The sequence below is a fragment of the Xenopus laevis genome, chromosome 4L, assembly GCF_017654675.1.
Source record: "Xenopus laevis strain J_2021 chromosome 4L, Xenopus_laevis_v10.1, whole genome shotgun sequence".
Lineage (NCBI taxonomy): Eukaryota > Metazoa > Chordata > Amphibia > Anura > Pipidae > Xenopus > Xenopus laevis.
This window is the reverse complement of record NC_054377.1, coordinates 43,580,292-43,644,738: the sequence shown is the minus strand read 5'-3', so window position 1 is coordinate 43,644,738 and position 64,447 is coordinate 43,580,292. Positions and strand designations below refer to the sequence as shown.

At 38.4% G+C, this 64,447-nt stretch overlaps 2 protein-coding genes and 1 long non-coding RNA gene across 5 annotated transcripts; 1 reads left to right on the top strand and 2 right to left on the bottom strand.

Moving 5' to 3' along the window:
- Window positions 1-1,374: 1,374 nt before the first annotated feature.
- Window positions 1,375-3,619, bottom strand: LOC121403008. The gene is made up of 3 exons (XR_005966947.1): window positions 2,827-3,619; window positions 2,032-2,223; window positions 1,375-1,792 (listed from the first exon to the last, which is right to left on the bottom strand). It is a non-coding gene; the product is annotated as an uncharacterized LOC121403008 (long non-coding RNA).
- Window positions 3,620-24,360: 20,741 nt separating this feature from the next.
- On the top strand, window positions 24,361-48,694 carry rspry1.L (ring finger and SPRY domain containing 1 L homeolog). Of its 2 annotated transcripts, none has more exons than XM_018257843.2 (15): window positions 24,361-24,516; window positions 29,843-30,310; window positions 34,196-34,248; window positions 35,333-35,445; window positions 36,534-36,660; window positions 37,190-37,248; window positions 38,428-38,494; window positions 39,059-39,190; window positions 40,941-41,056; window positions 41,171-41,314; window positions 42,273-42,384; window positions 43,192-43,294; window positions 44,827-44,979; window positions 45,875-45,979; window positions 47,880-48,694. In XM_018257843.2, exons 2-15 carry the CDS (start codon window positions 29,964-29,966, stop codon window positions 47,974-47,976), a joined length of 1,728 nt encoding a protein of 575 aa, XP_018113332.1. In that variant the 5' UTR covers window positions 24,361-24,516; window positions 29,843-29,963; the 3' UTR covers window positions 47,977-48,694. The 2 variants fall into 2 exon arrangements, with proteins under 2 accessions (XP_018113332.1, XP_018113333.1); XM_018257844.2 differs by having other exon boundaries at window positions 24,372-24,552.
- Window positions 48,695-53,464: 4,770 nt separating this feature from the next.
- Window positions 53,465-64,062, bottom strand: arl2bp.L (ADP ribosylation factor like GTPase 2 binding protein L homeolog). Of its 2 annotated transcripts, NM_001092856.2 has the most exon segments (8): window positions 53,465-54,039; window positions 55,249-55,345; window positions 55,540-55,625; window positions 56,100-56,206; window positions 58,028-58,089; window positions 59,564-59,617; window positions 63,696-63,757; window positions 63,895-64,019. In NM_001092856.2, coding segments are annotated over 6 exon segments (471 nt in total). In that variant the 5' UTR covers window positions 59,602-59,617; window positions 63,696-63,757; window positions 63,895-64,019; the 3' UTR covers window positions 53,465-53,958.
- Window positions 64,063-64,447: the final 385 nt, after the last annotated feature.

Genomic DNA, 64,447 nt, shown 5'->3' with positions numbered 1-64,447 from the left:
CCATTGGCCCCCCTCCCTCCCCCTGCACAGTCTTACCCCTGAATTCTTTCCCCTCTAGAAATAGCGATCGCAAATGCAGAGTGAGCGCAGCGTAGCTCATGGGCGTCCCCTTCTTCTCTTTGGTAATCTTCGTGTCTTCTTTCTCCCCTTTGGAAATTTCCGCCTCTTTCGGCGCAGTTGTTGCGAACTGGAAGATTGTTCCAACTGCACATGCGCTAATAAGCTGCTCAATTCATGAAGATGACTGAAGAGAAGAAGATTGTGCCTGTGAGCTCCACTGTGCTCACTCTGCATTTGCGGTCACTATTTCTAGAGGGGAAAAAATTCAGGGGCAAGACTGTGAAGGGTGAGGCAGGCAGGGAGGGGGCTTTAGTTCTCCTTATATAATGACCACTCACTTATATGGTTTCTATGAAAATGGAACATTTTGTATCAAATAATTAATTTTATATAACTTTTTATACATTAAATTGTAATAGAATCTTGAAATTAAGCCTCTTAGCTTATAATGCTAGTTTCCAGTGTGAGATGATTTTAGCTTTTAATTGTTGCTAAATTTATAACTTGCCAAACGGTGACACAGTAAAGTTTGTGGTCAATCCTAAATCAGATTTCGGCTTCTTTGTGAAAGCTTTGGTATTAATGTATTTATTCATTGTTAATTATAAATGTTGGCTTTATATTTTGTAGAATGAATATTTAAAAAAAAAATCTGTTGCAGAATAAATTCTTTAACACATTTTATTTTAACTGAGTCTTTTTTAATTTTTTTTAATGTATACCACACCCCCTTCACTTACCTTGTATGTATTTTCCCTTACATAATATGTAAATATTATATTTGCTGCTGTCCCTGGGGAAATCCCAACCCCTACCCTGTGAAAGGAAATAGGGTGTTCAATCTAAGGGGTTGTGTAATCATTTAAATCCGCTGCTGTTTATACACTCCCCAAGCCAGCCACATAGTATACCCCTTTGGTTGAACACCAAATACCTCAGACAGAAACCCACCATCCCAGGGACCCCAGCAATTATATTTATCCCTTGCACCACTGCACATGGAACAAAGGAAGGAGGGTCAAGGCATGACCACATTAGTTAGAAGAGGGTATAGGGACACCCCCATTTGATGTATTTATTTTGTTACTTATTGTATATTCTTATTTTGTTTCCTTATTTTTGTTTGTAGGTTGCTCAATCTAGGGAGTTGGGATTATCATTTAAATCCACTGCTGTTTCTATACTCCCCAAGACAGTCGGCATAGTATACCCCTTTAACCATAGCATATTATTTGTAAGGATATTAAGAATTTGCTAGCCATTTCTTTTCAGCTTTATTGTTGCATCCTACATCTATCCTAGAGACCAAGATAGAAATGTTAATTGTGATCTAGCAGGACATGCTGAGCTAGTGATACTTACATTCCGGAAGCCTAGAATTGCTCACAACCAGCTCCAGTCCTTCAACAACTGCTTTCTTGTATTATTAATACGAATCTGCTCATTTGACTAATACAATTAATTACAACTTGCCTCTGTTGCTATTAGAAAGCAAAGTAATGGCTGAATAACAGAAGAGCATCAATGGTCCTGCAGAAATATAGCTTGGAGGCTAAAAATTGTTGTGTCACTAGCCCATTATATATTTTGGGAATATACTTACTCTTGTAAATTTGAAAGGTGGTGCTATTTGCTTATTTTCCAGCTCCTCCCAGTTAATTGTTGAAAAAGCAGGGTGCTCTCGAATGTTTCCATTAACACCCAGACGTTTGACAGGATCTTTCTTCAGGAGCTAAGGAGAAAAAGTCCATGAAACTGACAATTGCATATTGCGCTGATAAAATGTGACTTTTATTAAAATATATGAAAATGGCAAAATTAGCCATATTCCATTGGGTTTAAAAGGTTAATTATAGCAACATCATAGGGTTGAGTTCAGCAAACTATAATAATGTTAGCGAGGGACAATGTTTTCTGTACACTAATGTATTTTCAGACTCACAGTTCCTCTGTACAATTGATTATATTCACCTTTCAAATGAGATCCGACATTTCTGTGCTCAGCCAGTCTGGGAGTTCAAGTTTATCACGGATGGTGGAATACCAGATTCTCTTCTTATCGTTACCATTGTAAAATGGGGATCTGCCGATGGCCATTTCACAGATGACAATTCCAATGGACCACCAGTCCACCCCAGCATTGTATTCCTTCTTCAGCAGGATCTTTAATAGAAATTTTTTTTTATCAAGCTGCGATAATATCTAAGTGAATACTATGTTATCCTATAGTCTGTGCATCTCCCCTGCCTGCCCTCTCCCTGGCATTGTACCCTCCACCTCCCCACACTTCCACCACCCTAAGCTTGCGCTCACCCCAATATTAATGCTCACCCTACTTGGTTCTTGGAAGAAAGATGAGTACAACCCTACAGAGTAACTAATTTTGAATTTTAAATAATATTTTGATAAACTTTAAATGCTTGTATTTGTATGTGATACAATAGGGAAAACGCTAAATATAAATAAATAATGGATATAGTCAAATATAAAGTTAAAAAGGGTGGCTGGGATTTTATAGTAACTTGCTCTTACTAGTATCAGCAGTTGGTCATATATATATATATATGCATGTGAGCAGATAAAACATTGTGGGCCCTTATTTACAAATGGGAAAAAACACATAAGTAACTAATTTATATTAAACTATTCACATACAACATACAACCTTTAATTTCAAAACCTGTATCTGTAAATGGCATTTTTGGAAATGGATATTGATTCCTGTTAGTAGGCAGATGTTGTAAATACTGGAATTGGGTTTCTCACCTCTGGGGCCATGTATCCAGGCGTCCCTGCATATCCAGCAATGGTTTGGTCTCCGCGATTTTGACATGGCCTTCTTTGTCCAGAAGAATTTTGCCTGGTTTGAGAGCTCTGTAATATAAATACAGTATATGGATCAAACATGTGGGCATTAGGAGTTGCAGTAAATAATGTAGAAAGAAGAGTCAAGTCAGGTTTATAATACATTTCCTAGGGCAAAATACAGTGTGCAGGGACAAAATACTTCAGAGCATAATTTATCTGTTCAAGTGCAACATATTGTAAATCAATCATGGTATAATCTTCTTAAATGGACTATATTTGTTTATAATATTGGCAGATAAAGTATGCTTCCTTCTGCTATGTCTTAGGGATAAGTGGGGCATTTTAAAAAGCCCATGATACAAATTTCGGAGCCTTTGTACCTCCCCCAGATAAGAAATGTTTTTTTGGTACATTTTTTGTAAATTACCCCAAACAACTGCTCATAAATAAGATAGGCCTTAAACTGTTTGATTAATTAAGCCATATATTGCCCTGAAAATTTTTTTATAGAATCCAGCATGATAAAAATGAATCTTAAAAAATGGCACACTGCACAACTTACCCAATGTGTATAAAACTGGGAAATCCATGCAGCATCAGAAAAAGGAGAATACAGAGCATGTGAATGGACATTAATAGCTATGTCATGGCAGGGTGTGTGGTGGTAAAAATCTACAGCACCTTTATTTTTTCTGTAATTGTAACAGTGACCAGTATCTAGTATGGCATATTCCTGACTATTTTAAATAAAGTTAGTGTTTTAGTGATTTTACACCTATTTTATGTGATTTTTTTAGTTATGTGTACAGTAAGCATCTGCACCATTGTAAAGAGATAAACAAAAGGAACACCAAGAGCCCCAATAGTGTAATATGTATTGGTAAGGTATAATGAAATAAGAGTAGATAACATATAATCACAAACCAGGGTTACCAATAGGCAGCCACTGACATTGTCTACTTGGAGTAAGGTTCTTAGTGGGGTCCCCCAGGGCTCAGTATTGGGTCCACTTTTATTTAACTTGTTCATTAATGACTTAGGGGAGGGTGTTGTAAGTAATGTATCAGTGTTTGCAGATGACACAAAATTATCCAGCCCAATTAATTCCATCCAGGATGTGGCATCCTTGCAACACGATCTTGACAAACTGGCAATCTGGGCAGCTAAGTGGCAAATGAGATTCAATGTTGATAAATGTAAAGTCATGCACCCGGGATGTAAAAATATCCAAGCCACTTATACCCTTAATGGGACTGCACTAGACAAATCCATTATGGAAAAGGACCTTGGAGTCCTTGTAGATGATAAACTTGGCTGTAGCAAGCAATGCCAGTCGGCAGCATCAAGGGCAAATAAGGTCTTGAGCTGTATTAAAAAGGGCATAGAGTCAAGGGAGGAGGGGGTCATTCTTCCACTGTATAGAGCACTTGTAAGGCCCCATCTAGAATATGCCGTACAGTTTTGGTCTCCATCACTCAAACAGGACATTATTGTATTAGAGAGGGTACAGAGAAGGGCAACTAAGCTGGTTAAAGGTATTGAAAATCTTAGCTATGAGGAAAGACTGGCCAAATTGGGGATGTTCCTGGAGAAGAGGCGCTTAAGGGGTGATATGATGACTATGTATAAATATATAAGGGGATCATATAATAATCTCTCTAATGCTTTATTTACCAGTAGGTCTTTCCATCTGACACGAGGTCACCCATTCAGATTAGAAGAAATGAGGTTCTGTCTAAATATTCGGAAGGGGTTTTTTACAGTGAGAGCTGTGAAGATGTGGAGTTCTCTCCCTGAATCAGTTGTACAGGCTGATACATTAGATAGCTTTAAGAAGGGGTTGGATAGCTTTTTAGCAAGTAAGGGAATACAGGGTTATGGGAAATAGCTCATGGTCCAAGTTGATCCAGGGACTAGTCCGATTGCCATTTTGGAGTCAGGAAGGAATTTTTCCCCCTCTAAGGCAAATTGGAGAGGCGTCAGATGGGTTTTTTTTGCCTTCCTCTGGATCAACTGGCAGATAGGTAGTTAATATAAAAAAAAAAAAGGTTGAACTCGATGGACATGTGTCTTTTTTCAACCTTACTTACTATGTTACTATGTTACTATGTTACTATGTAAAGGCATAAAGGCAGGTGGGGAGATTGTTCTGACCCCACTCAGGAGTCGCTCTCTGTAGATAGAAAAAAGGTATCAACCCTCCACCCAGGTTGGACTTAGTATTGTATACAAAGAACAGAGGCGCCAAAAGAATAAAAGGATATAAACAAATTTAAAAACCAAAACTTGGTAATCAGAGGAGGCAGTAGTGGATTTACCTCCTCCAAGCAGACACAAAACGACTGTAATTAGGCAGTCAAAATTTATTAACGAACTCCAATCAGTGCAACGCGTTTCACAGGCTCAGACCTGCTTCTTCAGGCAATAAACATAGGAGTTACAGCATCTGGCAGTAGTATACACACTTAGCGCCTCTGTGTGCCTCAGCGAATTTGCGGAGTTATGTCCGTTCGCCAGAGTGAAAATTCGCTGGCGTTAGAGTGCGACGCAACGCTAGCGTCTATCTCCTTCGCTAGCAAAGTGACACCTGCGCCCGGGGGGGGGGCACATGGGACATACCATAACTGTTCAGTGAGTTTGCAATTAATCCTTAGCATGCAGCTCAGATTCAAAAGCAAACCGTTATGGCCCATGTGGCCCCCTCAAATCACCGATTGGTTACTGCCAATCAGTGTAAACCAAGGGAGCTGCAAAGCAGGAAGTAGTGTTCTGGCTATTATGTTAGACATCCAATCACTCCAGCCTTTATACATTACATTTTTGGCTAACTAAATATATTAGAAACATTTTTTATTTGCACAGCCTATCTATTTACCCACTTTTTATTTTTATACTGAACAATTCCTTCCCGTTGGGAACACTATGCCCACTAATTCCTAGTTGGGGCCATAGTTGCCCATGTTGGTTACCTAGCTCTCTTACACTTCCTAAAGTGTACTGCTACTACTACTACTATGACTCTCTCATAGTAGTAGGCTCAGTACCTCTTCCAGGAGATGACTCTACTGCTGCAGAGACCACTGCTCACCTCTCTATCCACGATGCATGGTCTTTTCTCACTTCCTGAATACCTTCCCTTATATAACTTGCTATTCTCCACCCACTGGGGCCTCACTCAACAATTGTTATCCTCCAGTTCCCCCTAGTGTCCAACCTGAATATATTAACCATTAAATTAAACATTTATAGTAAACCATTAAGATATTACCCTATTTCAAGTACTTTGTAATACAAAAATAATATGAAAATTATAGAAAGAAAAGCACTTTAGATCTTTTATGATAGAGCTACATTATGCCTATACTGTTCCAGCTGAAAGTAACACTGTTTAGTTTTAACTTTTTAAGCACAGGCAAAAATAAATCAGTAACTGAAGCAGCATATAGTGGTTTGTCTTTATGAATAGATACCTGGTTATAACTGGCTAGCATAGTAAGCCATATTTACATGTCCTTGTTCACCTTTATATTATTATTTCCTCTTTTCCTGGATTAAAGTGGAAGTCTTTCAGGGGCATCTTCAAAAGGTACAGGCCTGGGTGAGAAGCAAGAGAAAAGCAATACACCAAAGAATGCTTAGGGTCTAGTGCAAAATCATGTAAACAGCCTGGTATGGCATTGCCGAGAACTGCCTTTGGAACAAGGCCTAAGTATTTTGTTCACAGGCAAGTACCTGGTTCTCCTGCTATCCACATGACTCAGATTGGCTTAATCCAGAATATAAGAGTGGAGCATTCCTGCAGAACCACCATTGCAAAGCAGGAAGTGAGTGCTGGGTGCCATGCCGCAGTCGTTGTTATCCTATTTCACGAGTAAAGTGTTGGGATTTCAACTGACACCAAGCATTCCAGACTCTGTGCTGGGCATTTGCTCAATACAGAAAGACCTGTGGCATTACAGGCAAAGACATGGTCATATGAGGTATAGCCATACCACTGGGAATGTAAGAATAACCACATGATAAATAATAATAAATACATGACGTATATTAGTATGTAAAATGCATTTAAAATTAGTAGACTAATGATAAACTACAAACAACACAATAATATTCTAAAGGAAAACTATACTTTTGAAACAAATACTTAAAATATTTTTATCATAATAAGTGACCTATGAAAACATTTTACCAAATGAACATATGCATAGAGGTTCTGTCTTAATATTCCGAAGGGTTTTTTTTACAGTGAGAGCAGTGAAGATATGGAATTCTTTCCATGAATCAGTCATACTGGCTGATTTATTAGATAGCTGGATGGAGTGGGTTGGATGGCTTTTTAGCAAGTGAGGGATTACAGGGTTATGGGAGATAGTACAAGATAATCCAGGGACTAGTCCAATTGCCATCTTGGAGTCAGGAAGAAATATTTCCCCTTTTGAGGCAAATTGTAGAGGCTTCAAATGGGGTTGTTTGCCTTCCTGTGGATCAATTAGCAGTTAGGCAGGTTATATATAAACTTAAAAGGTTGAACTTGATGGACATGTGTCTTTTTTCAACCTAACTGTTCAACCTAATGCTGTTAGTAGAACAAACATGGGGTCATTGCAATAATAAATACAATTAAGTACAATACAAATAAATATAAAATACAGTTAATGATTATGTGCTTAGTGTCAAGGAGACAAGAGGATTGAGGTCACTGTCCCAAAGAGTTTACAATCTAAAAGGGAGGGTAACTTAAAGACACAAATCAGGGGATACTACTGATATTACAGTGGGTGACACTGCCATGTAAGTGCCCGTTCCCAGTTCAGGATATTCCCAGTTATGTAAGTGCTCCAAGATAAGTTGTTAGGTGTTGAGGAATGAAGGGTTTTAAAGGTTATGAGGAGGAGTTTATAAGTTAAGGTGGCCATACACGGGCCGATAAAAGCTGCCGACAGACCAAGTCGGCAGCTTATTGGCCCGTGTATGGGGGCCCCCGACGGGCTTCCCCGATCGAGATCTGGCCGAAAGTCGGCCAGATCTCGATCGGATGGGGTTAAAAATCCCGTCGGATCGCGGCCGCATCTGTTCGTTGATGCGGTCCCGCGATCCGACCGCCCGTTTGGCGAACGATAGGATCCGATCGTTGGGCCCTAGGGCCCACGATCGGATCAGCCCGATATTGCCCACCTCAAGGTGGGCATATCGGAGGGAGATCCGCTCGTTTGGCGACATCGCCAAACGAGCGGATCTATCCGTGTATGGCCACCTTTATTCTTTGTTTTATGGGAAGCCATGCTATAGGTTGTTGCCTGTAAGATATTTTTATACACTCCAAACAAAGTTTTTCCTTTAAAGATCAGCTAACGCCCCAGACACCCCTCCCACTACGTGCCAGATCGTATGCAAAAGGACCATCCCATTTCTCACAAACAACAGTTCTCTTCAGTAGAAGATATATCCCACCCAAATCTTTCTCCCATGCTTATTTTCCATATCATTCTCCGAAACTGGCACACTGGCATAAACACTTGGAATCTTAGCCCTGGGCTCTTATGAGTTCCTCATTTGTAGGTTTCAGTGATGCATCTCTGGGCTCAGACTATGCAACTAAAATCACTGAGGGTATCTAACAAAAACAAAAGTGTAGGAAGGTTGAGTGGTTTAGCGTGCCGACAGATTAAACGGGACCTGTCACCCTAAGAAATAATTCCAAATCATTTTCACTTAAACTATATAAATTATTTTGTATATCTTATTTCTTTTAATCTTGGAAATCACAATTGTATCAAGCAGTTTTGGGCTTCTGTACCAGCCCAAGGCAACCACAGCCCTAAGGCTGTAAAGATCTGTGTCTCCAAAGAAACCCCAGTAGCTCCCCATCTTCTTTTCTGCTGATTCACTGCACATGCTCTGTGCTGCTGTCACTTACTGAGTTTAGGGACCCACTCACAATATACAGTACACATAGAATATAAATGTCACAAGATAAGACTACATGACAGTAAATAGACCAGTGCAATAGCATCAGAATTTAGGATCAGCTTTTATGACAGGCCAACCTCATTTTCTGCTTGATAATTTGTGATGACTGCTAAGTTTAGCTTTTCAACAGCTGCTCAGAGCCCACTGAGCATGTGAGTGTCACAGACACTTTCCAAGATGGTGACTAAGTCATAAATCAGAGGCAGGCAATACATGATTGACAGCTTAGCGTTTTAAACAAATCCATAACCGTTATGGATATTTCAAAAGAAAACAAATTGGGTTTCATCTGTAATTTTAAAAGGACTTTTACTATACCGTTTTTTATGTCTGGGCTACAGGCCCCCTTTAAGTTTAAAAAATTGTAGTTGTTCAAAAAATCATCATGGAGCAACATAGTTACATAGTTAATCTGGGGTTGAAAAAAGACAAATGTCCATCAAATGTACAGCCATATGAAAAAGTTTGGGAACCCCTTTTAATTCTTTGGAGTTTTGTTTATCATTGGCTGAGCTTTCAAAGTAGCAACTTCCTTTTAATATATAACATGCCTTATGGAAACAGTAGTATTTCAGTGACATAAAGTTTATTGGGGGCACCCCCAACAGAGATATTACATTAATACTTAGTTGAGCCTCCTTTTGCAAATGTCTAGACCAGGGGTCCCCAACCACCGGGACGCGGCCACTCCTGCACTGGGCCGACAAGGCCAGCCCACATAAACGAGGTGCGCTGAATTGGACGCTGGTGCGCCCAAATTGGACACGGTGTGTCCAAACTTGCTGCCGCTCCCTACCGACCACTGCCCTGACCCCATCCCCGACCCCACCCCCGGTCCCCAGTCCAAAAAAGGTTGTGGACCGCTGCTCTAGATGCCTCCTATAGCCTTTTGATGAGTGTCTGGATTCTGGATGGTGGTATTTTTGACCATTCGTCCATACAAAATCTCTCCAGTTCAGTTAAATTTAATGGCTGCCGTGCATGAACTGCCTGCTTCAAATCATTCCATAGATTTTCCATGATATTCAAGTCAGGGGACTGTGACGGCCATTCCAGAATATTGTACTTCTCCCTCTGCACAAATGCCTTTGTAGATTTCAAAGTGTGTTTAGGGTCATTGTCTTATTGGAATATCCAACCCCTGCATAACTTCAACTTTGTGACTGATGCTTGAACATTATCCTGAATAATTTGTTGATATTGGGTTGAATTTATCAGACCCTTTACTTGAACAAGGGCCCCAGTCCCTGAATTAGCCACACAGCCCCACAGCATGATGGAACCTCCACCAAATTTGACAGTAGGTCTTCTTCTGCCATGCAAAGTGCTTTTTGTTATGACCAAATAACTCAATTTTTGTCTCATCAGTCCAAAGCACTTTGTTCCAAAATGATTGTGGCTTGTCTTAATGAGCTTTTGCATACAACAAGCGACTGTTTGTGGCATGAGTGCAGAAAGGGCTTCTTTCTCATCACCCTGCCATACAGCAAATACAATTTGGTGTTGCCAGTAATCAGTATTGAGAAGTTACATGCATTCAAATTAGCAAAATTACCCAAATGTTTGCACAGCCAGTTTTCACATTTTATTTAATTTCATACAACTGAATACTGCTTCACTAAAAATCTTTGTTCAGAAAACACACACACACCTATTAATACACTCATATAAATTATTCACTGGGGGTGCCAACGTGTTAGGCCTTAGATCCCCATAGATCCTCTGGGCTTTTCCAGAATGCACACATGCACAGCAGAGTAAAGATTACAACGTTAAAATAAATAGCAGAGAATCTGGGGTATCAGAAAAAGAAATAGTACCCTGGGCTAGTGCAGAGTCTAAGGTTAGTGATTATATTCATTGAGGGTGCTTAAACACATTACAACCCCAAGTAAATATCACTCTACTTTCCCTTTAAAGTCTGAATACAGCGTTTGCCCCCACCACACACTGTATTTCACCCAATGTCATAGCAAAATATTAAGTGATCATTTCCAGTAGCAGCCTATTGTAATTGAGCAAGAAAATATATTCATTAGTTAATTTTGAGGAATTTTTAAATTTTTTTGTTATAAAAAACATAGAATATAAAGCAGTTCTGCCAAGTTACACAATCAATGTGACTGTCACACTTTTGCAGCATTGAGAAGGCAGAAAATCATACAGTTTCAAGATCTGTTGACTGCCAGCTAATTACAGTAGCAGGGATCTGGGATCTGCAAAACTAGGCCTAAAGTGTCATCTTCATTCCACCATAACCAGCCTCTACAGATCAGCAGTAAAAAAAAAATTACTCAAACAGGGAAGAACAGATGAAAAACAAAGATAAAAGAGGTAATTTATGACGTCTAAGGCAATGGATAATGCTCCGTGCTCCTGCACCCCGGGCTGACGCAGTTTCTATGGGTGCAGGCACATCAGAAAGCTCCAAAGCTGCTAAAAATCCAAGTCTGAAAGTATTCCAGCTAAAACCTATCCTTGGCAGATGTCCCTTTTACAATTTGAAGATGCTTCTTGACATTGTGATCTGCGCTAATTTGTACAATTTGTACAATGATCTGAAAAAGTCGAGGTCGTATGATTGGAATTATTGCACGATTTTGTCAAGTCTTTTCCTGCACCGACTTTTTCAACCTGATTTTTTGATACATTAGGTAAAATCGTTGATGGGAGTTAGGTCATCTTAGTGAATAACGTATTGTTCACAATAACAGGACACAGATTCACCAAAGATTCCGTGTCAAGTTGTCCTGGAGGGACTAACAAGGATTCGGTTTGCCCAAAAGCATGTAAGACTCCTTAACTGCAGTAATCCAAAACTGAAAAAATTAGGTGACGCCGCCTCGACTCGTAGAGTAAAAATTAGTATTTATTAAATCATTAAACGTAAGATAGCTGGTGTATATGAGACACCTAACATGTTTCAGGAACACCCCTTAATCATAAGCTAAACGAGATGGCAGTGAATCACTCTTTTATACTTACAACAACAGCGCCATCTTCAGAATAAAATCAAGAATGCATATAGATAGAGTCAAAACATTAGTATCATAAAAACAAATCAAAACAGTCAGTTAACATACTTTTAATGATTTAATAAACAGTATTTTCTACTCTACGAGGCAGTGTGGCACCTAATTTTTTCAGTCTTAGTAAATAACCCCCTATGTGTGACATTAGTCCTTAACTTGGAAACACAAAAATCAAGTATAGGGTATAGCTCAACAACATGTGAAAGGCGGGTGTACATTAAGAGCTGTATCAATTTCCACTTGGTTGGATATTTACACGCATAGCTAAAAATCACTTCTTATAATAGATAGTCGTTAATTCAATTCATTATAAGTAAATAAATAAAGCAGATATCTGTTATCCAAATAAACCTTTAATTATTTATATCTGTACTGACAGTTGTCTAATATAAGGAGAGATTTTTGCCTATGGATATTTTAATGTGTGAGTTATATTGGCTGACCATGTAAGACAAGTAGTCTTTGTTATTAGACCCTTTTATTTAATGTGAACCAGCTTTAAGCAATGCTGAAGCTGTGTGTGCATTTTTCACTTATTCGAGATACTACCATCAAAATGTGTGTGAGTACCCAACTAGGTAGGGTTGATACAACTCTTGCAGTATACACAACTCAGGGCCTCAGTCACACAGGCCAACATTGTGCCTGTCAGTAGAGCTACATAGAGCTGCGGATGAGGAGCGGACAATACGACATATGTGAATGTGTCCAAAGTCTTTTGGGTGGTGTTGTTGATCTATACACTCTGCATTTGTTCCTGGTGTTCTTAAGTTTAATGTTTAGCATGCTCTTGAAGGGCTGGACTCTATATAATTACTACATTATGTGGCATATTTATTAACATTGGAGACAAACAACAGTGGTGATGTTGCCCATAGCAACCAATTAGTAATAAGATTTGAACAGTCACCTACCAGTTAGAAAACAAAAGCAAAGATTTGATTCGGTGCTACGGGCAACATCACCAGTGTTGTTTGTCTCCAATGTTAATACAGTAGATGCACTAAATTGTTGCACTATTAGGTTTTATGTGCTTCGTTTTCATACAGTATCCTTGACTATACATTACTGTGGTCCATGGTGACGACCCATTGTTGTAGAAGTTGCAGCAAGACGTCTACAGGGTATCCAGGCACTTGGTTCTTTTATCTTCTAGTAACAAGTGGCAGTCTGGAGCTATCATTTAGTGGGGTGGTTGGATCATATTATGTAAATATCATACAGGCAGTTTTCTGTAAAAACAAGAGTATGCAAAAAAAATCATTAAAGCTACAAAAAACAGTTAATAGAAAAAAAAGCAAAATGTTCACAGAATGTGCTTTTTTTTTTTTTTTTTTACGAATAAGGATAATATGCAAAAACTTGTCAAATAAGCTATTTTCTGATTTAAAAAGGAAATTTTTCGTTTTTGCACTTTGATAAATAGGCACCAAAGAAACAAACTCAAACTCCTAGGCTTGTACCCATATTTTGGTTTCCACACAAACCTAACAGCATTTCTATAAATATATAGAGTAGTGACTGTTGCACATGTATTGCATTGCCATTCTGTTAGTGACCCAAACTCCTTGTTTGTCAGGACAGTACTTGATATTTTCTACTTTTTCAGCACAATTACTAACCAGCGGTTTGTAGAATATTATTCCCTCTAGTGTCTTAGTTACAGATCGATACATACAGTGAAGCCTCCATTTTATATACTTTCCATTTTTTATACCATTTTTTGTGGTCCCACCAATATTTAATGCATAATAGATTTCCTGGTTTTACATTATTTCTTCTGGTCCCCTGAAAAATGTAAAACTATACATAAAGTAGCTTAACAAGAGTGGCAGAAGGGTTAAAAGATAAGTCATCCAAAAATAAACAACGAGGTGGATAAAGGACAGGAGCAGGAGAGGGGATGAGGTGCAAAAATATATATTATAATATTATAGATATTTCTATCTATACAGATATATAGAGTGAGGCAGAGGGTTATTAGAGACGGAGAGGTCAGCAGAATAAGAAGGGTACAACACTTAAGAGGACAGTGAATAGAGTGAGGCCATGGATAGGTGGGGGATTCAATGGGGCAAAGGACTGTAGGGGTTAATGTGCTTTGTGGCAAGTGCACTGGGAGAATGGTTATAGGCAAAACCCACAGCCAACATGTACCTATAAGATTCAATAATGAATGTAGTTACACAGCTATACACAGGTTCATTTATACTGTAGACTCTATAACTCACACACAGAGTTTGTCAGACTTTCTTAAACACAGTTGACCTTACACACATTAACACTAACAGTTAATCTTACACACAGACACAGATACACACACAGACAAACACTGGCATTCACACTCTAAGCTTAACGCACCTGACAGAATCACACTCATTTGCTCTGGGAAAGAAGCTGCTTCATAAGTAGAAGATTTTCTACTGCGAGTCTCTCATTCCTCACACAGTTGAGGAGCAGGAAGCTGCTCATAGAGGGAAGGGGCAGAGCTAAATCTGGACTGCTGCTCTGAGCAGAAGAATAGGCATTGTGATGGTCTATTCAGCACCGTTTCTGGCGAAGGAGCCGCCTGAGGCAATGCCGCCCCCTGCACCGACTTACCTGTCGGGATGGGAGGCAGGAACACTATTGCGGAGAGCGCAATTGCACTCTCTCGCAATAGCACAGCCGAATTTCTGGTTTAAAAACCGGAAATTCGGCTCTTAAAGGTGCAGGAGCGGCTTTTTGCCGCCCCTGGAATCCTCTCTGGCGCTGTCGTCTGAGGTGAGTGGCTCAACTCGCCTCATTGGCGGAGCACCCCTGGGTCTATTATTTGAAGGGGTGCTGACCAGAAGATGTAAGCCTTTTATAAAACTATTGCAGGTTAAGAAACATATCCTTATAAAAAGAGAACAAAACAACATGTGTAGAAATATGGTAAGGGAATGTCCTTTACTATGAAGTACAAGTCTAGGGAGGGGCAAGTGCCCCCCTGCCCCTACATGTGGATGCCCATGATTGACTTATTAGCAATTCACGTCTTTGGCAATTTAAAGGCTTTCTTTTGGTTTGGGTTTAACATTACTTTTATGCATAAAGAAGATATTCCCACAAAGTATTATATGGATTTCTATGGATTATATAAAAAAATGCCACCCCAATTGTTCTGAGAAGGAAGTATTATCATTTTTTACCAGCACTTCTGGCAGTGATAGTCTTGAAATGAAACTCATGGAGTGAGAATTCTGTACAGAGTCATTACATCTTACAAAGTTTACTTTGTTTACAACACTGATGACATACTGAAAGAATCGGTACACTCGTGTCTGTCTCGTGTATAGAGGGACCTGCAGCATATTGTCAAATGTATGTTTACAAATGCAAGAAGTCTGACTGGTAAAATGGGAGAGCTGGAGCTGCTGGTGATGGAAGGAAAATATGATGTGATTGGTGTGGCCGAAACATGGCTGAATGAGTCGCATGACTGGGCAGTAAATATCAGTGGCTATACTTTGTTTCGGAGGGACAGAGGCAATAGAAAAGGAGGAGGGGTATGTCTGTATGTTAGGCAGGATTTAAAAGCTCATATAAAGGAGGAGGTTATGTTAGAAAATGAAGGGGCAGAAGTCGTATGGGTGGAGTTCTTCACCAATTGTAAAGAATCCAGCAAATTAATTGTAGGCGTATGTTATAGACCCCCTAATGTAAGTGAGGAGGAAGAGACAAAGCTCCTAAAGCAAATAGAAAAGGCTGCTAGTTTAGGTAAAGTAATGATAATGGGGGATTTTAATTACCCAGATATTGACTGGAGCAACGGTACTGCTAGATCAGTTAATGGGAACAAGTTTATAAACTTATTGCACGACAATTTTTTAGCACAGGTTGTTGAGGAGCCTACCAGAAAAAATGCTATTCTTGATTTAGTGATCTCAAATGACCCAGAACTTATAGCAAATGTGCAAGTCATTGAACCCCTGGGTAATAGTGACCATAAGGTTATATCTTTTAATGTCTGGTGCAAAAAACAAAAATATACTGGGGCAACAAAAACCATGAATTTTGCAAAAGCTAATTTTAGTGCCTTGAGGGCTGCCCTACAGAGCATTGATTGGGGCATTAGGTTTTCAGCTAAAAACACAGAACAGAAATGGTTGTCCTTTAAAATGATATTAAATCATTACTCTTCTCAATTTATTCCCTTAAGGACTAAACGTAGAAGCTGTAAGAATCATCCTGTGTGGCTTAATACAGAAGTAAAGGAGTTAATGGGAAAGAAGAGAAAGGCATTTAAAAACTACAAATCTGTAGGGACAGAAGCTGCATTTAATGAATATAAACACTGTAATAAATGTTGTAAATCAGCAATCCGGAAGGCTAAGAAAAGAAATGAAGAGTTAATTGCGGTGGAGGTGAAAACTAACCCTAAAAAGTTTTTTAAATATATTAATAGTAAAAAGATGCAGGTTGAGAGTGTTGCTCCATTAAATAATGGTACCAGTATGGTTGTAACAGATACAGATAAGGCAAATGTGTTAAATCAGTTCTTTTCTTCAGTGTATACAATAGAGGAGTCTGGGTTCACAGGCTCACTTAATAACTGCACGAATGGTTCAGCTCAATCTAGTCAGTGGCTGACTCAGGATATGATTCAAAAAGCTTTAATACAAATTAATGTAAACAAGGCTCCAGGGCCTGATGGCATACACCCCCGGGTTCTAAGAGAGCTTAGTTCAGTTTTAGACCAGCCCTTATTTCTGATTTTCTCAGATTCACTGTCATCTGGTATGGTGCCTATGGATTGGAGAAAAGCTGATGTTATTCCAATATTTAAAAAGGGATTACGATCTCAGCCTGGCAATTATAGGCCCGTAAGCTTGACATCTGTGGTGGGCAAATTATTTGAAGGCTTGTTAAAGGGGACCCGTCACCCAAAAAAATTATTCAAAATCCTATTTTATCACATTAGTCAAGCAAAATGAACTTTAATTACAATGTTTAAATGATTTGAATCTTGTTTCCTTCACTCTGGGAATTCAAAATGATAGCAAGCAGGCAGCAGCCATTTTGTGAACACTGTTTTTAAGGAAAGCCTTGCATCATCTAAGAATCTTGTTTGTGGACCAGAATGGGGGACCCGATGTCCATTCCCATGCCCTGGTTACACAATTAAATGGTAAAGAGAACGGGGGAATGTGGGAAGAGCAGTGACATCTAGGAAGTGCTGAATGGAAAGTGAAAGTAATTGTCTGCCCCGCCTCTATGCCCATGGCATAGAGGAGGGGCAGACAATATTTGATTGACATCTGAGATTTTTAAATGATTTTACAGCAGCTATGAATGCTTTAATGAAAAATAGAAACTGGATTTCATGTTTAATTTGAAAAGGACTTTTATTATACAGATTTGTGTGTCTGGGTGACAGGTCCACTTTAAGGGATCACATTCAAAATTTTGTCCTAATGAATGGCATTATGAGCAACAATCAGCATGGCTTTATAAAGGATAGGTCATGTCAGACGAATTTGATTGCATTTTATGATGTGGTAAGTAAGATTCTGGATAGTGGGGGGGCAGTAGATGTGATCTATTTGGATTTTGCCAAAGCGTTTGATACTGTGCCCCACAAACGACTGCTTTCTAAACTAAGGTCTGTTGGGCTTAATGAAGTCGTTTGCACGTGGATAGGAAACTGGCTACAGGATCGGGTACAGAGGGTGGTTGTTAATGGGACATTCTCTACTTGGAGTAAGGTTCTTAGTGGGGTCCCCCAGGGCTGAGTATTGGGTCCACTTTTATTTAACTTGTTCATTAATGACTTAGGGGAGGGTGTTGTAAGTAATGTATCAGTGTTTGCAGATGACACAAAATTATCCAGCCCAATTAATTCCATCCAGGATGTGGCATCCTTGCAACATGATCTTGACAAACTGGCAATCTAGGCAGCTAAGTGGCAAATGAGATTCAATGTTGATAAATGTAAAGTCATGCACCTGGGATGTAAAAATATCCAAGCCACTTATACCCTTAATGGGACTGCACTAGGCAAATCCATTATGGAAAAGGACCTTGGAGTCCTGGTAGATGATAAACTTGGCTGTAGCAAGCAATGCCAGTCAGCAGCATCAAGGGCAAATAAGGTCTTGAGCTGTATTAAAAGGGGCATAGAGTCAAGGGAGGAGGGGGTCATTCTTCCACTGTATAGAGCACTTGTAAGGCCCCATCTAGAATATGGCGTACAGTTTTGGTCTCCATCACTCAAACAGGACATTATTGTATTATAGAGGGTACAGAGAAGGGCAACTAAGCTGGTAAAAGGTATTGAAAATCTTAGCTATGAGGAAAGACTGGCCAAATTGGAGATGTTCACGCTGGAGAAGAGGCGCTTAAGGGGTGATATGATGACTATGTATAAATATATAAGGGGATCATATAATAATCTCTCTAATGCTTTATTTACCAGTAGGTCTTTCCAGCTGACACGAGGTCACCCATTCAGATTAGAAGAAAAGAGGTTCCGCTTAAATATTCGGAAGGGGTTTTTTACAGTGAGAGCTTCGAAGATGTGGAATTCTCTCCCTGAATCAGTTGTACAGGCTGATACATTAGATAGCTTTAAGAAGGGGTTGGATGGCTTTTTAGCAAGTAAGGGAATACAGGGTTATGGGAAATAGCTCATAGTCCAAGTTGATCCAGGGACTAGTCTGATTGCCATTTTGGAGTCAGGAAGGAATTTTTCCCCCTCTAAGGCAAATTGGAGAGGCTTCAGATGGTTTTTTGCCTTCCTCTGGATCAACTGGCAGATAGGTAGAAGGGTTGAACTCGATGGACATGTGTCTTTTTTCAACCTTACTTACTATGTTACTATGTTACTATGTTACTATGTTATCCTGTCGATCTGTTATCTTGTTGCTACGATGGCGATTTTTGCCTTTTACAAGAAACAATGGAATAATCAACCACCACTGGAATAATAAACCTTTTATCGCAGTGCAAAGTTCAAATAGCTTTTAAAAATGACACTTGCAGTTCAAAAAACAAAGCCACTATACCGTTATCACTGCCTTCCCTGCTGGCTTTCCGATCCCCCGGAATCAGAGGTTGTGTTGTCTTCTTGCTGAATACAATCTGAAGAAATCAAAGACAACAATATTTTAAGACCATTTGTTATATAATGATAAGGTACATATTACACATTATATTAGATGCAGCCTGTATGTAGAATATCATGCATAATTGCATGTATTTAATATATAAAATGCTATGCTTGCTTCTTTCTGATATACAATACATAGCTTATTTTTATACATATAGGTTACAGGTTACGGACAATGCATTGCCCGCAACTAATTGAGTATTTCTCTTACTTATTATTTATATTGTTATATGTGATATTAAACCTAAAATTATGGGTCTGCTTTATTAAGGGTCAATATGGTGTTTTCTAGTATTTTCCCAGTATATCAAATCTGCCTCATGTAAGGGCATAGAGTAGTGGCCTGGATTTGTGCTGAGTACATTAAGGCCTGGACTTAGGGCACCATAAATTAAGTAGCGGCATGCTGCCCAGCCACACTGGTAGTCAGCTTGATTCCAGAGCACTAAGCGCTAGGTGCTTGGAAATAATGCACATACGCGCAATCCTGAATGAGGGAGGGGGGTGCCATTCAGAAGACCCTGGCCTCCAGGTGCCCTTAGGGTGAAATCTGGCCCTGCTCCTCTGAATATATGCACTTTATTTTTATTCTTTATTTATATAGTACCAACATATTAGACACATGATATTGTTTATCACTGCCCTCAGTTCCCACCCCTGTGGATCTTCAATTAAAGGCTGCTACCCTGCTAAAAAACACACATTTGGCACAAATGAGTCATTAAAAATGTGGTTGACAGTTAATCTCTATATATTTAATGTGAGAGGTAGTGTACAATGGCTTTGCATTGAATCCCAATGATAGCCCAAGCCTTCTATGGAATCCCAGTAATGCCCCAAGTCAGAGATGCTTGGGTAATAAAAAAATAAATTCAACACCCTTTCATGCATATGACACAATCTATTATTGCACCTATTATGTGAGACTCGACACTGGTTACTGAGACACAGGTATTGGTCTATTTACCACCTTCCCAACACGTAACTTCCCTCCCTCCAGCAAATGGGCAAATGCCCCTAACGTTTTACTTATCCCCTCGGTGCAGATTCAGGCATCGTAGTTCACAGGCGCCAACTTCTGCGGAATGAGACCAGCGTGGTGGCGCATGTGCAGTTGGAGCAATTTCATGCGCCCAAACTCACAAAAATTGCAGAAGCGCCGGTCTCATATCGAAGATTATCAAGCGGCTTAAGATGGAACCCCTGAACTAAGATGCCTGAATCTGCACCGAGGGGTAAGTAAAACTTTAGGGACATTTGCCTGGGGTAACACTTAGGCTGGGGGGGGTCTATGTAGGGTAGGGGGTAGGGTTTTTTTTAACTGGATTGAATTTTCCTTTAAGGGCCCTGCCTCTTCAAATTAGTTGGAATTGCACCATGTACATTTATTACATTAACTTTATAAATTAAAGGAAGTTGTATGTTGATAAATGTAAAGTCATGCACCTGGGATGTAAAAATATCCAAGCCACTTATACCCCTAATGGTACTGCACTAGGCAAATCCATTATGGAAAAGGACCTTGGAGTCCTTGTGTATGATAAACTTGGCTGTAGCAAGCAATGCCAGTCAGAAGCATCAAGGGCAAATAAGGTCTTGAGCTGTATTAAAAGGGGCATAGAGTCACGGGAGGAGGGGGTCATTCTTCCACTGTATAGAGCACTTGTAAGGCCCCATCTAGAATGTGCCGTACAGTTTTGGTCTCCATCACTCAAAGAGACATTATTGTATTAGAGAGGGTACAGAGAAGGGCAACTAAGCTGCTGAAAGGTATGGAAAATCTCAGCTATGAAGAAAGACTGGCCAAATTGGGGATGTTCACGCTGGAGAAGAGGAGCTTAAGGGGTGATGTGATAACGATGTATAAATAGATCATATAATAATCTCTCTAATGCTTTATTTACCAGTAGGTCTTTCCAGCTGACACAAGGTCACCGATTCCGATTACAGTGAGGGTCATTTATCAACACTGGGCAAATTTGCCCATGGGCAGTAACCCATAGCAACCAATCAGATTGCTGCTTTCATTGTTCTACTTGCAGCTGTCTTTAAAAAGCTAATCACTGATTGGTTGCTATAGGTAACTGCCCATGGGCAAATTTGCCCAGTGTTGATAAATGAGCCCCAGTGAGAGCTGTGAAACTGTGAAATTCTCTACCTGAATCAGTTGTACAGGCTGATACATTAGATAGCTTTAAGAAGGGATTGGATGGCTTTTTAGCAAGTGAGGGAATACAGGGTTGTGGAAAATAGCTCATAGTACAAGTTGATCCAGGGACTAGTCCGATTGACATTTTGGAGTCAGGAAGGAATTTTTTCCCCCTCTGAGGCAAATTGGAGAGGCTTCAGATGTTTTTTTTTGCCTTCCTCTGGGTCAACTAGCAGTTAGGCAGATATAAAAAAAAAAAAGGTTGAACATGATGGACGTGTGTCTTTTTTCAACCTTACAACCTCAAACTAGTAATATTAGATGTAACCAGAGCGGTTCAGTAACATAACATAGAAGGTTTGTTTGAAAAAAGACACACGTCCATCAAGTTCAACCTTTTAACTGTTTTTTAACCTGCCTAACTGTCAGCTTTTATATTAATATATATATTTTTATATATCTAAATCTATTGATCAAGCACTTGAACTATTTCAATAAGATGTAAGGATTTTTTTTCTCTTATTTAAAATATAAACTGTATAAGCCCTATTTACTGTGTAACAAACACAATTTCTTTGCCACTCTGTACACTAATACCCACTTTTAGTTAAGCCTTCAGTTGGTCTATAATCAAGGGGACATAAAAAGGTTTTTTTTAAGATTTATATTAAGGTAAAGCACAACACCTTCACAAAGAAAAAAAAATACAATTTTAACTTGCTTTTAAATTTTAGTGAAAACCCCCCTGACTTCTCCGTCATTGTCCAGTTTTACACTAACACAGGGGTACACTACAGTATAAGAATAATGGTCCTCAATGTAATATTGAAAAGAATATCTGGATTTCATTATCTACTGTTCATATCATTAAAAGATAAAGAGAATCTGGAGAAATCTCTATACTCAGGGGGAAAGGCTGAAAGTGAAAGTCAATATTGGATGGTTGTGATTTTCATGGTACTTGACTTGTCCTTGTCAAATAAGGCACATTTTAATTTCTGCACCTCTTCAAAGTGATAGTTGATGGTAAACTTTTTTTCAAACACAGGGTTTAGGTTGTTTACTGTTGTTTCAGTTCTGTCAATCAAATAATACAAAAAATTAATGTGTTACATAAAACCATTATTGAAGGGGGAAGCTGGGAAATGTAAAACATGAAGAAATGTGTCTAAGCTGCCGGAAGAGGGAGGTTTATACTTCATAGGCACAAATTAGCATCTACATTGGTAAATTGAACAAAAGTTGTAAGTAGTTTTTCTTAGCAACTATTGCAAGAAAGACATCTGGCATTTCAAAGTACTTGGTGCCAGTAATGGGTTTAGCACAAAATCTAATAAGTGCAGGTTAGTTGTGTATGTAGGCACAATGTGCTATGGTAACCCTGGAATTAATGGCCTTAGAGAGGTGTTAACTCCAAGGCTTTCTTAGGTCTGTGTTCCCTGCACTTTGGACCTTGTGTGAAATCAGCAGACTATGCAGAGGAACATTTAAAATGGAGGTGGTGCACTCTGTAGAACTAATTCAAAACAAATGTTTTTTTTTTCTTTAAAAAGGAGCACTGTGCCATCATACCAGGTCATGGTTTAGAATCGCGGAGTGGCTACCAACTGGCAACTCAGTGAATTCGGCATGCAGTGTTATTTAACTAAGGACCTTCGTCCTGACTGTTCTATCTACACAACAGGAGCCCTGTTGCTTGTCTAAATCTTTTATACCTACAAACAACTTTGCAGACTGCCTGCTATTCTGATATTTGATGATGTTGTGAAAAAAGAGCCTTAAAAACTTGTTTTTTTGTAAATAAGCCTATGCACCTAAACTGTGAAAAATCTGGGCCTTATTTAGAACATTGGAACTAAGGTTGCCACCTTTGCCGGCGCCTAAACCCAAACAAAGGAGGTGGGGCATATAGCATTGAAGTTCGAGCAGTGATGACATAAGAGGTATAATGAAAGTAGGTGGAGTAATGAAGCCAGGGCGGGGTTATTGCATCACTTAGAAGCAACTGGCTGAATTTCCATACAGTTTTCTCAGTGTTGTGAACCAGACATAAAGTTTTTTTTGAAAACCCCACTGGTGGCAACCCTATCTCTTATCTATATTCTGCCTGATGAGTAACCCCAATCCTTTAATTACAGGTATGGGATCTATTATACAGAAATCAGTTATCCAGAAATCTCTGAAATACAGCAATGCTAATTCAGAAAAACAATGTATATTTGATCAATTTGCTTTTTTTGTTGTTTCTGTAATAAGAAATGACCCTCGCTTGATAATTCCTTTGTTGGCCAGATTATTGTTTGGTTTTCTCAAGGCTGAAAACCGAACAGAAACTTGAGACCCGGACAGGCATTAGAAAAACCAAACTGTTTGGGTCAAAACTGAACGGGTGGCAACTAGGGTTGCTACGGTAAAAATGATGGTTGATGCCAATTAGGGGAAAAAAGATAAATATAAAGGAAGGCCGGTATTTTTTTCAAGGCAACCCTAACTGGAACCCTCAGAGAACAAAAAAATGAATTCATTTCAACAGGCCCTTATTCGCACAAATGCTTTCTTTTCACACTGGGATGTAAGGAGCTGATGGCAGCAAGTATTGCTTGGACAGAGAATAACTTTTTTTTTCTCCTTCGCACAAGTCCAGAGACTCTCACACCTCCCAACTGTCCCTTTTTCGGAGGGACAGTCCCTCTTTTGACAGCTCAACCCGCAGTCCCTCATTTGTACTGGAAAGTCCCTATTTTCTCTGCACTGAACAGCCAGAAAAAGAAACAAAGTTTCTCACTTAATTGGCTTTTAGCACAGAACAGCTAACGGGTGCAAATAAGATACTATGTAACAATTTTGAGACACAAAAAAAGCAGTTTAGATAAGGAGAAAATAGTTTTAAACTTTCATAACCTGCCAATTTTTTTAAAATAACATGATAATTAAGGGGTGTGGCCACAGAAAGGGGCTATGTTCCTCTTTTTACTTCCAAAATGTTGGGAGGTATGCAGATACAAATAAATGAATGGTACTTTTGGTTAAATATTGAACGAGGAAGCTCTGATGGTGGAGGTTATTGTTGGTAACCACAAGGCAAAATACATTTGTTGGGAGTAGAACCCGTTCCCCCGTTCAACACTCTCCCCGCAACCTCCAAAAATAAATAAATAAAAATGCTTCGTGCGCGTCACCGCGCTTATATACTGCTGACGCACCAATCTCGCGCGATGAGACTTGTGACGTCGGGATTAGCTGTCAGGAAGGAACTAAAAGAGGTGGACATTTAATGGCGTTGCGGGACGTTTAAGCAGCGATCCGGGACTGCGGGTTTTATTAAGAAAATCGGAAGTGTTCTGCGAAAAACGGACTGTTGGGCGGTATGTTGTAGCCCTGTTCCTAACACACCCTGCCAGGTCTGTTTTATAGCAAAGCGTGTTGGTACAGGAAGTACAAGTTATAGTTACAGTGAGAGCAGCAGCAGCAGCAGCCACCCATTTATCAGCATAACATCTCATTTTAAATGGAAACCTTGCTCTTTATAGCACTTTTGCTGGAGGACTGAAAGAGGATCTAAAAACAAAATGACATGATGCCTAATGAAAAGCCCTTCTCTTCTTCGCAAGTTTCCATTGTCCATCCATTAACCATGGGTTGACATTCCCTTTAATGCCTTTAAAATAACTTTAATAAAGTTTTAAAGTTAGTTTACATTTAAATTAACGTTCAGATTGATGTAGAATACAATAGTCTGAAATAAGTTGTAGGCAGTCTTCATTTTTTTATTTATTTAGCTTGTTGTTCAGCAATTCTACTGTTTTAAATTGCTGCAGCTATTTGGTTGCTGCGGTCTGCTTTACCATAGCAACCAACCAGTGGTTTGAATGAGAGACTGGAAGAGGGATAGGAGAGGCCCTGCCTGAAAAGCATAAGTAATAAATCTATCTAGTAATAGTCAATTATAGCTTCAAAGAGCAATATTTGCCAGCTGATCAGGGACTCCCATTTGAAAGTTGAAATAATTGAAAACTTGTTGAAAAAATGGAATAGAACATTCTGTAACATAGTACAAGAGAACAGCCCTTTGAAAGCAATTGAATATTTGTAACATGTATCATCATGTATCATTTTCATCAGGCAACATTTTTTAGTTTGTTCCCTTTAAAGACTTATGAAATGATTCTTTGTATATCTGACACTTCTTCTTTTAATACTCAAAGTGTATAGAAACTCCTATCATATTGTTTTCTGTAGTAGTTCATGCTCTGAAGCATTGTTTGATGCAATCTAAATATTAGGGATGCACCGAATCCAGGATTCGGTTCGGGATTCGGCCTTTTTCAGAAGGATTCTGACGAATCCTTCTGCCTGGCCGAACCAAATCCTAATCCTAATTTGCAAATGCAAATTAGGGGCGGGAAACCGCATGACTTTTTGTCACAAAACAAGGAAGTAAACGTTTTTCCTCCTTCCAACCCCTAATTTGCACATGCAAATTAGTATTCGGTTCGGCCGATTCTTTCGCGAAGGATTCCGGGGTTCGGCCGAATCCAAAATAGTGGATTCGGTGCATCCTTAATAAATATATTTATAGTTTGGCAAGTTTGACAATAATAAACATGCTCTGGTACATGTATGTCCATGACAAGGGTATTTCTCCTTCATCCAATTTGATTGCAGTTGGTCTGTTTGATCTACAAATATTCTCTTCCAGTGCCTTGTGTCATTGCTCATTTGGAGCACTGGTAGATATAGAAGTAAGGGAGGTAAGCTACGTAAAAAGATCCTTGATAGTGGGCCATCCGTATAGATAACAGGCAGGTTTCTGTGGATATGGATTGCTTTTAAACTCATAACTCGGGCTTCAATTACTTATGTATAAGAACTGTCTGTACACCTGAATAATTCAAATCAACATTATCTACTTTTGTTGTTAGGAGATTGTGATAACTAGAGCAAACAGTCACCGTGTTTCATTCATTTGGCTGTAGACCAATTGATGGGATTGTACGATAATCACAAATATTTATGCTTATACGATGTCCTCTCTTTTTTGTAAAAAGCTGAGCTAAGGCATTGAGGCTTGAATTAAAACTTGCTGTCCAACAGGTGGGCCTGCAGATTGCATCCATTCCAACTGTTTGTGGACCATCTCTTATTGATATTTATTTTAGTCTCGTGCTGGCACTTCTAAGGTTCCTTGCTAAGAATTTCAGACTGCCAGAAGCCACAGGTTCCAGCTGCCTATCAAATTTCTTTCAGCTGACCTGCCAACTTGTTTGCAAGTGTGCTGGCAGAACAAGAAAACCAAGATTTCAGGGAATAAAAGGGAGAAAACAACTTTACATGAAATAGACTGATGTGTGTCCTGTCTATGATACAAAAAAGTCAAAACAAATTAGAAACTGGGAAACTAGGGTACAAAGATATTCGGGAAATAATTAAAATAAGAGACAAAGGGAGGACAGAAAAGTAAGTGAGGCGATGGAGAAAAGGCAAGACAGTGAAGGAAAGGGAAGGGCATAAAAAAGACAAAGGAAAAAGAAACACGTGGAATGAAAAGAGATGTGATGCAAAAAAGTTTGGAGACAGGAGAGATCCTGTATTAGTCAGTTTTTGTATATACAGTAACCTATGAGTTTGTATACACTCTTTCATTGTGCAGCACAGTTTGCTAATTATTATAATAATAATAATTCGGAGGGACAATCGTGAATGTAAAGAAAAAAGATTAGAGCTATAAAAAGAAAGTTGTAATAAGGTTGGAGAAGCACATTTTAGAAACGGTTGGCATAAATAAAGGAGATAAGTATCAATATTGAAAAAGGAATCCAGATTCTTCAATAGAAATTTCTTGAAATTTATTCAAGAGGCTGGTAACATAAAAGATGAAAATGTTTTATATGCTTCTATAAATTACTCAGCTGGCATTTTGTAAATTATGTGTCTAATCTTTTCCAGAAAGCACTATAGGCTGGCACCTTAGTTCTGGTCCCTTATCAACAAACAGCTGTCTGTTTTCCTCTGTCCAATTGTTCCTGATTTAGGGTTTTTGTTTTACTGCTTTGTCTATTTGCCATGTCTGCACTGTCTTGCTTCTGTTAATTTTAGCTTCCTTGTCTCTGAGCTGCTAGCAGGCATTTGACACTGTTGCTATCTTGTATTCTTCTGCATTGAAATGGATAGTGTGCCGGTTTCTCTTTAAACACTAGATAACAAAATTAAGATGGCCCCATCTGTATCCTGAAATCTTTATTTGGTGTCCTCTACGATCCAATACCTTGCGGTTGATACTAGAATTATTGAGGACCTGTGGGTTCAGACTTTTACATGCTGTGCTTGTACACCATTACAATTTTATTAAGCTGCAGGGAAAAAAAAAATGTTTAGCCATAAAATTACTTTCAAACCCATTATAACTTGTGTGTTATACTTTTGCAATTTAATGTAGCTGATACAGCTTGGAGCCTCCACACTGCAAAGCAGAAAATAATGTATTTTTACACATTCTGCAGTAGTAATTTTCAAGTACTAATTTACTAATTCCTGTTATGTAAGCAAACTACTGTGCATGGTTTGCACTTATGCTGTAAATTGATCTGTTATATGTAAAACATAGTGATAATTTTTTGTTAAATAAATAATTGCACAAGATGTTTTATGTCCTTTGCCCAGAGGTGGACATTATCCATTCAATTTCTGTGATTGAATGAATCTGATCGTTTTGTCACCAGCTTGCCTGTTGAGTTGCATATCATTTGGGCACAAAAGTGTAAAATAATTTTTCTACTGTTGTGTCAAACACTGATGTTTACCTCTTGGATCGTTCTATACCAGGTCTGTCTGGTTTCAGACAAAACCGGTATCAGACCTTGGGTAATAGCACTTAAGCATTGTGATTTCAGAGTTTTTTTCAATGTGGGCCTCATCTATTAACGTGACCTTTCCAACTGCATACATTTTTGTGGTCCTGCATTATGCATTTGTAAAGTGGTTGCATATTTTGCAGAGCTGTACAATAGAAGGGTTAATACATTATATATAGATAAATGCTGACTGATACAGAAGGTAATGAGGGCCCTGCTTAACAGAGCTCCCAAACAAACAGAAATGGGAATGAGACATAAGGTATACCTACAAACGGATAATAGCGGCTTAATAGAGGAATTTGCTTTTCTTTTAGTCAATAAATGGAGGGAGAGTCAAAGAGCAAAGTTTTTAAAAAAGAAACTCTTTACTTGCTGCCCAGGCAAGAGGCTTGAAAGCTGTCTCCAAATGGCAGCATTTCCTTTTAAAAATAATTGCCAGAAGGTGATACATTATGTATGTAGGTGTGCTGTAAATTGGTACAAAATGTAGTTGAACATTGCTGCGTAATTATTTGAAATTTACATGTTTAGCTCAAGAATTAACAGAAGTTTTTGCCTCCAAAAATATATGTTCAGCTTCAGCACTAGTTTATGGGTGAAGTACCCCTTTAGAGTGACCATTCTCTTGCCAAACCTTTAAGCTATCTGACTGACCTGAAAACCATATAGCTGGCAGTCATGAGGGTGGGCAAATTCTATTGTAGTGGACTATTAGGCAGATGACCCAATTTATTGGATGAGAAGTAAAGAGAAGCTATGGCTCCCATAACTTTCCCATCTGCTGACTGACAATACATCTAGAAGGAGCATTGGCAGATTATTATTTTTTTTCATTTGAACAGTTGATGTGGCATGTATGGCCATGGCCATATAAATATTGAATCTATGTGTTATTCTTATAAGGATGTTACAACATAAAATTTTTGCCTTCATTTTGCCATCAATGTATAGGCAAATTGGGTTGCATTTCAGGTATTTGGGCCATATATGTAAACCATTAATTCATGAATCTGCACAGAACCTCTATGTGATTTGATCACTACCTGGGGGCCAAACAGTTGGATCACTTGAGGGTTGAGGTTTCTGACCCAAGGAGAGAGGGCCACATTCATGGCCCATTTCAATTCATGCCCACTGGGATTTTTCAATTAGCCTGAACACTATATGGCTAAGCCCTGACAAGAAATTTGTATGGGCCAATAATCTGTTTACTAGGGATGAACCGAATCCAGGATTCTGGATTCGGCCGAATCCTTCTGCCCGGCCGAACTGAATCTGAATCCTAATTTGCATATGCAAATTTGGGGCAGGGAGGGAAATCGCGTGACTTTTTGCATCAAAACAAGGAAGTAATAAAGGTTTTCCCCTTCCCACCGCAAATTAGGATTCAGGTTCGGTATTCGGCCGAATGTTTCGCGAAGGATTCGGAGGTTCGGCCGAATGTTTCGCGAAGGATTCGGAGGTTCGGCCGAATACCGCAAAATAGTGGATTCGGTGCATCCCCACTGTACTCAGGGGAAGATTGGTCAAGTTGGCAGGCAATAGTAACCTGTGTGTGCCCACTTTTACAGCTCTCTGGTGAGAAGTGACTTGTCTGTAATTCACTGTAGTATTGATAGCTGTGTAGCTATGTGTAACATTACTGCTGCTTTTCCACACTTTTCCGTAATCAGTGAGATTTGTACTGCATACAAGACAAATATTCTGTGAAATGAAAAAATGTTTGATCAATAATAATTTAGCATATTTTGGTTTTAATTAGCTATACGAACTCCACATGATGTCTATTTTTCCAATAAAAATTACTGTTCTTAATTTTTTATTTATTTATGTTTAGGGCTCTCTTGCGGCAATGGATTCCCTTCAGAGATAATGCAAGCTGCTGAATATTCTGCATTTGCAAAATGTCTCCCTCCAGAATTCAGAATGTTGAAGCCATGGAACATACAGTATTCTAGATGATTGTACTTGCATTTATTGCATTTTATGCAAGCAGAAGCCTTATACAAGGTGTTCTGTTACATTTGGTGCACCATAGGGTGTGTTTAAATGAACAATTGGGGACCACTAATATGGGGAACACCTGTGTATGCCGAGAGGAGAGTGGTGTGGAGGACAATATTGATTCTCCGAGTCAACTGACAGAGAACCGCATAACCACTGCTATTGAATCTAGAAATCGCCCAAGGGATCCAGTAAGACCTCCACGGAGAGCCCGAGGACCACACGAACCACGGAGGAAAAAAGCAAATGTGGACAGTCTTGTGCTGGATACTTTGGCTGTGATCAGAACTCTTGTAGACAAGTAAGCATTTCTTGAATGGTTTTAACTAGCTACAGAATGCATTACATTCATTAGTCTGGCTTGAAACCTCAGCACTTTTATTTCAAAGATCCTTTTGCAAAAAAAATCTGCGGAGTGAGTAATTGTGCCAGTTCTCCAGTGTTATTCTTTGGGATATGCAAGAAAGAGTCACAGGTTTGAAAACCACTGACACATTTTTTCCTGCTACTTAGGTTCCAGTTCAGACGCCAAGCTGTAAATGCTTTTTAAACCTTGCCTAGTTATTTAACATTTAGCGATTCTGCTGTTTCATAAATTACTGAGGCTTTGAAAGGTTAATATACACTTAAATTTCCCAGCAGTATTGTGCTTATTACAGGGTTATCTATATGCTAGCATAGACTCATTGTATATTAGTGTACAGGGTAAAAGAAAAAAAAGTTTTCTCTACTGCAGAAAATGGCACTTACAGCCTCTTTGCCTGCCATGCATCCAGATACATTATACTGCTCCCAATAGGCTCTCTGGCCACCTCTCCTGTGATTATTAGTGTAATTATAAATACAATAGGAGCTTTTTGGGAGGATATTGGGCATATTTCAACCAAGGACATCAATCATTTAATGACTCTCCAATACCAAAAAATGTTACACACTAATTACCTGAATGCAATCACATGTACATCTCTTGATAATTTTTATGTTATAAATGTTGTATTTATATATAATCTTAATATATCATATATAGCATACATTTTGCAGTTAAAGGGGTTGTTTAAAATGACATTTTAGTATAATGTAGAGAGTGATATTCTGAGGCAATTGGTTTTCATGTTTATTAATTGTAGTTTTTCAGTTATTTAGCTTTTTATTCAGTAGCTCTCCAGTTTGCAATTTCAGCAATCTATGCATTCATATGAATAAGAGACTGGAATATGAATAGGGGAGCACCTGATTAGAAAGTTGAGTAATTCAAAAATAGTACTAACAATGAAAGTGTAGCCTTATAGAGCATTTATTTTTAGATGGGGTCAGTGACCCATTTGAAAGCTGAAAAGAGTCAGAAGGCAAATAATTAAAAAAAACTATATAAAAAAAAAAAAAAGATGAATGTAAAAGTTGCTTAGACTTGGCCAGTCTTTAACATACTTAAAGTTAACTTAAAGGACCAGTAACATCAAATTTAAAAAAAAAAATTGTTAGTATACATAAAAAAAACCCACCAAGACAAAAGAAACTTTGAAATTGCAAAGTTTTTATTAAGAAATAACTTACTGAAACTCCACTTCCTGTCCTCTTCAGAAAAGGTGACAGGGCGACCGATCCATCGTGCTTCTCCAAAAATTTTCAGTCCAAAATTACAAGCTGGCCCCGTTGCCCTTGTCACAAGAAGAACACTTCACAGGGCGCCCCCCTGCAAGTGTTCCTCTTCTGACAAGGGCAACGGGGCCAGCTTGCATTTTCAGACTGAATTTGTGCGACAACGGCCTGCGGGCCCACCAGCGCATCCAATTTACCAAGGACCACGGCTCACATGCGGTCAGTAGAATATGGGCAATAGCCAGGGAGAAGAAATCCAGCGCAGCACGATGGATCGGTCGCCCTGTCGCCTTTTCTCAAGAGGACAGGAAGTGGAGTTTCAGTAAGCTATATCTTATAAAGACTTTGCGATTTCAAAGTTTCATTTGTCTTAGAGTTTTTTTTTTGATGTATACTAACGAATTTTTTTTTAAAAAAATTTGATGTTACTGGTCCTTTAAAGATGAACCACCCCTTTAAGAGGCATCATATATAATACAAAAGATGGAATAAGTAATGTCATTAAAAAAGACCAATTCTGCACCATGTGTTGGTTGGGTAATTTGCACATTTGCCGCTCAAACTATGAAGCATTTAAGAGAAGTGAATATCTTGGGCCTCAATTTTAAAGTGCAAAGACCTGCACCTAGAGTGCTAAGTGAGGAGCAGGGTACAATATGCAGAAAACCTGATCCTGCCCAGCACTTAGTTAATGAGTACTGGAGAGAAGAAGTTAACTGACCCCACAGATCATTTGAAACTGCACTCGCGGTTCTTGCCAAGTGAAAAAAGTGGTAATTTATTTAACCAAATAAAAGTTACCACTTTTTTTCACTTTGCAAGACCTGTGAGTGCAGTTTCATATGAGGTTGTATAGTTTTTTTTTCTTTTTATTCTGGCACCCAGGCAATTCATTTATACAAATGGTGTGCAAACTACACGCTGGTGTTTGAGGCAAAGGTTTCAGCAAACAAAATGTAGGTTTATTGGTTCCAACGTTTCAGTTCCACAAAGGAACTTTCGTCAGGTGAGATACATCTGTGCTGGTTATTATTTACTAGAAATGCACACTGCCTGGAATATCCCTCTGCGAAATTGCCCAAATACTTGATAAAGTCTGTCTCAGACTTGAAGTGTCTGGCAGGACAATGCATACATGTCTATGTATGGTCAGGAAGCATGGCTGATTTCTAGCATACTGACCAACCATCTGGACATGTATGGCAAGTAGTGGGGAAGTTTCAAAATTTCAAACCTAGTAGATCAAGGATTATTTGTCCTGGTGAAAAATTTCTGTCCAGGCAAAAGATGGTTAAAAAAAAACAACTTCTGTTCTGATTTTTTGAGCAGTTAGCTGAACAAAGAAAGCAATAAAAAAGTGGACACACACGTTTATGCCACTCTTGTAGTATCTGCCCATTTGACCCATGGGCTAATTAGATCGGCCACCTAAAGACTGTTTATCATCCTTCCCCAAGCAGGAATATGAGAGTTTTCTAATTTTACATATATATTGTTTTTTTTAATTATATTAAATTATGAAAATGTCAACATGTAATGAATGTTATTGTTTCCCTTTAATTTATTACTTCACTGTTTAAGAGCAGAATATTGGATCCCTGATGGTACCAAAATCACATTACCATTGGCACTAGAAAGCATTTCTGACTTACCTTTTTTATCTTTTTCAATACAAATGGGTGGGAGTTAGCTTGATGTCTCCAGTAGTATATAAACCACAACTTTCAACACAGGAACTGTAAAATGCTAACCCTGTCCTTTCTGTGTTTAGTAGTGAGTAGTTGTTGCAGGATCTTGCTGGGCCTTGTCACTGCTAAATAATGTAAGATTTGGGCAGTTTTTTTTTTTTTGGTAGGCGTCCAGTATGTAGGACTTTGAAGGAGAACTTTCATTATTATGAAACATGTAGTGGGTGCTTCATTCCTGTCTCAAATAGTTTTTCTTCCAGTTGATTTGCTACTTAGCAATGTATTTGTGCGTTCTTCAACCTAAAATTTTTACCGGCTACAACCAAGATATCATGCTTTGACAGATTTGTGATACTACTGGCAATGTGCTACTGACAAACAGCCTGGCTGGCTCCTTGAAATAATATCAGGTTGAGAACTCACACTCACATACCATTTATGTATGAGAAGAGAAGGAATGTTAAATTGACTGAGGGGCATGCCAAATGATATAAACTCCACAGTGATTATAATAGCTTACCTAGTATCCCTGGGCGATGCTCCTGTTAGCAGATAACTGCACTGGCCCAGGTTCTTCTTTAGAGCACCACATTATGATCTTCACACAGAGTAGAATAAAAAGCTGGCTTTTTCATTCTACTGCGCATGGTCAGTCTGGGGCCATCGAAGAATAAAGAATCTAAATAAGATCACTTTGTGGTGCTCATAAAGTTTTGCTAACAGGAGTACAGCTTTGGGTATCAGTCAAGAGATTATAATCAATGGGGGATGCTTAACACTTGACAACCCCCCGTTGATTTTTAACTTTCCATCTTCTTTAAGCAACCACATTTTACCCCCCAGTGTTTCCTATAAACGATATGTATATAATAAAAAAAAAAATGTTGACTCTCTTTTAGTGACCAGGAGCCACCTTATTCCATGATCACCCTGCATGAAATGGCTGAAACAGGTACTTTTTGTATATTAATACTAGCTTTTTTTGGGTAAGGATTATGTATTGAATTATTTTTTTGTTTGGGAAAACTTAAGGTTATGGCACATGCAGGGATGTAAGATGAGGCCTGAAAATGAATTAAACGGAGGATACACAAGTTTGATACTTTTTTCAGTTACATGCAATTCCTCTGCCACACAGACCACCTTAATCTATCTTGTAGGTGCTGGTATATTTTCTACAAGCAGCAACCTTCAGCATGCAACTGCACCTTTAAAAGGCTGAAGAATATAACTATCTAACTATCATTTTGCATAGACCAACTGCAAGTTTATAGGCTCATGGGGCAAGGGCAAAACATACCCCTCTAGTGACATATATGCTCAGACAGATTTGGCCAAACTGCCCAGCTAAATTTGGGTTGTGTGAATATTTTGGCTGGGCAAAATTTATACCCTCTTAGTTCTCATGGCATAACTTCTACACTGGTTGAGAAATAAGACTGCCAACATTTAAAGGATAATCATCTTAAAATTAAACATTCATTATGATACAGGGAGTGGTACTTCAGTGTAACTTGCAATTAGCCTTTATTTTTTTCCTGTGGTTTTGAATAGCTTTTAATGCTGAGAAGAATAGACATCTTGTTGACAGGGAGGTTATAAAAGATAAGAACAATAAAACGTGAGCCTTGTTAACAGTCTGCTTTCTGATATCAGCAGTCACAGTTGTATAGGAGCCCAAAGGGGCAAAGGTGTGCAGGTGTGTTTGTTCCTCTTTTAGGGTAAAAGAGTATTATAGTACTACATCGTATATCATTTCCACTTAGTATGAGATCATTGCATTTAAAGTGTTATATTTTTTTTCTACATATTTGCTTTAATACTTATGAGTGGACATTGTCATATTAAATAACTTGGCAGGGAAACTATCCCCTGGCGGAAAGAACAGCACATATTTAGTATACAAGTTTGTTTATGGGTTTGAGATGTTTTATGAACAAACAAAAATGAGGAGAGATTGCAGCCTCGACAGCACTGTATTGTATTATAATATTTACATATTTCATTTACTGTTTTTTTTTTTTTTTTCAATACAGATAATGGCTGGCTAGATGTGGTGCAGTCTTTAATTAGAGTCATTCCACTTGAAGATCCATTAGGTCCAGCAGTCATTACATTACTTCTGGATGAGTGCCCCTTACCAACAAAGGTATGTATTGGACATAATTTACTGAATGAACAGAGCTTCAAACTTTACATAAAATGTCTATTCTGTAATTCCTGGGAAAAATATATTTTACTTGAGATGGCATGCCCATTCTCCAGTGATTTTTTTTCCATAAAATTTTTATTTATTTTTGCTTTACAAATGAAATAACGTATAACAAATTAATTGGATTGAAATAAACAAAAGAGTTGTCAAGTACAAATCAAGTATTTAAGAAAATCAGAAATGGTGATTAGCATCTCTAGATCTTGCCAAAGTGACCATTTGGGGTATACCACTTATCTGTTTCCAGTTTTTTTTTTATTTCAGCAGTTGTTTCTCAAACACTCACTAGACCAAAGACATAGAATTTGTGGCCATTCTGCTGACAAACAACAGCCAATAGAGCTCATTTCCCAGCACAAGTGCAAAGAGCAAGTGCAAATGAGCACACAGTAACACTGTCCATACATGCTTTTATGCTTGTGTACAGTGCTTATGCTCCTGCTTGCCCAGTCTGCTCTGATAAATAACTCATAAGTGTACACATTGACATGTGCAGCCAGCGTGAGAGAAGGAAAACCGCATGGCTTCTTCTATTCTCTGTCCCCTTTGTGGACTGTGGGTGACTTTGGGGTGCTTTAGGTGAGGATTTCAGTGCCACAACTCTTTAGTAATACTAGCATGTCCCTATGGATTTTCATAGGAGCATGTCAGTATAACTTAAACTCAGGACTGTGAGGGCCATGCAAAACTTCAACTTTTTCAAATCGCTCATGGTGTGCGTTTGATTAAATGCCCTTAGGAGAAAAGAAGCATGTAAGGCTATTGAATATGACCGTTTGAGACACAATTAACTAGAGCTGCTATGAGTCCTTATTGGGATCCGGATTAGTGCCAGCTGGCATATTTCTACTTTGATTGTATAATGAAAGTAACCTTTTTTAATAAATGAAGTAAGGCTGTATATAGTTTCTTTTCATAATATGTAGTACATAACGTATGTATTTATAGAGGATTAGCTTTTTTCATTTGAAGTCGCTATTGTTAATTCCAGTTGGGTTTTTATTTTACCTGCTTGTATTTTCAAGGATGCTCTCCAGAAGCTGACAGAAAAGTTACATTTAAGCGGGGCCACAGCAATCCAAGATTCCTGTAATCCTGCTAAACACCGCAATACAACTGCAGTATTAGGATGTTTGGCTGAGAAGTTGGCAGGTCAGTGCCCATTGTCTATAAAGTAGTAGTGAGAGCAGAATTCATTAATGTGACACAAAACCCACCATTGGCAGTAACATTGTTCTGTGTTCTACAAATCTTTGTGTAGGAGTACATTTACATATTTACTGGCAATAAGAACATGTTTTCTCCACTACTCACATTTTGCTTGTTAAAAGTTTTTATATTTATGTGAAATCCAAATGTCATTATGTTGTATACTTTCATGCTAAATGTATTATGAGCAGCACTTCAACCTGCCTAACAAGGATGTTTTCCAAACCCCCTTGCCCAGCTGCATCTGATACTCGTGTACCATCTGCTTAGATCCTGTTCATCTCTTTGTGCAGCTTGTCTGGTCTGGCATTTTTTCCTATGTAGCTCTAGTTTACTGATAACTCTTATCTTTCACTGCTCTCAATCTGTCACTACTGTATACTAGTGCTCTTATGCTGTACCATAGGTTCCCTAATTATCCTTCACCTGATTGGTAGAATAAGGCTCAAATTTAAATTTTCTGTTTTTGCAGGCCCTGCTAGCATATCTTTACTTGGACCTGGGATTTTGGAATATTTATTGGAAAGTTTGGTGAGTAATAGTTTTTTAAACTCCCTTTAATTCGATTGAATTTAAAATAAGCCTGGGGGAAATTTATTATAAAAATCAAATATTTAAAACTTGAATGAAATTTACCGATCCCAAAAATCGAATAGTATTCTATTCATATTCAATTCGTACGAATCGAGTTTTTCTCCCGAAAAAAAACTTAAATGCCAGGAATGCTGCAAATTGATCCCTGGACCTCTCCCATTGACTTTAAAAGTAATTTGGCAGGTTTTAGGTGGAGAATAGTCAAATTTGAATTTGAAGGGCCATAGTATGATAAATATCGAATTCTAATTTTTAAAAAACTCAAATCGAGTTTGGATAATTCCCTAGTCGAATTTGACAGTTTTGACCATTAAAAAAAATTAGAAAATTCTAATTTTCAATTGGACTCTTAATAAATCTACCCCATAATGTTTCTATAATGCTTTAGGTAGGCAGTACAACATACATTAATGAACTAACACATGGAAATGTAGACCACTGTGGTTAATAAAACATAACTGAAGGATACTTTAAAGTGCCAGAAACGCTATAATGTAAAGAAAGCTTTATAGTTTTTATCAGTTTGTCCCAGAATCTCTTTAAAAAAACAACGCATTCTGAGAAACAAAACACTTGTTTTATATAAGAGAGGTTTCATCCTATTGGAGTATGGATGGATATGTATGATACTTGACCATTGTTAGGTGTAAAAATATGTACACAGAGATCAAAGCATCAAATGCTGGCTACATTTTTTGGCAACTAAGCTTTTGAAAATACCTTTGCTTGAAATGCTTTCTAAAGCATTTTCCCACAATCAGCTAGGCTTGCCATGGGGCCAGCAAGACATACTGTGCAAATGTGTTCCATTGCCGTTAGAATTATGGTGCACCAAGCAATTTCTCTTCCTCTGAGAAGTCCCCTAAAAACCCCATGTGGTCTGTCATTGAATTGAATCTCAAATGTTTTGTCACCATGTTGCCATTTAAGTCCGTGGCACACAATGTGTGTGGTCTCTGATCTATAGTCGTAGACTAAAACTTTTGCAGTTTAAGAAATTATCTTAAATCTTGATTATCTTACTTAGAATTGAACACACACTATGATTATATACCAGTTCTACCAGTTTATCAGTTGACAAATGTAATCTTTTTTTTTTTTTTTTTTTTTATATAGAATATCAAATTCCATCCCATGGTCATTCTCTTTGCACTTATAGCACTGGAAAAGTTTTCACAAACAAGTAAGCTTACTTATATTTCTTTATATTTTGTTTTTGTAAAGATATTTGGTCTCTAGCTTCCAGGGTCGGACTGGGCCATATCTGCACCCTGCGTCTCTTCTTCTCTTCTGCTGCAACCAGCTGGTCACAGCAAAAACACAGTGCGCATACTTTCGCACATGTGCACACGCAAGGCTGGGGGGGTGGGGCAGGGAGGCCCTGAGGAAGCAGCACTGGAGGACCCTTGGCCCCCCAGTCCGACCCTGCTAGCATCTAACTTGTTGCATGTATCTCACTCAGCCATATTGGCAACTATAGTGAAAGTTTTGCAACGTCAACGCTCTAAGCCTAAGGGGGTCTTGTACTTACCATCTGTTTCAAGCACAATTTCACTTGCATGGGATTTGCTATAGGATGCAAACTTTGCATCAATATTAAGGCTCAATTTTTTTATGTATACTTTTGTATGCCTTTATTTTAGTTTCTATTGTTTTTTTCTCTTCTTTGAAATATAACTGCTGTCAAGTTTTCAAGTGATGAATATTTAATGACCCTCCTTGATAATTATTCCTGCTTTTGTTTTAGGTGAAAATAAAATTACTGTTTCCGCTTCACAAATCAGTGATTGTCTCCTCTTACTTGAGACTTGGATAAATAACGGAGACTTTTTGAAGCGACAGGTTGGATTTTGTGCCCAGTGGAGTCTAGACAACCTATGTAAGCATCTTAGAAAATGTGTTACTCATGCTAATCTGTGGGGCCTGTTGAGTAGATGGTTGATATCTGTCATGCTTTGAAGGGTGTATGAAAATGTTCAGGCTCATAATTTCCATATTTTCTATAATTCTCAGTGATTGCAAGATAAACATGTATAGTCTAACTGCAGTTCACTACATGCAATTTAGCTGACCTCAGAATGGGCACTGCATCATAGGCTCATCATACCATATTCTGTTTGCCCTGACTCTATCAGTTAAGCGCTCCTCCAAAGAGGCAGTATACCACCTTTTCAATACGAGTTAAAGAAAAATGACATGTGTTGAACATACTATTTTATAGTCTGTGGTTTTTATTTTTCCTTGAGCTAAACAGGGCAAACATGGAAATTGAAGCTAATCTTATTCACATAATTAGATTCCCAGTGCACAGATAAACAGAAGTCATATATACAGGGGATTTATCAGTGGGTGGAGAATATTCATTATCTACCTTGCTAGGTCCAAACACAGAGTATCTTAAATGTCCCTATTTAGCTCAAAGTATAACAAAATCAATAGGTTTTCCACATCAGTTTTTCTGATAGAACACATGAGTTTACTCCCCTCTATTGCTTATTTTCTCAAAACATTAAATACTACAATATCTGCCCCATGATGAATTTTGACTTTTTTTCCCCAGTACATAATCCAGATACCCCTTTGCTCCAGTGTGTACAACACAGCTCAGAGAGATTTCTGCTATACACAAAGCAGCCATGGTGGTTAGGTAGCTGTAGAAATATTATCCTACACAGACTTCAGTATATGTAAAATTATACAATGGAACTTGGGTCACAATACAGTGGATTTGTGATATTGCGAGAATAATTAAGAGGGAAACCTAATCACAAACCGTTTCAAGGAAGTAAACGCAAAGCTGTAGGTAGGCCCTGCCCCAGATAACCTTAAGCTATGCTGGTTGGCACTACTGCTGCATGACTGATGTTCTTCCACAAACAGCCTAGTATGAGCCAGTTAAAGACATATGATTAACGTGGTATGTATTAAACTTGCTTACACGCTCTTTAGTCTACCCTTGAATGTAAAATATACTTATAACTAGACATTTCTTGCATTTATTTTTGCAAGAAATACACAGAAAAACATATATAACATTTTTGTTATAGCAAATCTTATGTGTAGCTCAGCTAATCATATGTTGATTGACAGCCCACTAGGATTTGTATTCCATGTTGTCTGAGTAAACAAGAAGGTTACAGGGGACATAAACTTGCTGTATCTGTGTGGCTTCCCTAGTTTTTCCTAGTCTACAACTGCCCACATATTTAGAGTTAAAGCATAGTGGGAGCTCTACTTAAGCAACCATAGGGATGGATTCCTTAGGGAATGCTGTACATTAAAATAACTTAAAAGTTCTCTACGGCCAGTAACCCATTTGATGCAGAAGAATCCTCCAGTAAGAATCTTACTACCTTTGTCACACTTAACTTTTATAGGTTTCATTGGATTATTATTGAAAGGGTTAAACAAATTTTTTCCTAGTTCACAACACCTAAATTGCACTATATCCTCCCTGCAGCGCTTTACTTTAAATCAATATACATTTAACAGAAATGACTTCAAGGAATACTACAAAATGATTAAATACTGGAGAAAAAGATACATATGTCATTTCAAAACATGAATGTAATTTCCATGAATTACTTATATGAATTTGTAACCACTAATTTTTCCCCCCCATCTTTTAGTTTTAAAAGAAGGCAGAAGGCTGACCTATGAGAAAGCAAATTTGTCTTCAATTAATGCCATGCTTAACAGTAATGATGTGAGCGAGTACCTTAAGATATCTCCATATGGATTAGAAGTAAGGACTGTGTATTCATTTAAGGACCTCTGTGTTTCTTTCAGAATATTGAATTTTTTTCAGTTATGCATGATACCCTTTGCTCTTTAGTGATTTTCACTTCCTGTTTGTTAGGCTCGATGTGACGCTTCTTCCTTTGAGAGTGTCCGCTGCACTTTCTGTGTTGACTCTGGTGTATGGTACTATGAAGTGACTGTTATTACCTCTGGAGTTATGCAGATCGGCTGGGCCACGAAAGACAGCAAATTTTTCAATCATGTAAGCGCGTTTGTGGGATGTGTTTTTTTTTCTTGCTATCAAAAAGTCAAGTCGAATATTTATTGTATTTCATTTATTTAAAGGGACACTGTCATGGGAAAACATATTTTTTTTCCAAACACATCAGTTAATAGTGCTGCTCCAGCAGAATTCTGCATTGAAATAAATTTTTCAAAAGAGCAAACAAATTTTGTTATATTCAATCTTGAAATCTGACATGTGGCTAGACATATTGTCAATTTCCCAGCTGCCCTCTGTGCTCTGATAAACTTCAATCACTCTTTACTACTGTACTGCAATTTGGAGTGATCTCACCCCCCCTTCCCCCCCCAGCAGCCTAACAACAGGACAATGGGAAGGTAACGAGATAGCAGCTTCCTAACACAAGATAACAGCTGCCTGGTAGATCTAAGAACAACACTCAGTAGTAAAAGCCAAGTCCCGCTGAGACTGATTCAGTTAGAAATAACAGCCTGCCAGAAAGTAGTTCCATCCTCAAGTGCAGGCACAAATCACATGACTGGGGCAGCTGGGAAACTGACAATATGTCTAACCCCATGTCAGACTTCAAAATTGAATATAAAAAATCGGTTTGCACTTTTGAGAAATGGATTTCAGTGCAGAATTCTGCTGGAGCAGCACTATTAACTGATACGTTTTGTAAAAAAAAAATGTTTTCCCATGACGGTATCCCTTTCAGTAACTACACAATCTTACAAACACAGAGGTACACAAGGAACAGGAAAAAAAAAGTCAAACCTGTATAGGCTATATACAATACAAAGTAATGAAATCATTGGTCAGAAGTAGATCCCTGAATCAAAATGTTTAAATGCATCCTTTGTATTTTCAGATACTAAACTTCACCTTCTATAAACCACATTGTTTCACGGATAACTGGCTTCATCCGTGCATGCTTATTTCAATCCAGAATGTCTAATTCATGTTTTGTTTTAAGGAAGGATATGGTATTGGGGATGATGAGTATTCCTGCGCATATGACGGCTGCCGGCAGCTGATCTGGTACAATGCTAAAAGTAAGCCTCACCAGCATCCTTGTTGGAAAGAAGGTAGGGATCTGCTGGATGTTGGGATCATTATGAGTTTTTTTAAGTGTATCTCTACTATGTCACCAGTTAGTAATAAATTGCTAAATAAAAAGGAATGCTCAAATAAATTACACATATGCATCTTGTAGTCTTTGGAGAGGTGTGTAGCACCCAGGAAGCATTGTCCTGTACACAAGAGCAGGAAAAGGAGCATTTTTTTTTTTTTTATTGATAAAGTATATGAAGTACAAAAAACTGACTAGTCTAAGGAGTATATTATGTAAAAAGTGGAGTGAAACATTACCGTTGATGTTGCTCACAGAAACCAATCAAATCTTTGCTTTTTGTTTTCTAATTGTTAAAATCGAATGGTGATTGGTTGCTCTGGGCAACATCACCGGTAATGCTTTGCTCACTTTTTATACAGCGTGATAAATGGACCCCTGACTGTATGTAACTTTTATTGCACGTTCTATATTCAGTTAACCTTTGGGTTGCTGACTCACCAGAAAAGCCTGGTATTAGATTTTCATTTTGTAGACTGCTATCAAAAACTTCTCAAAATAGAAAATATATGTAAATTGCATAAAGCTCCATAATGATGAAGTTTAATTAAATAATTTTTTTTGCATTCAGATGCCCATTAAAGCATGTTTTTGGGGGGTTGTATGTTATTATGTCTGAGTAATTAAAAAAAAAAATAAAAAAATGAACGTGCTTGTTCAGAAACTCCAAAATAAAGTCTTTGAAAATTTAAATAGCTAGAACTTTGTAATAAGAACTTCACTATTTTAAGTTTTGTCTTCAATACATTTTCACTTATTCTAGGGGACACAGTGGGCTTTTTATTAGACCTACAAAAAAAACTCATGATTTTCTCTTTAAATGGTTGCCAACTTCCTCCGGAAAAGCAGGTTTTCTCGTCTGCAACGTAAGTAATGTGCACCATAAATGTATTTTATAATATATTTATAATTTTAACAGTTACAAATTAAAATACGTTATATGGGGGATAATGTACTCCCCACTGTAAAATATGAGGATTTAAAAGATACCAAGGAGTTCCATGACCATATAAAAGACATGAGGAGGGTAGGCCCAGTGATATTATACAGGTCATGGAACGTAAAGTTGATTTATATGGTCCTCCTAAATTATTTTTTAATATACAAATTTCAGCGAATCATGTGATCAAAATTACATCACTAAGCAGCAATTATAATAGATGACATTACTAAGCACCAGTTAAAAAGATACAACTTGAAACATATTCATGGCTCTTGTGTATTATATACATATTATAGTAAGTGGACAAAAATATGATCTTACTGATACATACAACCATATCTATGAAAAGCAAAGGGGGAACTCTACAGTCGTCTGTTTAATCATATAGAGTATTGATAAATATGTCTATACCAATGAAACTGAAAGCAATCACCTCATAATTCTACCTCAGGGTAGAACAGTCTCACTGGTGGCAGGTTAGAGAAGATGAGTTACTATGATTTTACTTGTAATTGCAAGCAAAATGATATGCTTCAGTGTTATAGGTAAAAAAAAATACCCTCCTTTTTGACATGAGCTGATTCTATTGGGCTTATTTAAACACTGTGCATAAACACAGCCTGAACTACATTTTTATTTACAAAGACATACATGATTCCTCAGACTGGAAGGAACTCATAAGGGCAATGACGAATAAGGTGATTAGTTGCCCCACGATTAATCTCCTACAGATGCTCCCCCACTGGTAATTTGCATGTTAGCTGCTGGGGAAGCATTTGGAGGAGATAGTCGCCCACGCTAGAGGAGATTAATCACAGGGTGACTAATCTCTGCATTTGTCATTGCCCTAATAGTCTGCTTCTTACTTGCATGGACCATTTCCCCAACCTCTTAGGCTGGTAGAATCTTTAAACACCTCCTTCACCATGTTCTATGTTGAAATTGGATTAAACTCAGTCATATATTGCAGTCATTTATACATTTGTGCTAGAACAAAGCTGTTGCTACAGAGATAATAGGTGAGGGAACTGAGATCAAGTAAGACACACTGCTTTTAACTTCAATGCTGATTTTGGTATTGATATGGGTTTACATTAACCTCTTATATCTTACATTGATGTAACTGAGATGTAGTATGTTCTGTTCCCTTGATACAAATATTACACAGTTGTAGCTCATTGGGGTAGGACTACCAACTGCCTTGTATTCAGAGGTGGAATAAGACCTTGGAGGGTCCCTGTGCAAAAAAAAAAAAAAGTTATCAGGCTGAGCCAATTTTCTCAGAAAACAAGACCCAGATGCCCCTAATTGGGTTGGATGTGGACTGGCCTCCCAGTAAATAGCTTGGCCTTTGCTTGTAGTATATCCTGCTTCCCTCCATTAAAAAACACAAAAAATAAAATAAACCAATTTGCAGCACTGACCATTTACCATATGATAATTCTTTCTTCCCAGATCTGGTTTTTTCGCTGCAGCAAGTTTTATGTCCTATCAGCAATGTGAGTTTAACTTTGGAGCAAAACCCTTCAAATATCCACCTGCAAGTAAATGTAGCACTTTCAATGATTATGCATTTTTGGCACCTGAAGAAAAAGTTATATTGCCCAGGTAAAAATAAACATTGTATTTATTGTATATGTTTGATGCTGTTTACCCCTTAATTATAGGCCTTGTCTTCTCAAACCCTTTCAGTCTTCTCCCGCTTCTTTCTATTTCAGTTGCAATATATTTTTATGTAGTGTATTGTACAGACATAATAAACAATATCATAACATCTGTATCATGTTTGATTAGTTTTGTGTGTAAACCTTAATGTTTGCAGTCATTGTACTGTTATTTAATTGTTACATCACTGAAGAAGGAAAGAAAAGAAACAAAAAGAGCATGGGGAAAAGGGAGGGAAAAGAAAGGAGAGAGTTAGAAACATAATTAACAAAGCGGGGACCAAGCCCTCCTGACACTCCTTTGGTTATGTTCTACCCTCCTACTACAAAGTAGCCTGAAAGCAGTTATGGCTTTGGGTATTAATTTCTAATGGCAGTGTCTCAATATAAAGTTCTTGTGTGGATGACTAACTATGGGTATATGTATCTTTTTGTCATGGGTATTGTAATTCTAAAGGTATATAGGGGGAGACAAGAGATGGTAGATAAGACCCTGGGTAAAAGATACCAGAAACATATAACACACTGTTAACCTTACAAAAATGAAAAATTAAGACTATAAAATGATTCTTGGGCACCACTAATGCTAAAATATGATGAAAGGATTGTTTTTCTGCTTAACTGAAACACCTCGACACAATTTGTCCGAATACAATTAGGTCCCACTAGGAAGCTGTACCAAGCAATTACATATATTTTTATTAGTACTTCACACCTCCTCTAAATTTAAGCAACATTAAACTTGGCCGTTGGATAATCCATTTAACAGTTCAGTATTTTGTCCTATACAAATTGTCATCTTTTGGAAACTGATTTCTGCGACTATTGCTTTCCTTTAGGCCTAGGAGGCTAGCGTTGTTAAAACAAGTGAGCATTCGAGAAAACTGCTGTACCCTTTGCTGTGACGAATTAGCAGACACTGAGCTGAGACCTTGTGGACACAGGTGAGTGAAATGTGCTTGGGTTGAAACGGGTCTTTATAATAAGACTAGGGTTTTCAAACTTTCGGCAAGCAAAAGGCAATTGATTTATGAAGCAAATTTGAAGTGAGAATGGGCAAAAACTCTGTTGGTATGAGACATACTGACGCTGAAGAGAAAACTGCACTTTAAAACTAAAGGAGGCACTGAGATTTCTTCTCCAACCCAGGGCTGCAGGTGGAATGTCTTCACCCAGTGGATAGGGAAAAAAGGCCATAGTGACTGGAGCTAATCTTTTTCAGGTAAACAAAGCATGCAGCCAAGATTAGTGATTTAGGGAGAATGGAGAAGATGCTGCTTCTTCTTGTTATTCTTGAACTTGAGAATTTGAAATCTTGAAGTTTAATCTTTAATCCCCACAATGCAACTCTGCATGCATTGCAATTGAGGAACTGCATAATGTTCCAATCTATGTAGAATTAGTTCTAGGCAAGACAAAAAGAGGGCTAGAGGCATGATAGAAGGATAATTGGTAAGGGGGAGGAAAGGAAAGGAGCATTGTGACAGCACAAATCGTTATTATGTAGCAAAGATTTTCCCAGTCCAGCAACTGATAGCAAGCAGTGAAAAGTTTAATTTTGTGGTGCACTAGGCCAGCAAAGACTGAGCTCCGCAGGTTACTTGAACAGGACAAACTATTAACAAGCAAATAAAACAATGCACTCTCAAGTCTTGTATAACTTTTGCAAGCATACATTTATTGAAAGTTACGGGTGGAAACAGGAAGAAACGAAGGCATGATTTGTACAGGGCACACCATTTTAATTCATGTAAAGTACACTTTCAAATTCCATATTTGTTGTCTACTCTTGGCAGAGCAGTAAAATGGGTGTTCACTTTTAAGATGTTAAATAAAGGTAAAAAATAAGATGCTTACTTGTAATTGGCAGCGATCTTGGTGGGTTGCAACCAGAGGCTGCTACAGATGCGGCCCTTGTCCTTGTGCTATAGTAAATCTTGCCTTTAAATTAAGTGATATTTGGAGACAATCTGCAATTGGGCTTCATTTTATATTTTTTATGGTTTTTGAAATATTCACGTCTAATTCAGCAACTTTCCAATTTGGAATTTAAGCAGCTAGGGTCCAATTTATCCTAGCTGGCTGGCAGTGATTTGAATGAGAGACTGGATGATGAATAGGAGAAACCTGAACAGAAAGATTAGAAATAATGGAACACAATAAAATTGTAGCCTGCCAGGGTCAGTGACCGCCTATTTAAAAGCTGAATCTATAAAAAAAAAATTAAAATGAAGACCTATTGAAAAGTTGCTAGGAAATAGACGGGCTGAAAATTAATTTACACCTTTTAGAAATGAATGCATTTGCCCAATAACAGATAAACTTTTAAAAAAAACTCTACTAAATTATTTAATCTGAGAATGAAATGCTTCTTTAAATGATGATAATCTACGTAATCTGAAGTCTTTACATTGTACTCAACAGGTAAATACAGGTGTGTGGCCTGTTATCCAAAATGCTGGGGACCTGGGGTTTTCCAGATCAGGAGTCTTTCAGTAATTTGGATCTCCTTACCTTACAAAAATCATTAAAACATTAATTAGACTTGATAAGATTGGTTTGTCTTCAATAAAAATGAATTATAGCTTATAATTATATTTTAGTTAGGATCAAGTACAAGGTACTGTATTATTATTATTTGCAGTATTCTTTCTAAATAAGTCAAAACATCAACGTTCCCTCGAACTATGTTACTATGTTACTGTTTTCACACACAAATTCTTTGAGCGCACCGTAATTTGTGGTTTCAAAATTTGTGTGAGCGTACAACGTAGAGGGGACATTATACATGAACTACTATAAAAGTAAACGATTAGAAGTAAATGCTGTTCTTGTTCTCCCCAGTGATATCTGCATGGAATGTGCCCTGCAACTTGAAACTTGCCCATTGTGCCGCCAAGAGATAAAAACTCGAGTCCGACAGATTTCACATATATCTTGACATTTGTGGAGGAGAGAATATTTCCCTTTTGAAAAGGACAACAAACCGATAAATGCAAATATCTGCAATTCACTTTTTTTTTTTCTGCTTTGACAAAATGGCCATATTTTATAGCAGTAACCGAATGTGGATGAATCTGGTCTGTCATCGGCATGAGGAGATTGACACGGAGCAGACAGCGCATTTACAAGATACTCTGGATGATCTCATTTTTGGGGGGGGGGAGTTTTGCACTAAATTTATGCATCATTGTTTTTGCAAAAAAAAAAAAAGAAAAATGTAACAAATTGTACCATACTCTAAAGTGTTTATTTTTGGCAGACAAAATACAGTATTTGACCATTTTTTTTTTTTTTTAAATTCGTGTAGCCGCCTGCTGGTCAGTGGTTTTCATTATTAAAAGTGGATCATGGGGTTATGGTTAGCGAGTCAAAACTTTAGGGCTTAATTTATTCCAAAGAATATTGGTTACATCTTCAGCAAATGATACAGGTGTAAATGTTCAGGTTTTTGTAATCTGTGCTCACTATTGGTTTATGAGATTTGCAAATCTTTTACAATATTTATAAGTGACTTATTCCCGTTTTTCCCCCCCAAGCCTCTCTTGACATTGTGACCAACCATATAACTATTTAATCATGTATTTGTACTGATGAATGTTGTTAATTGAAAGTCATTCATGCTGTAAATAAGTACATGTTAAAAAAAAACAAAACGATTTCTGTTGTGGTGACATGCAAGTATATTTTGTGTCTCTACACTAAAGCTTTCAAAAGCACTTTAAATGATATTTTAGTGGTATAATATTAGTTTTATCACTTTGCCTTGTTTTCCATAAGCCAAAGGGAAGACAGCACTTGATGGAGAGTGGAGTTAAAGGGTGTAGGTTGACTTCTTTGTTGCATAACATACATAGGTGAGAGCTGGAAGGGAACTACTACATATAAATATATACACTAAGTATTTTTATTAAGTGGTTTATAGATGAAGCAGTATTTTACATATAGGCTGTGTTATGCAATATATTTTTATAAAGACTTGCAGTCAGCCCAGGCCTACAGGGCAGGGAGCCCAAGGCAAGCCACCTGGCCTCCACTCCACACCTCCTGCTGCTGCTTTGGCAAGCAGGGAGATTGTGTGCAGACTTATACATGGGCTGACACCAGGGAAATGCAGGCAGGAGAGGTATTTGGCTTAAACCCCCTTAGTATTGTGGGCACGTGCCTGTGTCTACCCCTAGTTCTGGCCCTGACTGTTCAGGGGGTATTGTTTCCCTTAACAAGTGTAATTAATTGTATTCTGCCTTGCAAATACAGTAGGAGCCAAATCCACTCTAAACACAGAAATTGATGTCTTTCCATACATACAGAAGCCAAAAAACCCCATCTGAAGCCTCTCCAATTTGAGTCAGAGGGGGAAAAAAATCCTTCTTGACTCCAACATGGCAATCACACCAGTCCCTGGATCAACTTGTACTATAAGATAGATTCCATAACCCTGTAATTGAGATTGAAAGCCATACCCTTTTAGGTTAATGTAAAGGTGGCCATACACGGGCAGATAAAGCTGCCGATATTGGTTGTTTGGAAAAATTTGACAGCTTAACTGCCCGTGTATGGGGGCTTCCAACGGGTCTTCCCGATCGATATATGGCCACGATATCGATCGGGAAGGTTTGATTTTTACCTGACCGACCCGTCTGAGCCCCTTGGCGTATCGTAATTCGACGTTCGACCATACGGCCGAACGTTCGAATTACCCCCGATATAGCCATGCCGTTAGTGGCATATCGGGGAAAGATCCGCTGGTTTGGCGATGTCGCCAAACAAGCGGATCTTTGAGTCTATGGCCAGCTTAAGTAAGAAGCCTCTGATTACACTTTTCCCTATAATCAAGCCTGTTTGACTAAACAATCAGTTGTGGTCTCTTATTTTTGTAAACCTATTAGCAGTTAGTTTTAATTAGGGATGCACCGAATCCAAGATTCGGCCGAATCCTTCTGCCTGGCCGAACCGAATCCTAATTTGCATATGTAAATTAGGGTCAGGTAGGGGAATCACGTCACTTTTCGTCACAAACGAAGATTTTTTTTCCCCACTTTTTCCTTTCCTGACCCTAATTTGCATATGCAAATTAGGCTTCGGCCGAATCTTTCACCGGGGATTCGGCCAAATCCCAACTAGTGGATTCAGTGCATCCCTAGTTTTAATGATATATGGGTTGACCTGAACCAGTAGGTTTGAGTTGAAATTTGCTGGTATGGGTTGGGTGCAGGTTAGACTGGGGAAGTACGCTCCTCATATGCTCCCAAATTCCCTCTCTCTGAACCAGAGGTATGTGTATAATTCGCTTATGAAGATGGATGCAGATTCAGGTTGTGTATGGGTCTCACAATGGCAGCATTTTGGGGGTTACGGTCGGATGCAGATTGAATTTTTCTTGATCCACACATCATGATTTGTTAAAAGACTAGTAACATCCAAAAGTGAAATATATATATATATTTTATATTTAACGCTTGTATCTGAGGATTTAGATTTGGGTAACCCTTCTCTGCACCTGACTAACTTAATGTATAAATAGGCATAATTAGGGATGCACGAAATCCACTATTTTTGGATTCGGCCGAATACAGAACCTTACTTTGTATATGTAAATTAGGGAGGTGAGTGGGAAAGAGAACTTGTGCGTGTGGTTTAAAAAATGTTTCACTTCCTTGTTTGTGTGATGAAATATCACATGATTTTTTTGGATTTTATTTGGTCGAATCCCAAACTGAATCCTGGATTCAGCACTAAAGGCTGGACCCCAAATTCCCTGCACTCTAGATGAATTGGGAGGCATTTCACTACATTCATTTCTATGGGATTTTGAAAGGCGTATTTATAAAAGGATGAACCATTCATAAATACTGGCAATTAATGGAGAGTGGCGATCTCTAACTACACTTTTTGATGAATAATACCCCCTATAGCCTTGAGATGAAGCAACAGTGTCACAACAGTGCTGGCAGAAGCTGCAAAGCTTCTTTGAAAAGCAACAATCGGAATTCTGAATATGCGCATTCCACCCATATGTTTCCAAGGTCCCCAGTTGTGTTATGTAACCATAAATCAAGTGAAATGCCCTATACTAAAGTTACCATCATAATAAGCACTGATTAACTGTCATTATTTGAGATCATTTGTTAAAAGTAACTTTTATTAAAGGGCATATAAACTGCCAGACCGATACAATGGCAATGACATTTACAAATAACTATTAAAGATATTTTAATAATGCATTTTGAAAACAATTCATTATGCAGCAACACTGGGTGGAATTCCCCAATAATCAACTTTAAGGGGCAGATTTACAAAATTCGAGTGAAGAATTCGAATGTAAAAAACTTCGAATTTCGAAGTATTTTTTGGGTACTTCGACCATCGAATTGGTTAAATTCGTTCGATTCGAAGTAAAAATCGTTCGACTATTCGATAATCGAAGTACTGTCTCTTTAAAAAATACTTCGACCACCTACTTCGGTAGATAAAACCTACCGAAGTCAATGTTAGCCTATGGGGAAGGTCCCCATAGGCTTGCCTGTGATTTTTTGATCGAAGGATTTTCCTTCGATCGTTGGATTAAAATCCTTCGAATCGTTCGATTCGAAGGATTTAATCGTTCGATCGAACGAAAAATCCTTCGATCGATCGATCGCAGGATTTGCGCAAAATCGTTCGACTTCGATATTCGAAGTCGAACGATTTTAGTTCCCAGTCGAATATCGAGGGTTAATTAACCCTCGATATTCGACTATTGATGAATCGGCCCCTAAGTGAAGTATAATCTTTTATATTCAACTCATCAACTGACAGTGCCATTTCTGCCATGAAGTTGGTGAGACCTTAGAATTACGTTGCACTTTACAAGGAGTGGCAAAAAGATCTGGCATGGTTCTGATATGCACAGGAAAAATGTCATTACCCATGATAAAAGCCTTCTTCAATGCAGAAGTAATAGACCTTTGAAACAGCTCGTTACAAAACATCTCTTGCATCACATTCTTCCATGTACTCCAATTTCATCTCACATTCCAAAACAATACAGGATTGTAACTAAAAAGTCTAATACAAAACTGAACTGGATAGGGACCATAGATTGTAAGTTCCACTGGGGCAGGGCAGAGTCCTAGTGCCCATTTACTGTTGCACCATAGGTACCTGCTTCTTCTGCCTACCCCAAGTTCTCTACCTCTATTCCAGCACTTAAAGGAAAACTAAACCCCCCCTTAAGACAAAAGTCCCCACTGGTCCTCCTCCCTTCTGCACCATGTTACCCCTGAATTGTGCCCCCTCTTGAAATAGCGACTGCACATGCAGAGTCAGAACAGCGGAGCTCACACGCAACATCATCACTCCGGTATTCTTCGTGAACCGCGTATGCGCAGTTGGAACAATCTTCTGGTTGGTTACAACTGCGCATGAGCCAAAAGTAATGAAAATTGCCAGAGGGAAGGAAGAAGCCACGAAGAATACTGAAGCGAGGGAAAAACTCAACCCCCCCCCCCAAATAAAACCCCTACCCATGCGGGGGGAGAGCAGGGAGGGCGGCTATGTAGGGTACAGGTTTTTATTTGTGGGGGGGGGGGGTCGAGTTCTCCTTTAAAGGAACAGTAACACCAAAATAAATTTTCATTATATTAAGACACTTAAATATTTTGGTGTTACGGTTTGAATGGCTGCCCGCATGGCTATATATAAGCTTGTTTTTATAAAGTTTAGTTTCTGAAGCAAACACACCAGTTATACCAGTGCAGTACATTATATTTAATGTACATTGTATATAACGTATAACTGGTGTGTTTGCTTCAGAAACACAACTAAACTTTATAAAAAACAAGCTTAAATGTAGCCACGGAGGCAGCCATTCAAATCTGAAAAAGGAGAAAAGGCACAGAATATACAGCAGACAACAGATAAGCTCTGTAGTATACAATTGGATTCTATAGAACTTATTTACTGTGTATCCTGTGCTTGAATGGCTGCCCTCATGGCAATACAGCAGCTTGTTTATATAAATTATAGTTGTGTCTCTGATGCAAATACACCAGTTTTACTAGTACATGGCAACAGTACATTTTATTTAATTTAACACATCTTTTGGTGTTACTGTTCCTTTTACGAACAGACAGGGATACTTCCTCCTACAGGAGGTCTCATCTCTGGATCATAAATGGGCAACAGTAAGTGGAAGCAGTCACTGTGGTAGCAGGTCATTTGTGGTCGCCAAACGGTCATTAAAAATACTTGCTTGACAAGTAAGTGCTTGTAAGTCAGCAAGAAAAGTAAACGGATCTAAATTCAGCATTTTAACATAATAATCAGATCTTCCTTTTAACAACCACCTCATATAACTACAAATCTATCATCTGTTGATTTAATTTTCATTCAGAACATATTTTTCCCTTTATATGGTTTCTATAAAAAAAATGTCACAACCTACAGAAAATCTTAAACATTCCATTTATTGTAGACATTTGAGAACAGAATTTACATGTAGTAGAATTTGCAATATTAGGTTCAACTCGAATTAAATTCTACATGCGCAAGAATTTTGATGCAAATAATAAATATAATAAGACAGGTATACTGAGCTAGAACGCAACAGTGAGTGATTTTAGTAAGATCACTTCTAACCAAAAAACAATAGAATATAAAGGCAAACAAGCCATAACCTTCTACAAAAATGGATTAATTTGATGATGCCTGAATGATCGCCTTAGTCACCAACCAAATTATTTGATTCAGAGAGAGAAGTGCAGCCAACCAAGCATGCCTGTTATAGGTCAAACAGCAGATTAGGCTACAATTCCTCTGGTTGTTTTGGAATACTAAAATCCAAACAAATTTGGAAATGTTTGCACGAATACACTTGGTCTATTTACATAGAAAAATAGGTACAAAATGTAGATAATACAATAAAAGAATAACAGCCGATGTTCTAGGATGAAGAGATCGAAGAGCTCATTAAAGATGTTACCACTAAGCCGCAGCTCAGGTCAACAGTCCTTCCTTCTTTTTCCTGGGGTGGAAGGAAAGAATGAATCAGTATAGTTGTAGCTACAAGTTATACATGGAGACAGATTTAGAAGACATAGTGCATGGTGGAACAACGGTCAGCATTGCTGCTATGCAACGCTGAGGTCCTAGAAACGATTCCTGGTACTCGAATGAAATGAAAAAGTGTAAACTTCACTTAGGCAGGGACAGCTGTAAATGATATATAATCTCTGAAGAGTGGTGTAATAAAAGAATAATAAAGCTGCATCTTAACTGGCATCAATCTGAATTATTTTTTTATCAGTATGGGGCAGATTTACTAAGCTCAAGTGAATTTTCAAAGTTAAAAAAGTTCGAATTCCGAAGTAATTTTTTGAATACTTCGACCATCGAATAGGATACTACGACTTTGAATTTACTTAGACTTCGTTTTAAAGTAAAAATCGTTTGAATATTCAACCATTTGATAATCGAAGCACTGTCTCTTTAAAAAAAAACTTCGGGAGGAAAAATCAAGCACCGCACGATGGATTGCCTTTTCTGAAGAGGAGAGCAAGCGGAGTTTCGGTAAGTTTTTCTTAATAAGGACTTAGCGATTTAAAAGTTTAATTTGTCTTTGTGGTTTTTTTTCCTCGTTCTATACGAACGATTCTTTTTTTTTTTTTTAAATTGTGGTTATAGGTCCTTTAATAAAGCATGTAGCAAGTTACTATTGGGGATCTGGTTTTTATATATATTTTTTCCACTTGTTCTGACAATATTGTGTATCCTCTCCTTTTGTTCTCCTCCCGCCTCAAAAAATGAAGTCACACAATGGTGTAGTAGCCATTAAGTTAATTAGTAGGGATGCACCGTATCCACTTTTTTGGATTCGGCCGAACCCCTGAATCCTGTGTGAAAGATTCGGCCGAATACCGAACCAAATCCGACCCCTAATTTGCATATGCAAATTAGAGGTGGGAAGGGAGAAAATCATTTTTACTTCCTTGTTTTCTGACAAAAAGTCACGCAATTTCCCTCCCCGCCCCTAATTTGCATATGCAAATTAGGATTTGGTTCGCCCATATGGATTCGGCCGAATCCTGCTGAAAAAGGCTGAATCACGAACGGAATCCTGGTCTATCTTTTTATATCCATATCCTTTTCACGCCATTATTAAACATAATCTCTCTGCACTGCAATTGTTGTAACTGTATAGTCATAAATACAATCTAGTAAAAATACTACTTACAGCTTTGTAGTCAAGAAACATCTCTTTAAATGCCAAAAAGTCTGTAAATGTTAGAAGTATATCAAAAATATCACCAGCTATTTCCTCCCGATGGCATCTGCAACAAATGTGCATAGATATGAGTAGTAGATATAACACAATGCAGGCACACACACACACAAAACATTTAAATTATTTAAGGTTAATAAAGACACAGTGCTTTTAATTGGAAACCTTAACATGACTGTTTGAAATAAGCACAAAAAACAAACCTCCCAAATCCACTCAGATTTCTCCCAAACTGATACTTACTGCAATGAGGAGGTGAATGCAGACATGTCAAATGCTGGGATACGCTGAAGCAGCTGCTCTTCGATATACTTCTCCACTAAGCCAATCTAGAAAGACACTATGTAAGACTGGCAAGCAAAACACTTAGAACAAGCATGCATTTTAATGGCAGATGAATACTATATGAATAGGCTGCACTGTTTTAGTTATAGAACTACAATTCCCTACCAACAAAGGAAAATAATATACTACTTGAATGCTATAATAGAGTAATAATTGAATGCTATAAGAGAGAGTGGTTGTGTTATGATTATACATTAGGCAGTGCAGCCTACCAACATAAGAAACAGTGTATGATTTCCTAAGTGTTTATTTTTCATCCTTTATTCGCAGGATGGGAGACATATACACTGTATAAGAAATTGATGATGTTTAAATGGAAACTGCTGCTCAACAGATTCTGAATGTTCTGTAATGGATTTTTATGTATTCTTGGTTACTGAAAGGGGGTGAAACCTCAATGTACTCAGATAACACAGCAAATATGGGAGTAGTACAGACAGGTTCAGTTTACAACTTACATATTCATTAAAAATTGTAGTGTATGTTAATTTGTTTTCTTCTGTGTCTTCAAATTCATGATAATGCTTGTCCATAAAACCATGCTGGAGTAACTGGAATTCATCATCTGCAAAAATAGAAAAGAAAAAATGTATACCTTAATTAAATCAGAACGGCTTTGTTGTTCGACGCATGGCTTGCCTATAACTAAGAACAGTGATCCCCAACCAGTAGCTCGCGAGCAACATGTTGCTCTCCAGCATCTTGGATGTTGCTCTCTGTGTCCTCAAAGCAGAATTTTTATTTTTGAATTCCAGGCTTGGAAGCAAGTTTTAATTGCATAAAAACTAAGTATAGTACCAAGTAGAGCCTCTTGTAGGCTGCCAGTCCACATAGTGGCAACCAAAGAACCAATCACAGCCCTTATTTGGCACCCCAAGGGACTATTTTATGCTTGTGTTGCTCTCCAACTCTTTTTACATTTGAATGTGGCTCACTGGTAAAAAAAGGTTGGGGACCCCTGACTAAGAAGAATAACAAGGGGAACATCCACACTCCTTAGCCTGTGCCGTGGCTAAGGATATTTACAGGCCTGGCACACTGGTAAAAAGATATGAAATGCAAGTTCTGTATGTGACCCCAGGTTTTTCATACTTTCATACACAGCTTTACCTAGGCTGTGGTAACATTTAATTAGGTGAGGTACCTATATGTAGAAATGTGTTCTATATACTTCAGATAAAGTTGGAGAGATCTGTGTCTGAAAGTAGTTCTAGGGAAAGGCTACAAGGTCAAGCTGCTAGCCACTGTTCACTGGCTAAATGCTTTGCCGAGTGTGTTCACTCAGGAACGTACACAAACAGAGAAGAGGATTCTGCTAGAGGTCAGGGGCTGAAATCTGCCTGTGGATTTCAGAAGGCTGATTTCTGCCCTGTCTGGCCCTAGCTTAAAGTGGCTGTTCACCTTTATATTAGTATGATGTAGAGAGAGGGATATTCTGAGACAATTTGCAATTGGTTTTCATTTTTTATTATTTGTGTTTTTTGAATTATTCAGCAGCTCTCCGGTTTGCAATTTCAGCCATCTGGTTGCCTGGATCAATTTACCCTAGCAACCATGCATTGATTTGAATAAGAAACTGGAATAAGAATAGGAGAGGCCTGAATAGAGATGAGTAATAAAAAGTAGTGATAACAATACATTTGTTTTTACATGGGGTCAATGACCCCCTTTTGAAAGCTGAAAAGAGTCAGAATAGGCAAATAATTAACTATAAAAAAAAAATGAAGACCAAGAAGACCAATTGAAAAGTTGCTTATAATTTATCATTCTATAACATACTAAAAGTTAACTTAAAGGTGAACCACCCCTTTAAAGACAGGATATCAGGGTGGGAGTATTAGAGCTCTATTACAGAGCAGCAGGTTAGTGATTTGCGGGTCGAGAATTTCTCGACCCGCACCGATCCTAACCTGCCCCCAAACCGAACCTGGCCCGGGCCCGCTGCTGCCCTCTATTTATAGACCCGCGCCCACCCTGCAGTGATGTCACAAAAGGGGCGGGCTGGAGGTGGATGAAGTCTATAAATTCTGGCGCCGGAACTACTAGGTGAAGATTTGACCCGAGGGTAAACTCGTGGGTTTCAGGCTGGCCCACACTAAAGATGTAAAGCAGTTAAGTGTTTTATTAGCTCACATGGCAGTGCCAATGTGTTGGCCTTTTACAGGGCCCTTTGTTAAAGTTTGACAAAGGGATCTTGTGTAGGCCCAAAACATACTGCCAATATATATAGCCTTAAAGCGATGGGCAGATCTTCATTCTATGTTGTGGTGATTACTAAGAAATTATAATCTGTTCAAAAACATTCTTCAAAAAAAAACGAGACAAAGCAATAAATACATAATGCTAAAACAACTCTAGCTAACAGCAAAAAGTTCTTGACATTTACCCATTATGATATCTTCCAGATGCCCCACCACGTTGTCAAATTCAGCATCTTTAGGGGAAGAACTGGAACAGGGAAATCAAAGCAAGTCTATATTAAGATGGCGATCAGCTGACATTTTACATGGATGGCTGAGGTAAGTAAATAACATTAAGGTTTGGTATCAAGCAAAAATATATTATCAACAATTTAAGGTATAAATTTCCCTAGCAACATTACTATAGCTGCCTTGTCATTGTAAACAACACCCTGCCACTAGTACCAATGCTAATTATAAATACTTCAAACTTAAATAGGACCTGTCACCCTGACATAAAAGTCCTTTTCAAATTAAACATGAAATCCAAATTCTTTTTTTAATTAAAGCATTCAAAGCTGTTGTAAACGCATTTAAAAATCTCAGCTGTCAATCAAATATTGCCTGCCCTTACTCTATGCCTTAGAGACAGTGGGGGTCATTTATCAACACTGGGCAAATTTGCCCATGGGCAGTAACCCATAACAACCAGATTGCTGCATTCATTGTTCTACTTACAGCTGGCTTTAAAAAGCTAATCACTGATTGGTTGCTATAGGTAACTGCCCATGGGCAAATTTGCCCAGTGTTGATAAATGAGCCCCAGGGACTCTAGGCATAGAGGTGGGGCAGGCAATTACTTTCACTTTCCATTCAGCACTTCCTAGATGTCACTGCTCTCCCCACATTCCTCCGCTCTCTTTACCATTTAATTGTGTAGCCAGGGCATGGGGATGGACATCAGATCCCCCATTCTAGTGCATAAACAAGTTTCTGAGATAATGCAAGGCTTGAATTAATAACAGTGCCCACAAAATGGCACCTGCCTGCTTGCTATAATTATGAATTCCCAGACCAAACGAAACAAGATTTAAATAATTTATATAGTGTTAATAAAGTTTATCTTGCTTGACTAATGTGATAAAATAGGATTTGGAATAATGTCTTTTTGGATAGGAAGCTCCATTTTATCTTCCTGTTTACATGTCCATGTGGAACTATAAAGCTTGAGGAAAGTCTGGTCGACAATAAGGATTATATTATTAAACCAAGACAAGACCAATCTTATGACTCAAATGCTTGTCTCTAAGGGCAATTGTACATGGGGCATTTTGACAACTGTGCAAAATCATGCTCCTCTCAAAGCACCAAATGTAGGACAGTTAGTGCAGAAGATCTAGTTTCCAGCCTGTATGAATTATTTGCTAACCCTCATTGAAACCCTCACTTTATAATCTGTTGAGCCTTGAGAATATTTTGCAATTTGCTATATATGTTTCTCATTCCATAATTCACCAAACCATCTACATCTAAGCTTCCTCCTGACTCTTTCAAATTCCCTTAGATCCAATCTAATTGCTGATTGGTTGCTATGGGCAACATCAATGGCGATGTTTATTTCCAGTATTTACTCAGCGTGATAAATAGACCCCTAAATATCTTTTGCAGGCATATTTTCATAACTATTCTTATAAGTGTCAGAGAGAAGACATATTTTTTTCATTTATGTACTAGATACATACACAGATAGAGAAAAATTTTCTTCTTCCAGATCTTCCATTTCAGCTCAAGAAAATCTGAAAGAAAAAAAAAAATTACAATACATATAATCTCTGATCCTCCCCCTGTCAATAATTGTGAAAAGCCATTTAATTTTTGCAAGGTATATATACACATATCTATAACAAATACTGGAGACTTTAATATTAGGAGACTTCTAACAATTAATTAATGCAAGGCTTTTGTGTATTTTTTTTTAGTGAAAAGCTGGTACAGTCACAAGATAATAAGGTTAGCTTTGTCACTTGTAGTAAAACTACCCACCAGTAGTCTAAAACACTAATGCAGAAAAACCCCAAAGCAAAGCCTCCCAGATTGTTTAACCATAATGCATGTATTTTGCCGTCTCTTTTTCTTCTTACCATTTCCAAGATCTCCACTGTCATGTAACAGATAAAGCAAATTTTGCTAAACTTACTTATTTTATAAAGCACAAGTCTAAAATTATGGAATTATATATATAGTATTTTCAATTTGTCCTAACCATTAGCATAATATGGTTAATGCTATGTATATTCTTGCTTTTGCACACAAAAGCAGTTGTTTTGCCGCACATCTCCATGTTTTGACCCACATTTGCAGCAGTTTTAACCCCAGAATTCAAATGTCAAACTTATGAACAATATGCCAATGTGAATTCAAATTACCATCTGCTTTGGTAAATGACCCACAAGTTGAGAAGTTTTTCCTTGTGGGGATTGCAGGACTGCTGGAATGGACTCAACAAAAGCATTAGCTCTCGATTGAAGCAAGTTTCAAACTCTGGCCAAATTCCATCAGATGAAAAGCAAATTGGCCAAATAATGTTGTCCTTGTGTGCTGGGTCTCCATAGGCCCCTCTAAGATCCCTACGGACAGCGATTGGATCAGCCTGATTTGGCCCAGGATGTGGGTGGTCAAATCATGCCCTAGTTCACTCGTTTGGCAATTTGGTTGTGTATTGTGTATCCACATTAACTGGATGTGTTGCTGCTTTCTACTCTGCAGCTTTAGTGTGATTAATAAGACATGCACTTTATCATGTTAAACATGTGACCTGCTACTCAATTAGACTCAGATCAACTTCATGGGCAACGGGATACGCTGGCCACACTTTAACACTAGGCAGAGTAAGTGAGGCATAAATCCTCACTATATTGTAATCTGAGCAAAATTTAGAAAAAAAAACAAAAACCCTATACTGAATAACTGCTAGCCCATTTAAAAGGCAAGTATGCAAAAGGCCCCACAAATGCTAATATTTTCTTGCTAGTTATTCAGACTAAATATGATCAGGAGACTATGGGGCCTATTTATCATGCTGTGTAAAAAATGGAGTAAAGCATTACTGGTGATGTTGCCCATAGCAACCAATCAGTAATAGATTAACAGTTAGAAAACAAAAGCAAAGATCTGGTTGCTATGAGCAACATCACCGGTAATGTTTCACTCCACTTTTGACACAGCAGGATAAATGGTCTGACGTTCTGAAAAGAAGACGGGCATTTTGTGGCACAGATCTCAAATACTAACTAAAGGGCTGTGGTTGCCTTGGGTTGATACATATGCCCTGGGTTTTCCTCTCTCTGGGATCCTTAACTTAAGGGTGTATTAAAAATACTGCGGTCATGGACATGTATTTGTAAAACTGATCATACTATGGAGTAGTAATTTTAAAGGAGCATTTGTATGGGATCATTTGGAGCTCTAAGTAAAGATTCAGTCATACTGTCAAATCTATGGTTACATGCTGCCACCTTTAGAATTGATGCAAAAGACAAAAAATAGAGCTGGCACTACTCTGGTACCCCAAAAAATATGATCAAATCAAATAGAATCCAGGAGTCACGAAGTATTAATAAAGTAGTACAAAAAGTTTTATTGCATCTTGTATAAAAAATAAAAGCCTGACGTGTTTCGTGTCCACACAGGACACTTAATCATAGGCTTTAGAATTGGTCAGACACAAAATATGCTGATAACACACTCCTACAGCTCAGCTCACCACTTAAAGGCCTGAGGGCTTGCTTATTAACCCTTAATCTGCCCCATCTGTACAATGCTCATGTTGGATGGTTATTACTTAAAGGGGAACTAAAGTCTAAAATAGAATAATGCTAGAAATACTGTATTTTGTATACTAAACATAAAACTTACTGCACCAGAAGCCTAATAAAACAAATGATTTATGTTTTCAAAGTTGGCCGCAGTGGGCTGTCATCTTGTAACTTTGTTAAACATCTTTGCAAGACCATGACTATAGCACAAGTCAAATCATTTCTGCCATAGAAGCCTATACAGCAAAACAGATTAGTAATCAGAATATGCAGACTGCACTGTGTCTGTGGATACAAATCTCTGGATACAAAGCTGTCAGAGCAATTAAAACAAATGGGGAATTTCACTGCATACAGTCAGGTTTATTATAAAACTGGTACACATTTTTTTTAATTAAAGGGATACTGTCATTTTCAGTGTCATGAAACAGTTAATAGTGCTGCTCCAGCAGAATTCACCACTGAAATCCATTTCTCAAAAGAGCAAACAGATTTTTTTATATTCAATTTTGAAATCTGACATGGGGCTAGACATTTTGTCAATTTCCCAGCTGCCCCAAGTCATGTGACTTGTGCCTGCACTTTAGGAGAGAAATGCTTTCTGGCAGGCTGCCGTTTTTCCTTCTCAATGTAACTGAATGTGTCTCAGTGAGACATGGGTTTTTACTATTGAGTGTTGTTCTTAGATCTAACAGGCAGCTGTTATCTTGTGTTAAGGTGGCCATACATGGAGAGATCCGCTCGTTTGGCGATGTCGCCAAACGAGCGGATCTCCCTGCGATATGCCCACCTTGAGGTGGGCAATATCGGGCTGATCCGATCGTGGGCCCTAGGGCCCAACGATCGGATCCTAACGATGCCCAAACGGGAGGATCGCAGGACCGCATCAACGAATAGATGCGGCCGCGATCCGACGGGATTTTCTGTCCCATCCGATCGAGATCTGGTCGACTTTCGGCCAGATCTCGATCGGTGAAGCCCGTCGGGGGGCCCCATGCACGGGCCAATAAACTGCCGACACGGTCTGTCGGCAGCTTTTATCGGCCCGTGTATGGCCACCTTTAGGGAGCTGTTATCTGGTTACCTTCCCATTGTTCTTTTGTTTGGCTGCTGGGGGGGGGGGGAGAAAGGGAGGGGGTACAGCAGTAAAGAGTGATTGAAGTTTATCAGAGCACAGTGACTTGGGGCAGCTGGGAAATTGACAATATGTCTAGCCCCATGTCAGATTTCAAAATTGAATATAAAAAAAAATCTGTTTGCTCTTTTGAGAAATGGATTTCAGTGCAGAATTCTGCTGGAGCAGTACTATTAACTGATTCATTTTGAAAAAAAAAATTGTTTCCCATGACAGTATCCCTTTAAAGAATATAGAAGATAGATTTCTTTTTCATTAAAGAAAGTAAAAATGGGATTTTATTTTTTTGCCTTTACATCCCCTTTAAGATACATACTTCTGACTTAATGGCTTTCTACCAACCAAATGGAGGTAAGTGTATTTCTCTAAAGGTGGCCATACACGGGCCGATAAAAGCTGCCGACAGACTAAGTCGGCAGCTTATTGGCCCGTGTATGGGGGCCCCCGACCGGCTTCCCCGATCGAGATCTGGCCGAAAGTCGGCCAGATCTCGATCGGATGGGATTAAAAATCCCGTCGGATCGCGGCCGCATCTGTTCGTTGATGCGGTCCCGCGATCCGACCGCCCGTTTGCGAATGCTAGGATCCGATCGTTGGGCCCTAGGGCCCACGATCGGATCTGCCCGATATTGCCCACCTCAACAAGCGGATCTATCCATGTATGGCCACCATTAGACTACAATTGTTGCTAGGGTCAATTGGACCCTAGCAACTAGATTAATGCAGACCAAAAGGCCTTTAAAAAGTATTTTAACAAATTACACAAAATGCAGTATCAATCTACACCATACTACAAGTTCATTTATAGGTGAAAATCCCCTTAAAAACACAAGTGAGTGTATCCATAGCCTAAAAGAAAAAAAAACTGAAGACGTTCCACATGATAAAGGGGCTGAAACACTGTCACTTTGGGATGATTCTTACCTGAAAAAGGAAAACTGAAGCAGAGTAACGCAGATCTATAGGGATAAAGCGATGTCTTCAGTCTGAAACAGGTAAACGGGGTATTATAAAAGGTGCCATGATGAGGTTACAGTGAGATGCAGGTGGTAGAATAGAAGATGCCCATAAGAAAAGAATAACAGTAGCTGGAATGGATACAAAGGAAAGCTCAGAGACATACCTGCAAGCGGCCCCACTCTCCCGTTTTCCAAAACACTGCCGCAGTCCAGGACCAATGTTTAAAGTCCCGAAGCGTTGTTAAGATCCCTAATTCTCCCCGCAGCTAATGCAGACGTGAAGAATCTCATCTCGCGAGACAACGGCGTCACACCACACGCAAATAAGGGCAATGGCGCCCATTTTGCCGCCTCGGGAGAGTGGGGGGGGATCTGTAGTGGAGTCAACTGGAGTAAAGGCGCTAGTAAAAAGCGCCAGTTTGTTACCTCTGATATCGATGTTTGGCCGAGACTAAAGTGATTCATTTTTTTCTCCGCAGGCACCACATGTATTTTTGTTGCAAACACATTCTGCTCGTGCTAGGGAAAAAACCTTTATTTTGCTGATGATTGTCAGCAATAGTTACAGGCAATGGGATCAACTATCATTTTTACTGGCAAGGCGGCAAAATACCGGCCAGGTGGCCACCCTAGATGAGGAAAGACTGGCCAAATTGGGGATGTTCATGCTGGAGAAGAGGCGCTTAAGGGGAGATATGATAATTATGTATAAATATA

Coding starts and splice junctions, on each gene's coding strand:
- rspry1.L (XM_018257843.2), top strand. CDS start 29,964: ATGATTGTACTTGCATTTATTGCATTTTATGCAAGCAGAAGCCTTATA. Junction 37,249..38,427: donor AATATTTATTGGAAAGTTTG/GTGAGTAATAGT, acceptor TTTTTTATATAG/AATATCAAATTCCATCCCAT. Junction 38,495..39,058: donor GGAAAAGTTTTCACAAACAA/GTAAGCTTACTT, acceptor CTTTTGTTTTAG/GTGAAAATAAAATTACTGTT.
- arl2bp.L (XM_041589321.1), bottom strand. CDS start 59,601: ATGGAAGATCTGGAAGAAGAAAATTTTTCTCTATCTGT. Junction 55,626..56,099: donor CTACAATTTTTAATGAATAT/GTAAGTTGTAAA, acceptor GTGTCTTTCTAG/ATTGGCTTAGTGGAGAAGTA. Junction 55,346..55,539: donor GCATTCACCTCCTCATTGCA/GTAAGTATCAGT, acceptor CATTTGTTGCAG/ATGCCATCGGGAGGAAATAG.